This window comes from Podarcis bocagei (assembly GCF_964188305.1).
Source record: "Podarcis bocagei genome assembly, chromosome: W".
Classification (NCBI taxonomy): domain Eukaryota; kingdom Metazoa; phylum Chordata; class Lepidosauria; order Squamata; family Lacertidae; genus Podarcis; species Podarcis bocagei.
This window is the reverse complement of record NC_138131.1, coordinates 16,607,662-16,679,750: the sequence shown is the minus strand read 5'-3', so window position 1 is coordinate 16,679,750 and position 72,089 is coordinate 16,607,662.

Here is a 72,089-nt window from a genome sequence, read left to right as displayed (position 1 = left end):
TTCAAATGTAGAGGCGCGTGGGACAGCAGAAAACCCGGATTGGGAACCAGGTCCTAAAGCCCGCCGGAGGCAGGGGGAAGACTCAGGGGACTCAGCGTCAGATGAGTCTAGGAAGAGCGAGACCCCAGCTGACAGGCGGAGCCAGAGGAGGAAAGAGCAAAGGAAGAGGTGGAGCAAGGCTAGGGTCTTAAACTGGTGTCTGGGGGGAGGAGACTCAGACGGAGCTTCGGCGGTCTAGAGTTTCAGACGTAGAGCTGCGCGCCGCGGCTGTGAAAGAGAAACTGAACTTCAATAAAGACTTTTGTACATAACAACGAACTGGCGTTGGTCCTTTGTGAGCTGGGGCCTCGGGCAGCTCTGACAGTAAGCTCCGTCTCACACACACAAAAAAATTGCGAGCTCACGAAGATAGGCAAAGATGACTACAGAGGAGAAAGTGACAGAACTGCAAGAAGCAGTCACAAAGCTTTACGCAGAAGTAGCAGCGTCCAAAAAGAGAGAAGAGGAAGCAGAAGCGCTCTGCCGAGATCTGCGAAACAGGTGGGAACGTTTGGGCAAAGAGGGGCTGCCAGGACCCAAGCCGGAGGGAGTTGGCCTCGGGAAGAGGGGGGGCAGCATCGTAGCCCACTTCGACGGGGACCTGCAGCAGTATCCTAACTTCAGAGCAGACATAGTTTTCGCGCTCAATTTGCTTCGGAAAGACTTTAGAGATGAGGAGGAGAAAGTGGGGTTCATAATCACTCATCTGCATGGGGATGCTAAATCGTGGCTGTGCAATTTATGGCGCGAAAATGATCCCGCCCTCCAGGATTCAAACGCATTTATCAAGGCTATGGACGCTTGTTTTAAATCAACGGTAGATGTGGATGTGGCCAGGAGGGAAATGCACGGGTTGAAGCAGGGCAAAGCCACGGTGAGACAATATCTCTCCCGCTTTTTTGCGTTGGTAAATGTGCTGGGCTGGGAGAAGGACTCCGCTGCCGTGAGGGATCTGTTCTGGGAGGGGCTAAATGGACCCGTGAAAGATGAGCTGGCGAGGGGGGAGAGACCTAACAGTACCACAGAAGTCATCCAGAGAGAGCTGACGATAGGGGTGCGCCTGGAAGAATGCCCTTAGAGCAGGGATGAGGGTCGTCTGGCACGCACACCAGCCAAACCACCTCCCTTCATACCCAGAGAGACAGGGCGCGCGCACTCCACGCCTCCACGGGGGGGGGGAGAAGAGCCGATGGAGATAGGTGGTGCCAAGGCTCAGACAGCGACCAGAGCCCAAACACCAGGAGCAGTCAAGACGAAGGCTCCTAGAGGGAGCAGGAAGTGTTATATCTGCGACAGTGCACAGCACATGGCCAAAGAGTGTCCCCAGAGGATCCAGAAGCACACTGCAGCCTCAGCAACAGTAAGAGGAGCAGTTCAGCAGGGGGAACAGCTGCAGGGAAACGACGAAGCCTGGTTGGAGGCAGAGGCACTGGGGCCCAGCCAGGCGAGTCAGTGAAGCAGTCCCCAGAGATTTTGCAGCCCACGGACCCCCTCCCACCCAAACCAGTGGTGCAACTCACCGCATCACTCCAGCTGCCCAATGGACTCACCCTGGAAGTCCCTATTACCATTGACTCTGGTAGTAATGCAGACTTTGTGGGAGTGGACTTCATCAGGCAACATTGCATAGCGCTCCTACCAGCCACGATGCCCCTAAACGTCGTCACGGTCGATGGCAGGAAGCTGCTGGGTGGACAGGTGGTACAGCAAACAACACCTATGGTGATGCAAATTGGAAATCACCGCGAAGTCATCAGCTTCAACGTCACCCACCTGTCAGACACGCCCATAGTGTTGGGCATGAGTTGGCTGGATAGGCACAGCCCGGCATTAGCGTGGTACCAGCGGCAATTGACCTTCTGCTCCTCCTACTGCGCAGAACACTGCATCCGGACCGGCCAGGAAGAGGAGGGACAAGAAGATGAACAGCAGCTACACCTAGGCATGGTGCAGGCGGTGCCCAACAAGTACAAGGCGTTTTTGGAGGTCTTCTGCGAGAAGGAAGCGGACAAGCTGCCTCCCCACCGGCCCTACGACTGCACGATTGACCTCCTACTGGGGGCGACGCTGCCGACTGGAAAACTATATTCCATGTCTGAAGACGAACTGCAGGAACTCAGGGAGTTCATAGATCACAACTTGAAGCGGGGATTCATCCAAGAATCCAAAGCAGTGGGGGGCAGTCCCGTGTTTTTCGTGAAGAAGGATACGCCCCAACGCAGACTGATAGTTGATTACAGAATTATCAATTCCAGGACAAAGCCCACAGCATTCCCCATGCCCAAGATTGACGACCTGCTCGCGACGGTGAGGAAGGGACGAATCTTCACCAAGTTGGATCTACGAGGGGCGTACAACCTTATACGCATGCGGGAGGGCGATGAGTGGAAGACGGCCATGTTTACGCCTTTAGGCACATATGAATATAGAGTTATGCCGTTTGGTCTGCAAAATGGCTCCCATTGTTTCCAAGCCTTCATGCACCACGTGTTAGCGGGCCTCCTCTACAAGAAGTGCGTATGCTTCCTAGACGACATCCTGATCTTCTCGGAATCGCAGGAGGCTCACGAGGAAGACGTCAAGGAGGTCCTGCAGAGACTACGGGAGCACAGACTTTACGCCAAACTGGAGAAGTGCCAGTTCGACATGACGGAGGTGGATTTCCTGGGCTACAAGCTGTCCGACAAGGGACTCGCCATGGACAGCGCCAAGGTCCGCTCGGTGTTGGACTGGAAGAGCCCGCGCAACCGGAAGGAGGTCCAGAAGTTCGTCGGCTTCGCCAACTTTTACCGCAAGTTCATCAAGGGGTTCGCGAAGGAGACGGCGGCTATCACGGACACCCTCAGCTCCAAGAAGAAGAAGTTCACCTGGACGGACCAGGCGGAACAGTCTTTTCCGAGACTCAAGCGTCTCTTCGCGTCCGAAGAACAGCTGCTACACGTCAACCCCAGCAAACCAATGAGGGTTGAAACGGACGCATCAGACAGAGCGGTGGGGGCGGTCCTGTTGCAGCAAGATCCGCAAGGGAACTGGAGGCCCTGTGCATTCTACTCCAGGAAACTCAGCAAGTCGGAACAGAACTACACCATCTGGGACAGGGAGTTGCTGGCCATTCATGCAGCCTTTAAGGCGTGGCGGCACTTCCTCATAGGAGCCAGACACACAGTGCAGGTCCGCACGGACCATAAGAACCTGGAGTACTGGGGCACAGCGCGGTTCCTGAACCAGAGACACATCTGCTGGGCGGAGTTCTTTGCAGATTTCGACTTCCGGATAGAATACATCCCGGGAGACAACAACGTCATGGCAGATGCAGTATCCAGGAAACCGCAGTATCTCGAGGAAGCGGCACCGGTGGCGGCCAAACACATTTTTGCACCGAAAGCGTGGGCATGCGCTTCAGCCACCGTGGACCTGGACGCAGTGCGTCGCGTGCTGCAGACAGATGCCTTCGCACAATCCAAGATGGAGGAGGTGCGAAGAGGCACAGCGAAGGACGACAAGTTCCAGATACGTGACGGACTGCTCACCCGCAAAGGGGCTCTCTATGTGCCGGGAGACGACCTCCGTGCGAAAGTCCTGCAGCAGTTACACGACGTGCCCAGTGCTGGGCACTTCGGCAAGGACAAGACCGCGGAATTAGTGGCCAGGGACTTTTGGTGGCCCCAGATGAGGGGAGAAGTCGCGGATTACGTCTCTAGGTGTGACACATGCCAAAGGGCCAAACCAGTGCACAAGAAGCCGGCAGGACTGCTGGAACCGCTACAGACGCCGCTCGAACCGTGGGAGAGGGTGGCCCTGGACTTTGTCACAGATCTGCCCAGCTCGCGAGGCAAAACAGCGGTACTCGTGGTCGTAGACCTGTTCACCAAGATGGCACACTTCATTCCTTGCGCGAAGGTGGCCACAGCGGAACAGACCGCCAAGCTGTTCATAGACCACGTGTTCAAAGTTCACGGATTACCACGGTCCATCCTGTCCGACCGGGGTCGCCAATTCGTCTCGAGCTTCTGGCAGAAGCTGCTGGGCATCCTGAACGTCAAGATCAACTTAGCGTCGGCACGACACCCGCAGACCAACGGACAAGCGGAGAGGGTCAACGCCATCATGCAGCAGTACCTGCGATGCTACGCGAATCAACAGCCCTCGACCTGGGTGGACTACCTACCGTTGGCCGAGTTTGCCTACAACAACACGAAGCACGGGTCTACAGGGGTGACACCGTTCTTTGCCAACAATGGGCGGCATCCCAGAACCTTCCCGGGGCTAGAGACGAAGGGGGAGGGGGAGCCACGGGGAGCAGAGCACTTGGCAGCAGAGTTACAGGAGGTCCACAAGCAACTCCGAAGGACCTTGGAACTAGCAAAACACGCCTACAAAGTGCAGGCAGACAGGCACAGGAGAGTCGGGGAAGACATCCAGGTGGGGGACTGGGTCTGGTTAGCGGCCCAGGCAGTGCCGGCCAGAACGTTAGCTAAGAAGAAGCTCAAACACAAGCAGCTAGGGCCTTACCAAGTCGAGGCACAAATCAACCCAGTGGCCTTCCGGTTGACACTCCCGGAGGGCTCCAGAATGCACCCGGTATTTCATAGGTCAGTCCTCACACCCTACAAGGAACCCCACAGGTTTCAGGCGCCAGGGACCGCACCTCACCCACTTAGAAAGTCGCCAATGGGGGAGGGGTCACCGAGGGCGGCGCCACTCAACGAGGTCACAGAGATTTTAGACTCGAGATGGGGGGAAGAGGGAGTTGAATATCTCCTCGCCAGGGAAGGTACCCCGGCCAGCGCCAACAGGTGGGTGCCGGACTATGCCTTGGAGGAGCACTACCTCAAAGACGAGTTCCATGCACTCTTTCCGCACAGACCTATGCCGGCAGATTATTTCGACGACTGGCTTTTCACACCCACACTTTCAACCAGCATGTTCCAGGGGTTCTCATCAGCTGAGGAAGCGGCGCCAGACACAAGGGGGGGCTTCGAGGGGGGGATGGATGTCAGAGGCTCAGGAGCAGAGGTACAGGGGAGAGAGGAAATGGAGAGCGAAGGGGAAGAATCTGAGGGCAGCGTAGGGGAGTACGACAGTGACCCGAGAGATTCCATGAGCTTCTCCAGCGAATCAGAAGATTCCCAGAAGGAGGCGCCGATGGTCAGGGCAAGGGGGGTCCCAGGGGAGACACACCAGAAACAAGGGGCCAGCGGGGACTCCCAAAGCAGCAGCGGGAGGTCAGGACCAGCTTCCCCACCAGAGCGTAGTGGGGGGGAAGAGTCCCATGTGTCAGGGCCAGCGTCTCCTCCAGCAGGAAGAGAAGATGAGTCTGGGCTGACCACACCTCCATCGGAGAGTGGGGGAACGGAGGGGAGGTCAGGTCCAGCTAGCCTCCCCGAAGGGGGAAGCAGTAACAGGAGCAGTGTAACGGTCAGGAGGGAGGTTGCCGGCTGGGCGCACGCGCCAAGTTCAAATGTAGAGGCGCGTGGGACAGCAGAAAACCCGGATTGGGAACCAGGTCCTAAAGCCCGCCGGAGGCAGGGGGAAGACTCAGGGGACTCAGCGTCAGATGAGTCTAGGAAGAACGAGACCCCAGCTGACAGGCGGAGCCAGAGGAGGAAAGAGCAAAGGAAGAGGTGGAGCAAGGCTAGGGTCTTAAACTGGTGTCTGGGGGGAAGAGACTCAGACGGAGCTTCGGCGGTCTAGAGTTTCAGACGTAGAGCTGCGCGCCGCGGCTGTGAAAGAGAAACTGAACTTCAATAAAGACTTTTGTACATAACAACGAACTGGCGTTGGTCCTTTGTGAGCTGGGACCTCGGGCAGCTCTGACAACACTGTACAGAAGTGTGCTAGGCAAACTAAACTTCATTGCCAGATGTTCAAGACCTGACATTGCTGTTAGCTGTAATTTGCTAAGCAGACAAGTCAACAATCCTACTGTTAAGGATTGCAATGCTCTGAAACGCATAACACGCTATTTGAAAGGCACTATGCATTACAGACTGAGATTTAACAATCAGAAGTCTGGTGGCCTTGAAATATTTGCAGATGCAAGTTTTGGAAGTGACACTACAGACGGGAAAAGTACATCTGGAGTTTGCTACATGTACAATCAGGGTCTATTTGATTGGCCATGCAAGAAGCAAACAACAATTAGCTTAAGTACTTGTGAAGCTGAACTGAATACACTGTCTTATTCACTTAAGGATTGTGAATGGTTGTTACAATTGTGCAAAGACATGAAAATTCCTGTCAAATGTCCAATCCAGGTTTATCAGGACAACAAAACATGTTTGGCTTTGCTGAATTCTGAAGGTTGTAAGCAAAGCATGAAGCACTTACAATTGAAGTTGCAACATGCTAGGGAATGTATTCAGAAGGGACTCGTAACGGTGTCCTATATGCCAGGTGTCAGGGAACTGCCATCGGAGCATCAGGTGGTGGAGGGGCTCAGGGAGGAAGAAAGAGACTCAACAGCTGAAGCAGGAACCAGCAGGGGGAGGAGTGGATCTCTGAGGGAATGCGAGCAGGAGGGAGGGCTCAGAGACGCTTCCAGCGAGAACAGTGGGGAGGTATCTGAGTCTCCCATAGGGAGACCCACACCTCGCCGGAAACTGTCACGCCGTGAGTCCAGGAGACGCGTTTCCGTTAAGGAGCTTCTTTGCTGGAAGCGCTTCCGCAGACAGCCACTGTCAGACTCTACGAGTGACTAGAGCAGACATGTTTGAGGAGCTCTGTCACACACAGAGGTTTGTGGAGCCGCACAAACTCTGAGGGAGCACGATTTTACGCACAAGCAGCTAATCATCCCATTACAGCAGTCTGACAGTCTCTGTACGCTGCCTGTGCAGGAGAAAGCATCATGAGCGACCCAGCCGGAACCGGAGGAGCAGGGGTTGGAGCTGGTCCAAGCTTGGAAGAAAGATACCGAGCGTTGGAAGTCCAACTTGCGCTGCAGACGGCGAGGCTTGAGGAGAGAAGGGCTCAGGATGCAGACAAGAAGGGGAGAGCCACTCAATTCCCCAGAAAGGTACCAGGATTGGTGCAGAAGTTTGGGGGGGACCCCAAGGATTACCATGCCTTTAGGACAGAGATGCAATATGCCATTAATGTGCAGTTTGATGAGTTCCCTGATGAGGAATCGCGAGTTGCTTTCGTAATTGGGCATCTTGAGAAAGGGGCGCGGGACTGGGTTCGACCCCTAATGGCAACGCACAATGACGTCCTAAAGGACACGATGAAGTTCTTTCGTGCAATGGATATCATGTTTTCCAGCGATATTGAGGAAGGGGTGGTGCGCAGACAGCTAATGGCTTGCAAGCAGGGAAGCCGATCTGTCCGTGAGTACTGGACTGAGTTTACCATGCTGGTTCACAGATTGGGTTGGGATTTATCGGCGGCACCCATTCAGATGCTATTTGAAGAAGGTCTTTCTTCGGCTGTGAAAGACGAGCTGTCCCGGAGCCCCAGGGCGGTGTCTATGGATCAGCTGACCAAATCTGCGCTGACCATAGGAGCGCGTCAGGAGGCAAGAGCCTTGGAGAGGCGGGAAGGGAGAGGGGAACGTTGGAAGGAGTTCCGCATTCCAGACATTCCTGAGCCAGCTTTCCCGCCGGCAGAGCCGATGGAAATCGGAACAGCGCGCGCGCGCGCATTTTCAAAACCCAGTGAGGGGGCTAAGAAGGAGGGAAAGGGCGCCCGGAAATGCTATCTCTGCCAACAGCCAGGCCACTTTGCCAGAGTCTGCCCCCAGAGGAAGGAATGGCAAGGGATGGTGGGAGCTGTTGAGGGAGGAGAGCAGGGAGAAACAGAGCAGGTAAAAGCCAACGCCTGGTTGCCACAGTCGGGGCACTGCAGCCAGGCCAAAGAGCAGTGAAAGTGCCCGTGCCAGAAGCTCCTCAACCTGCTCTAGTGATTGAAGTGTCGCTAGAGCTGCAAAATGGACACCCCCTAAAAATAAAGGCGCTGTTGGACTCAGGCAGCTCCTGCAATTTTATGAGCAAGGAGTTTGCTGCTGAACACCAGATACAGACGATCCCTTTAAGCAACCCCCTGCAGGTGACCACGATGGCAGGGAGTTGTTGGGAGGAGGAGTCAGCTTGCAGACCGTCCCAATGATAATGAGGGTGGCAAGGCACACAGAACTGATAGCGTTTAATGTGGCCACCTTGGGAGGCGCTCCCATTATTTTGGGAATGAGCTGGCTAGCGCTACATGATCCGCTGGTGGGCTGGCATCAAAGAGTGGTTTCCTTTGGTTCAGCACATTGCTTAGAACACTGCAAAGGGGAAAAGGGTTCAGCAGGGGCCCAAGCCACCCTAGCAGGGACTGAAGTAATGGAGAAGGTGAAGGTACCACCACAGTATGCAGATCTCAGCGACGTGTTCAGCGAGAAGGAAGCTGACCAACTACCCCCGCATAGGCCCTTTGATTGCCAGATCAATTTTCTCCCTGGAGCACAGCTTCCTGTGGGCAAGTTGTATGCCATGTCAGACAGAGAAATGCAGGAGTTGCGAGAGTTCATTGACAAGAACCTGAAGAGAGGCTTCATCAGAGAGTCCAAAGCAGCGGGGGGTAGCCCAGTGTTTTTTGTGGATAAAAAGCACACGGACAAGCTGAGACTTGTATGTGATTTCAGGCGGTTAAATGCAGTGACAGAACCAGTGGCTTTCCCTATGCCCAGGATTGATGATATTTTGACCAGGGTGAGGAAGGGAAAGATTTTTACAAAGCTGGATCTAAGGGGGGCGTACAACCTGATACGTATAAGGAAAGGGGATGAATGGAAAACCACCATGTTTACCCCTTTGGGGGCATTTGAATATCTCGTTATGCCTTTTGGATTACAAGCAGGCTCAGCGTGCTTTCAATCTTTTATGAACCACGTACTGGGTCCTTTGCTCTACAAGAATTGCGTTGCCTTCCTAGATGATGTGTTGGTGTATTCGGAGAATGAGGAGCAACATGTGAGAGACGTCAGAGAAGTGTTGAGCAGGCTGCAAGCCAACAGGCTGTGGGTGAAACTGGAGAAGTGTCAGTTTCATACCAAGGAGGTGGAATTCCTGGGGTACCGCCTGTCAGACAAGGGATTGGCCATGGATCCCGGCAAGGTGCAGGCAGTGCTGGAATGGAAAACACCCAAAACCAAGAAGGATGTGCAGAGGTTCCTAGGGTTTGGAAACTTTTATCGTAAGTTCATCCGAAACTTCGCCCACCTGACGGCGCCCATTACGGACTGTCTCAGCAGTAAAAAGAAGTTTGTATGGACGGCGGAGGCGGAGCGAGCGTTTGAGGAACTGAAAAGGGCCTTCGCCTCTGAAGAACAACTTCTGCATGTGGACTTACAAAAGAAGCTGAGGGTCGAAACAGACGCATCTGACAGAGCCATAGGGGCGGTGCTTCTTCTGCAGCCGGGGAAGGAGGAGTCAGAGTGGCGACCGTGTGCCTTCTTTTCGCGAAAGCTGAACAAATCCGAGAGGAACTACACGGTGTACGACCGGGAACTTCTTGCTATTCATGAGGCTTTCCGGAAATGGAGGCACCTGCTAATTGGTGCACAACATAAGGTGCAAGTGTGCACGGACCATAAGAATCTAGAGTATTGGAGAACTGCGCGAGTGCTCAACCAACGGCAGTTGAGATGGGCCCAGGAGTTCTCCAAATTTAACTTTGAGATTTGTTACGTGCCAGGCCCAGAGAACGTTAGGGCGGACGCTCTCTCACGCAAACCTGAATATTTGGAGGGGGAGGGAGCACCCGAAGAGACCCATGTCATTCCAGAGGACCGCTGGGTGTGTGGGGCGGCATTGGTGGGGCAAAGGGAATTGGTAGAGGGAACGGTGCATGATGAATACGCCCAGGACAAACTCAGGGGTCTCAGGAGGGAGGGAGACAAACCCGGGGGTTTTGAGGAGAGAAACGGGGCATTGTACTACAAGGGAGCGTTATATATACACGAAGGGGAATTGAGGGAGAAGGTACTCAAGCAACTGCACGATAGCCCCACAGCAGGGCATTTTGGGCAACACAAAACCATGTGGCTGGTTACCAGGGAATTTTGGTGGCCCAAGGTCAGGGAAGATGTGCGGGAGTATGTGAGAGGGTGTGAACAATGCCAACGAGCCAAGGGGGAGAGGCGGGCACCGGCAGGTTTATTAGAACCACTACCCACACCTGAAAGACCGTGGGAAGCAGTGGCAATAGATTTCATGACTGATCTGCCAAGGTCTAGAGGGAAAACAGCCATCATGGTTGTGGTAGACCTGTTAACTAAAATGGCCCACTTTATAGCCTGCTCACATGCGGTCACAGCAGAAGAAACAGCTAAATTGTTTGTAGAAAATGTGTTTAGGTTGCATGGGGCCCCCTTGAGGGTGGTTTCAGACCGAGGGAAACAATTTACTTCCAGGTTCTGGAGGAAGCTCATGAGCTTACTGCATGTAGAGGTTAATTTCTCAACGGCCCGTCATCCAGAAACCAACGGGCAGGCGGAAAGAGCTAATGGTGTTCTCCAGCAATATTTGAGGTGTTATGTGAATGACAGAGAGAATGATTGGGTGGAGAAGCTGGCGTTGGCAGAATTTGCCTACAACAATGCAGAGAACGTGTCCACGGGGATGAGCCCCTTTTTGGCTAATCACGGGTGCCATCCCAGAGCCTTCCCAGGGGGGGAAGGGGAGAACTGGAGCGTTCCAGCTGCAGAACAGTTCGTTGAAGAAATGGAAGCGATCCATCGCCAGCTCCAACTCAACTTAAACAGGGCTAAGGAGGAATATAAGAGGCAGGCAGACAAAAACAGAAGGGAAGGTGAAAGCATTAGGGTGGGGGACCAGGTGTGGCTGTCAACCCAAGGGTTGCCATTCAAAGGGGGTTGTAAGAAGTTAAGACCCAAAAGGCTGGGCCCATTTGAAGTCATGCAGCAGGTCAACCCAGTGGCTTTCAGACTCCGGTTACCGAACCACATGAAGCTGCACCCAGTTTTCCACAGGTCGTTGCTGTCACCGTATAAAGGGGACAGAGAAGGGAGGGTCACTAGGGGGCCAGCAATGGAGGAGAAGGAACACAGCTACCATGTAGCGGAGATCCTCGATTCCAGGTGGAAGGGAGATCAAGTAGAGTATTTGGTAATGTGGGAAGGGGAACCGGAGTCGGAAAACACCTGGGTTAGGGCAGAGGATGTCAATGACGAAGTTTTAATAGAAACTTTTCATCAGAGGTTCCCACGTAAACCTCAGCCTGTAGCGAGGTTCCGGAGGAAATACTTTGCCACCACCGACGAAGAAGAGGAGTTGGAGGGGTTCACAGATTCCGAAGAGGAGGAGGATTCAGCGAGCCAGGACGGCGATCGATGGAGGGAATTGTTCGAGACGTCTGAAGATGAAGAAGATTCTTTTCGGGGTTTTAACCCTTCACCTCCCAGAGGAGAGGAAATGGGAGGGGGTGAGGGGGGCCCTGGAGGGGAGGTGGATGTCAGGGAACTGCCATCGGAGCATCAGGTGGTGGAGGGGCTCAGGGAGGAAGAAAGAGACTCAACAGCTGAAGCAGGAACCAGCAGGGGGAGGAGTGGATCTCTGAGGGAATGCGAGCAGGAGGGAGGGCTCAGAGACGCTTCCAGCGAGAACAGTGGGGAGGTATCTGAGTCTCCCATAGGGAGACCCACACCTCGCCGGAAACTGTCACGCCGTGAGTCCAGGAGACGCGTTTCCGTTAAGGAGCTTCTTTGCTGGAAGCGCTTCCGCAGACAGCCACTGTCAGACTCTACGAGTGACTAGAGCAGACATGTTTGAGGAGCTCTGTCACACACAGAGGTTTGTGGAGCCGCACAAACTCTGAGGGAGCACGATTTTACGCACAAGCAGCTAATCATCCCATTACACCAGGTAATGAAATTCCTGCTGATGTATTGTCCAAGGTTGTATCAAGGGATCAACACTGTACCCTATGTACGGAAGTTGGGTTTGTACTGGTATTGTACGAACACGCTGCCCAGTGATGTACACAGAAAGGGGGAGGATGTTGGTTTCTATTTCCCTCACTGAGCAGCAACTGCATGTCACAAGACAATGTTTACATTCCACAGTCCGAGTTACTGTTGGATACCCACGGGAATGGGAGACTGGATGTGACGTACACTGGTTTCCTGTTTCTTTGTTCTGTCGTTTCTTTGTTGGAGAGAGAGTTGCTCTGTGCTCTCACAGAGGCAAGATGTACGTTTGTGTGTTCTCGGTATAGATGAGAAATAAAATTAGCATGTAGCACGATACCTACTTATCCTTTCGTCTGCGGAACTACATTCTGCTGTATCAGCTCCAGATGGGCCGGAGCTGAAATTCCTGCTGATGTATTGTCCAAGGTTGTCTCAAGGGATCAACACTGTACCTATGTACGGAAGTTGGGTTTGTACTGATATTGTACGAACACGCTGCCCAGTTGAAGAAGGAGCAAAAAGGGTTTTCTTGTGTGTGTGTGTTTCTTTGTTTGTAGGGCAGCAGTTGAAGAAGGAGCAAAAAGGGTTTTCTTGTGTGTGTGTGTTTCTTTGTGGCTGATTAACTGTTTTCCCTGTGTAAAGGTCAGAGGGGGCAGGGTTTCTGTTGAGGCAGGGGATTAGCTGTGGGAGGAGCTCATCAGAGTTTGTAGGGCAGCAGTTGAAGAAGGAGCAAAAAGGGTTTTCTTGTGTGTGTGTGTTTCTTTGTGGCTGATTAGCTGTTTTCCCTGTGTAAAGGTCAGAGGGGGCAGGGTTTCTGTTGAGGCAGGGGATTAGCTGTGGGAGGAGCTTATTAGAGTTTGTAGGGCAGCAGCGCGCGCCTAGTGGCGCGCGCAGTTATACCCATCTTTTAGATTCAGGGGAGCTAGTCTCAAACGTTTGTTGGGGGAGACCTAGGTTTTTTTTTTGTGGGGGAAGTTATTTGTCCTGTCTTCAAGCTTTTTATGATGGAGGACCTCTGTAGCCACCCCCAACAACACGATCTCATGATGGAAAGGGAGGGAACAGCTGCAGTCGCCTGCGATTCCTGCGCAATGTTTGCCATCTTGCCAAAGGTTGCAGGCAGCTTTACCTGCAGCAATTGCATGTTGATTGCCCTTTTAAAAGACAAAGTCCAGCAACTGGAGGAACGTGTAGCTACGCTCCAAAGAATTAGAGAGCTGGAGCTCTTCTTGGAAGCAACAGAGCACACCGTCCCCACCAAGGAGGAGACAGGGGACTCCCCTGAGAAGGAGGCTTGTTCACCAACACAGGAGCCAGATATATGGAGAAACGTGACTCAAAGAAGTAGGAGGCCCAGGGTCCACTCTGATTGTTTAGAAATACACAATCGCTTTGAGGTCCTCTCCCCTAGCATGGAAGACGAAGAGCAGACTCCATTTGAGGATCTCTCCCTCATTACAGTCGATCAGGTATATGAAGACGAGCAGCAAAGTCAGTCCTCGGGAATGTGCAGGTGACCTTGGAACGGACAGCTCACGGAAGAACCCCGACCAAACCCAAGAGGAGGCGTGTAGTGGTGATAGGGGATTCCCTACTGAGGGGAACAGAAGCAGTGATCTGTGGGCCTGACAAGATGTCTCGGGAAGTGTGCTGTCTCCCCGGGGCTAAGATCCAAGATGTAACTGAACGACTGCAAGGAATCATAAAACCCACTGACGAATACCCCTTCCTCTTGGTTCATGTGGGAACCAATGACACTGCAAGCAATAGCCTCCAGAAGATCAAAAGAGACTACGAGGCTCTCGGCAGGAAATTGAAGCAACTAAATGCACAAATTGTCATCTCGTCTGTCCTCCCAGTTGAACGACGTGGCCCAGGGAGAGAGGGGAAAATAGTGGAAGTGAACAGCTGGCTTCGCAAATGGTGTAAACAGGAACGGTTTGGATTCTTAGATCACGGACTGCAGTTTCTTGAAGATGGACTTCTGGCAAGTGATGGGCTGCACCTCACAACGGTTGGGAGAATTGTTTTTGCGAAAAATCTCAGAAACCTCATCAGGAGGGCTTTAAACTGACTAATGTGGGGGAGGGAGACAGTGCTCCTGAAGGTAGGAGTCTATCAATTAATGAAGATGATCATCCAAATGTCATAGACCAAATGGAGCAAACAGCACGCGGACCTAGTGGTGGGAGGAAAAAATCCTTAAATAAGAGACACGGGGGAATGATTAATGGACTTCAATGTCTGTACACTAATGCGCAAAGCATGGGAAATAAACAAGATGAGCTTGAGCTCTTGGTACAGCAAACTAAATATGACATAATAGGCATCACTGAAACCTGGTGGGATAAGTCCCACGATTGGAATGTAATAATGGGGGGATACAATCTATTTCAGAGAAACAGACCAGACAAGAAAGGAGGAGGAGTGGCGTTATATGTCAGGGATGTGTATACCTGTGAAGAGATCCAAGATTTAGAACCTCAAAGCCAAAGTGAGAGCGTTTGGGTCAAAATTAAGGGAGAGAAGAATAACAGAGACCTCATTGTGGGAGTTTACTATAGATCCCCAAGCCAAACGGAGGACATAGATGATGCCTTCCTGGAACAGATGGCCAAGCATGCAAAAGGAAGGGAGATAGTAGTAATGGGGGACTTCAATTACCCGGATATTTGTTGGACGTCAAACTCAGCCAAGAGCATAAGGTCAAACAGATTCCTCACTGGCCTTGCAGACAACTTCATTGTCCAGAAAGTGGGAGAAGCAACAAGAGGAACAGCCATTTTAGATCTGGTCCTAACCAATGTTGATGACCTGGTTAGTGGGGTAGATGTGGAAGGATCATTAAGCGTGAGTGATCATGCTCTTCTGAAGTTTACTATACAGCGGAAAGGAGCAGCCAAGCATACTAGGACTCAATTTCTTGACTTTAAGAAAGCCGACTTCATAAAACTTAGGGAAGTGCTGGGTGAGATCCCATGGACAGCAATACTAAAAGGAAAGGGAGTTAATGATGGCTGGGAGTTTGTTAAGAGGGAGATAGTAAAAGCACAACGACAGGCAATACCAATGAGACGGAAACATGGAAGGTGCCTAAAGAAGCCAGGGTGGCTATCTAAAGAACTTTTAACTGAGTTAAGATTAAAAAAGGATGTGTACAAAAAATGGAAAAGGGGGGAAACCACCAAAGAGGAATTCAAACAAATAGCCAGCACGTGTAGACACAAAGTCAGAAAAGCTAAAGCACAGAATGAACTCAGGCTTGCTAGAGAGGTCAAAAGCAACAAAAAAGGCTTTTATGGGTATGTTCGTAGCAAAAGGAAGAACAAAGAAACAGTGGGGTCACTCAGAGGAGAAGATGGTGAAATGCAAACAGGGGACACAGAAAGGGCTGAACTCCTCAATGCCTTCTTTGCCTCAGTCTTCTCCAATAAAGAAAACAATGCCCGACCTGAAGAATTTGGAGCAAATGATTCAGCAGAGGAAACACAGCCCAGAATAACTAAGGAGATAGTACAAGAATATTTGGCTAGTTTAGATGTATTCAAGTCTCCAGGGCCTGCATCCAAGAGTATTAAAAGAACTGGCAGATGTGATCTCAGAACCACTGGCAGTCATCTTTGAGAATTCCTGGAGAACAGGCGAAGTCCCGGCAGACTGGAGGAGGGCAAATGTTGTCCCTATTTTCAAAAAGGGGAAAAGAGAGGACCCAAATAATTACCGCCCAGTCAGTCTGACATCAATACCAGGGAAGATTCTGGAACAGATCATTAAGCAAACAGTCTGTGAGCACCTAGAAAGGAATGCTGTGATCACCAATAGTCAGCATGGATTTCTGAAAAATAAGTCATGTCAGACTAACCTGATCTCGTTTTTTGACAGAATTACAAGCCTGGTAGATGAAGGGAACGCAGTGGATGTAGCCTACCTTGATTTCAGCAAGGCATTTGACAAGGTGCCCCATGATATTCTTGTAAAGAAGCTGGTAAAATGCGGTCTTGACTATGCTACCACTCAGTGGATTTGTAACTGGCTGACTGACCGAACCCAAAGGGTGCTCATCAATGGTTCCTCTTCATCCTGGAGAAGAGTGACTAGTGGGGTGCCACAGGGTTCTGTCTTGGGCCCGGTCTTATTCAACATCTTTATCAACGACTTGGATGATGGACTCAAGGGCATCCTGATCAAATTTGCAGATGACACCAAACTGGGAGGGGTGGCTAACACCCCAGAGGACAGGATCACACTTCAAAACGACCTTGACAGATTAGAGAACTGGGCAAAAACAAACAAGATGAATTTTAACAGGGAGAAATGTAAAGTATTGCACTTGGGCAAAAAAAATAAGAGGCACAAATACAAGATGGGTGACACCTGGCTTGAGAGCAGTACATGTGAAAAGGATCTAGGAGTCTTGGTTGACCACAAACTTGACATGAGCCAACAGTGTGACGCGGCAGCTAAAAAAGCCAATGCAATTCTGGGCTGCATCAATAGGAGTATAGCATCTAGATCAAGGGAAGTAATAGTGCCACTGTATTCTGCTCTGGTCAGACCACACCTGGAGTACTGTGTCCAGTTCTGGGCACCACAATTCAAGAAGGACACTGACAAACTGGAACGTGTCCAGAGGAGGGCAACCAAAATGGTCAAAGGCCTGGAAACGATGCCTTATGAGGAGCGGCTAAGGGAGCTGGGCATGTTTAGCCTGGAGAAGAGGAGGTTAAGGGGCGATATGATAGCCATGTTCAAATATATAAAAGGATGTCACATAGAGGAGGGAGAAAGGTTGTTTTCTGCTGCTCCAGAGAAGCGGACACGGAGCAATGGATCCAAACTACAAGAGAGAAGATTCCACCTAAACATTAGGAAGAACTTCCTGACAGTAAGAGCTGTTCGACAGTGGAATTTGCTGCCAAGGAGTGTGGTGGAGTCTCCTTCTTTGGAGGTCTTTAAGCAGAGGCTTGACAACCATATGTCAGGAGTGCTCTGATGGTGTTTCCTGCTTGGCAGGGGGTTGGACTCGATGGCCCTTGTGGTCTCTTCCAACTCTATGATTCTATGATTCTATGATTCTATGATTCTATGATTCTATGATTCTATGATTCTATGATCAAACTAACAGGATGGTGGCTAACAGATAGAGGTTGAATCCTGACAAGACAGAAGTACTGTTTTGGGGGCACAGGAGGTAGGCAGGTGTGAAGGACTCCCTGGTCCTGAATGGGGTAACTGTGCCCCTGAAGGACCAGGTGCACAGCCTGGGAGTCATTTTGGACTCACAGCTGTCCATGGAGGTGCAGGTCAATTCTGTGTCCAGGGCAGCTGTTTACCAGCTCCATCTGGTACACAGACTGAGACCCTATCTGCCTGCAGACTGTCTCGCCAGAGTGGTGCATGCTCTAGTTATCTCCCGCTTGGACTACTGCAATGCGCTCTATGTGGGGCTACCTTTGAAGATGACCTGGAAACTACAACTAATCCAGAATGCGGCAGCTACACTGGTGACTGGGAGCGGCCGCCGGGACCACATAACACCGGTCTTGAAAGACCTACATTGGCTCCCAGTACGTTTCCGGGCACAATTCAAAGTGTTGCTGCTGACTTTTAAAGCCCTAAACGGCCTCGGCCCAGTATATCTGAAGGAGTATCTCCATCCCCACCATTCTGCCTGAACCCTGAGGTCCAGCACCGAGGGCCTTCTGGCGGGTCCCTCGCTCCGAGAAGCCAAGTTACAGGGAACCAGGGAGAGGGCCTTCTCGGTAGTGGCACCTGCCCTGTGGAACGCCCTCCCATCAGATGTCCAAGAGAACAACAACTACCAGTCTTTTAGAAGACATTTGAAGGCAGCCCTGTTTAGGGAAGCTTTTAATGTTTGACGCACTATTGTATTTTAATATTTTGTTGGAAGCCACCCAGAGTGGCTGGGGAAACCCAGCCAGATGGGCGGGGTATAAATTATTATTATTATTATTATTATTATTATTATTATTATTATTATTATTATTATTATTATTGGTATTTCTCTTATAGCAAACTACCTAGAATTGGAAATAATATTTAGTACACTAACCTTTGTTTAACTCTTGAAAAATGTCAGCTTGTTGAGTTATTTGTACCATTGTGATTCAATGTTATATTTGTGCTCAGTACTTTGTAGGATTTGATAATCTTTATAGGTCTTTTAAATTTCTAATCTCTATCATCTATCTATCTATCTATCTATCTATCTATCTATCTATCATCTCTCTATCTCTCTATCTCTCTATCTATCCCTTCCCCCTTTTCCCTTTCTGTACTTCCCTATCCTTATAAAATTAAATAATTTTTTTTTTGAAAAAATTACGGCTCCACAGTTTTCTGGGTCACCCCATATTCATTACACATCCACCTATGCTGTTCATGGCCAGATCACTTTGGGGCACTGCCATGCTGTAAAAACATTCTCATGAAGCACGGATCCCCATGGATCCTTAGGTTTTTTATGTTTGGTCACCCTGAAATCACCATCAAATCACACATGGTGTATATGACCACAAAATGAACCACAAAAACCACAGAGCACAGCCAAGGAACAAACACTATATTAAATACTTTGATCCTCATGGATTGTCATGAATGTTAAATGGACTCCACCAAATTACTTGTAAGATCACACCAATGTCCATGGAATGACCGAAAGAAAAACTCTATCTGAAATGATTCTGCATTAGTAAGAACACTGTATTAAAATGACATTCATATCCATAGCTTCCACTGTGAAGAACTGCACCTGGAAGTTTTTTGATGCTGCCAACCTACAAGAATATCCAAGGCATAGATTGTGATGATCTTGCCTGTGAATGTAATATATCAAACTAACTAGGTGGAGACCACCAAAGTAACCATGAAAAGCAATCATCTGTCTTACGTCAATTCAGCTACAAATGGTTTTTGGACAAAAGTTGATTTTTTTTGGGGGGGTAATTATAAATGGAGGTTTAACTGCAACAGATTTTGTCAGCGCAAACTTTGAAATCAGGGGTCTCCAACGTTGTGCCCATGGGTGCCGTGGTGCCTGCTGACACCTTTCCTGGAGTCCACCATGTGTTTTTAGAAAGTGGAAAGGATCAGTGGTGAATTGTGCCCAACATGACTTCAAATTGGTCATAGTACATTTGATTGGCTGCAGGGGCATACAAAGGGGGGCGGGGGTGCCCCAGGTGCCACCCTGGGGAGGGTGACAAGATGGCCCATTGCCTCCCCCCAGCTGTAGAGCAGCCAAGGACACACACAGTCAGTACAGTTGCCGCGTGAGCGGCACCCCATACAGACACCCTGTTGGTGGCAGCTGCTTCCAAAGCAACAACTTAAAAATCTGCACAGCCAATCAGTGGCGGAGGAACCCTCTCTGGCACCTGGAGTGTGGCACCAAGGGATGGGGCAAACCGCCTGGCGGTGCATGCACAACGTCTGTACAGACTGCACACGCACGATGTCCATATGGACTGCACATGCACAGCATGTTAGTATCTCAGCTCACAGTCAGAGGTACCTGGCCTCCCCCGAGGCAATTGAGTGAGATACTGTGTTTACCTTCCGTCTGCAACTCCCGGCAGGCTAGGTAAACAAACCGGCGATTCTTCTCATTAGACGTGAGAAAGAACACACCCTCTGCTTCTCTGCTACTCTCCCTCCCTGCATTCTCCCCAGGGAGGGGAAATGAGACAGACAGGAGTCCTATTTACATGTTTTATTCCTGTCATTCAGCAGTACATAGAAATGCGACTGCACCCTTCAGTCTCCATCAGAAGAGACACAACTCCACCCCCGTACTTCCAGTACAGGTCACATGACACTCTGAGCTAACATCCGGTGCTCAGTACAGAGAATAGGCTCCACCTTTTCTCCAACAGTACATCTGCAAAACATAACATCCTGTTTTGCATTCAAGCCATCTGGAGCTGGCTTTTGCCTTGGTGCTTTTTCCCAACAACCTCCCCCAAAAGCATCAATAGGCAAAACATGATCCAGAGAAGAAAACAAACAGTTGTTATACATATAACAGTCTCCTGTTGTTTCAGTTCCACCCTTGGAACTCCCCACCACTGGTTCCACCAGTGTACCTCTCTGGTTGTCTGGTTTCCAAGGAATGAGTGCTTCTGCATTACCTTGGCTAGCTTCTCTCTGTTGTGTCTTTGTCTCTGACTTAGACACTGCTTTAATCTGTTTTGAGTTGTTAACAATGGCAACACATGCAACAGCTAAGTTAGCAAACTCTTTTGAGTACCTCTTTGGTGGTACACCCTTGTAACTCTCTCAGACCTGCGTACGAGGTTCTGATCCTCTGTGCTCACTGGTTCAACCTCTGGACTTTGTTGAGAACCAGATGCAATGGCTAACAGTGGTTCTTCCTTCATCTGTGAAGGTCTATCCATTGTGTGAGATTTTCTCTCAATGACTGTTACAACTGAACTCTCTGAGCTATCAGTGTCATCATCAGTACCACTGTAATCTGTGACATCAGAAAAATCATCATCTGAATTGTCATCTGTGGGAAATGTGTGTACTACCCGCTCTTGTTCCGGAGCACTCTCTAGAAACTTTGTGAGAATCACCTGACCAGATTCAGACAAAATTACTCTGTAGAGACCCTTTTCATATCCCACAAAAATGCCTCTGGCATTCTTTACTCCACCTGGAGCTTCTGTTCTCACATGAGACCCGAAAACCTTAAAATAGGCAACAGAAGGTTTTCTATTGAACAGCTTCTCAAAAGGAGAACATCCCAACTCTGTTGAGACTTTTCTCAACCACACGTGAAGATAGGACGCTAGCGATTCCGCCCAATAATCATGTGGCAAATGTGAACTCAGCAATTGCGCATTCATCCCTTTTTGCAATTCTTTGTTCACCCTCACACAGACACCCCTGTTCCACGCTTCGGTTGAAACAGCAATTTTGTGGTCTATTCCTTTTCCATCCAGGAACTTCTGAAACTTCTGTAACAGAAAAATTTGCTTCTCATCTGTGAAAAGACAATCAATGTTAGCACCATGCATATTTTTAACCTTGTCACAAAACTCCTGAAACTTTTCTAAAGTTTCTTGTGGTTTCTCCATCAAATAAACCCAAGAATAATTAGTGAAACAATCCACACACAAAAGGTAAAACCGTGCACCGCCCCTAGATGGTTCTAGAGGACCAATCACATCAGCATACACCCGCTGAAATGCTCTGTCGACCTTCTTGGTCACCTTCCTGGTGCTCGTTTTGGTCACACCTGCAAGAGAGATTTCGTTAGAATCAGAAGAATTACATTTCATGTAATCACTTTGATCAAAAGTCAACAAATACAGTCCATCTTTCTCTCTGGCAGTAAGAAACACTTCTCCATCTTTGTAGATCTTGCAGCTTTTAGCATCATAGGACAGTTTCAGTCCTTTCTTTGCAATCTGCGACACACTCAGCAGATTAAATCTCAGTTCTGGAACCAAGTAAACATCACTTATAGTCAAGTTCAGACTCTCAAGATACACAGTTCCAATTCCGGTCGCTTCCAACTCCTGACCGTTGGCCTGTTTCACAGCGAAGCTTTGCTCCTTAAACGTCGAAAACAGTCCTCGGTGCGGGCACAAGTGTTTTGTACATCCCGTGTCGATTATGAATGCGTTCCCAACATCTGGCGTGGTTCCTTTCGCCATCATAGCCTTTGCAGGTTTCACCTGGTACTTGGTACGGCTTTTGCCTGACGCCTCAGGCTTCGTAGAGCTGCTCTGTGCTCCTTTAGACTGGCGCGGCTTCCTACAGTTTCGCTGTAGATGCCCAGTCTGTCCACAATTGTAGCATCGGACAGCGCTCAATGCTGTAGCATGCTCTGCAGTAGCTTCAGCAGTGGGGAAATTAGAACTCTGTTCTTCCCTCCCCCTGTCCTTCACTTCCAGTGCAGCAAGTCTGTCGTGTTCATTCAGGACGACGGCACACACCCTTTCCGCGGTTAGGTCTTGAGCCGGAAGGGAACCAAGCTGACTGGCAACAACCTTGTAGGTCCTACTAAGGCTGTTTATCATCATGAAGCAAAACACTTCCTCCTGTAGACGGAAATTGCGTTCCACCATCTGTTGATGCAGAAACTTCATTTCTGTCAGGTGCGCTTGAACATCTCCATCAGGCGCTAGTCTCAGATTGGTCAACTTCTCAAAATACAGCAACGCTGAAGAACCAGCATCTCTCTGATGTGTTGTACGCAACGTGTCCCAAACCTCTTTCGCATGTTGTAAATGCTGAATATGCACCAACTGCTCATCTGAGACACACAGAATTATAGCAGTCCTGGCTCTCATGTCCTGTGATTCCCAACCTCTGGTTGGTGCTGCAGGGATGGGGTTTTCAATTACATCAAAAAGCCTCTGATTCTGCAGCAGGGCCTTCATCTTTACAGACCAAGATGAATAATTGTCATTATTTAAGGGAGGTGGGTAAGGCAACCCCGCCTTCTTGGCATCCATCTTGAAGCCAAGCCTTCAGCTCACACTCTCAAACAAACTGTAAAATCCAACAGTTGTTTCCTGCCTTCTCTAGCAGGCAAACTGCAAGTTGTTTACGCTCTTTGGCACCTGGTAGCTAAACGCTGGCTGCTATGGAAAGTCCCTTCCAAGAGCACGTAAACATGTAGCCAAAACACTCTGTGGCTTTGTTTGGCTTTTCCCAGCCTCACAGTGCAGCTTCTCTGCTAGTAACTTTCCACGATCGTTACTTAGCAACAATGCATTCCAACAGGACAGTTTATCAACCACAAGAATTTGTGGAATGCAGGCTTCAGCCTCTGAGCTGCAGGCCTGTCCTCCCGGAGCTTTTGTTTTTCAAACACAGAGCTCCCGTGAACCAGAGAATTAATCAATCTGCGTTCACACTTTTAGCCCGAAAATGCAGCATACCTTGAGCTCCGTTGCTAGGAAAACACCTTCCTCTGGGTTCAGCCGTCTGTTCAGCCTCTGGCTTCTCTTAGACGCTTTTCTCCTTCTTGGAGCAGAGGAGGACAATCCACCAGCCTCTCATGCAGATGTCCGATGAATCGCAACCATCTGAATGCTGCCATATGTTAGTATCTCAGCTCACAGTCAGAGGTACCTGGCCTCCCCCGAGGCAATTGAGTGAGATACTGTGTTTACCTTCCGTCTGCAACTCCTGGCAGGCTAGGTAAACAAACCGGCGATTCTTCTCATTAGATGTGAGAAAGAACACACCCTCTGCTTCTCTGCTACTCTCCCTCCCTGCATTCTCCCCAGGGAGGGGAAATGAGACAGACAGGAGTCCTATTTACATGTTTTATTCCTGTCATTCAGCAGTACATAGAAATGCGACTGCACCCTTCAGTCTCCATCAGAAGAGACACAACTCCACCCCCGTACTTCCAGTACAGGTCACATGACACTCTGAGCTAACATCCGGTGCTCAGTACAGAGAATAGGCTCCACCTTTTCTCCAACAGTACATCTGCAAAACATAACATCCTGTTTTGCATTCAAGCCATCTGGAGCTGGCTTTTGCCTTGGTGCTTTTTCCCAACACAGCAGCCCATACGGGTGCCGGAGCGGGTTCCACCACCACTGATTGGCTGTGCATATTTTTTAAGATGTTGCTTTGGAAGCAGCTGCCACCAACAGTGTGTCTGAAAGTAAGATGTGGTCCCAATTTTCTTGCTGGATTCACCTCCTGCAACAGCCCTTCTGTGGAAGCCATTTTGTGGTTGCACCCACCACGCTGTGTCAGAATTCCAAAGGTGCCCACAGGTTCAGAAAGGTTGGAGACCCCTGTTCTAGATGTTCTACTCTTGGCTCACCAAGTCTTGGAAAACCGGTGTGGTGTAGTGCTTGAAGTGCTGGATTAAAATTTAAGCGACTATCAGCCTAATCTACTTTGCAGGGATGTTGTGAGCATAAAATAGAGGACAGGAGAATGATGTTAACCTCTTTGCTTACATTGGGGAGAAAGATTGTACGCAAATGAAGTGAATAAACAAAGTTAGTTGTGGGTACTGGAGAAAACTGATCCAGAAGGAGAATCCACCCACATGTCCTCCCATTTACATGTAGAATGTGGGGTTTGGCTGGGCCTTATCTCTCATCAAACTGGAGAACATACAATTGAGGACTGAACTATTGCTGCACTGCATGGTGAATGGATCTCCTCAGTGGCAGAGCTTCATGCTCTGGCACTGGGGGTGGAGAGCAGGTGGGGGCATGGCTGGAGTGCGTCCCGGGGGCGTGGTGCACGTCCTGTGGGTGTGGCGCGCTGCCTGCGGGCATGGCACCCAGTGCGGGGGGCAGCCGCGATGGAACCCACCGGGATCGTGGTGCCGGGGGCGATGCGCTCCCCCCACCCCTCTCTTCCTCTGCCAGTGGATCTCCTCTTATGACTATGGAAAGTGAAACTAATGGAAAGTGGAACTAAGAAATAGTGAACTGTTTCTATAAGGGGGTTGAGATTTGGGTGGAGCTCAGTTCAGGTTGCCTGACTTGGAAAATCTAAACTGGAGGTGCAGAACTGGTGAGAGAGATATTCCCTGTATATTTTATGCTACAAGCTTTCACAATTCTGTAGAGGGGAGGAATCTTCACAATGGTCTTATACTGTAGGAGAACCACTCCTTTTACAGTGGAAGAAGCCCTTCATATTCTAACTCATCCTGATTATCAGAAGATTGTAAATGATCCGCCATGCAAGCCTCTTGGTGATGCCTTCCTGTATTCATTCAAATGTTCTCCTCAGGAAAAAAACTATTGGTGCTGTGATCAATATTCTTGGATCAACTGTGGTGTTCGACTATGGCCAAAAAAGGATCCGAAGTTGAGAAAATGTTACCATAAAATCAAAACTGGTTCAAGTGCAGGCAACTTCATAAGGTACAGTTATACACTGCTAGAGCCTTCTTGTGAAATGGTTCTGTTACACTATATTGGAGATGAGAAGGAATTCCATGCACTTCCTCATGGTAACAGAAAGAGAAATTTGCTAAGAACACATGTATGGACAATGCCTTCAGTAATAGGAAAGACTTCTGATACAAGCACTTAGCCTTCAAAAATCTATCAAGACCGGGGGGCCGCTAGGGGCGCATTGGAAGATGGCTGACAATACCATCTCTCCGGCTCACACGAGCTAATTAAGAGGCTAATATGGGAGTAATTAGCCTCCCAGGTTTTCCCCGGGGGAATGGGAAAACACTGCCTTGTCTGCGGTTGCCCATAAATCACCCCCAAGTTTGAAAGAAGGAGGGGGTGAGGGCACTAGACAGAAAGCCCTTGTGTGAGTTTTTTTTGCTCTCCTGGACGCTACTTCTGATCGTGACCTGGTTGCAGGAGCTCAAGATAAGCAATTAGAGAAGAGCAAATGCACATGTTTTGAGTGAAGAAAGGGAGTATTGATTGCTAACTGAATTGACCTCTGTGAAGCTGAGCGACGGGTTGGACTGAACAGGAAAATATATCAAAGAAGACTACATTAAAGATGTTGGTATGTCGGAACGGGGTGGAAAGGAGGGGGGGGCTTTTCTTTTTTTCTCTATGTGATTACCTTACAACCCCCCCCCCAAGAAGAACCGTTGCAATAACTGATAACAAGTGAGATGGAATAATGAGCTGTGTGGAAATGAATCATTAACTAAAGGCTTTGCTTTGTGGAAGATCTGGAAAGGAAATGGAAGGCTTTTGGGATGACGCAGTTCTAAAAGAGAACCGCCATGACAAGACAGGCTCTGTTGCAGGATTGAATTGATGTCAGAGCAACAGGTCTGGGAAAGCTAATGAGCAGACGCTGAGACTGTATTTTATGGAAATGTTGAAATGGCGTCTGCTGTCTGAATACGACTTTTGGATTAATGTGAAAATCCACACAGGACTATAACAACATTCGTTTCAACTTGCTTGTGGAGAATTTCAGAGGTTATAAAGAAAGGGGGAAAAATATGATAACAACAAGAAAATTGAAAGATGATTTGTAAAGGAAAACAACAAAGAGATGAATGGACAGAACTGTGAACATCAAAGCAGCAGAAATAAGAGATGATTGGACCCTTTCTGAGCTCGAAACATGGGTACCCCCAACAAAAATTTAAAATTCGGTTTTGTAATTTGGAACTAATGTGATTTGATTGGTTTGTTAATAAAAATTATTAAAAAAACGAAAAACAAAATTCTATCAAGACCTTTGTAATGACCCTGTAACTGACTCAGCTCATATACCCGTAGCTCAGCCACAAAACCTGGAGCAGGTAAGAAACATACTTAAGCGTGAAAGACAACGTACACGAATCAGCCATGATGATTTGTACAGTATTTTTGAATTGACAGAACTCCTTGAAGGCTTCAACCATGATATCTCTCTGTGTCCTACAGTGATTGTTGTTATGGGCCTACAGGATATCTCATCTGAAATTGGGAAAGTAATGTCACTGAAGACAGATTTACCTATGCATTTTTAATATGACAAAACATTTCAACTTGGAGACTTCTGCCTATCTACTTTATTATTTCAAAATGTGCTTTTCACTGAGACACCACTGATTCCTGTAATGTTCATGATACATGACAGCAGGCAAGAGGACAATCACAGGAGATTTTTGGAAACCCTTTCAAAGCAGTGTCCTTTGCTCAATTCAGGTAAAGTTGTCATAGTGTCTGACAGAGAAAAAGGAATTGAAAAGGCTTTGGATCATGTTTTGCTCAAGAGTCACAGAGTGGTATGCTGGAATCACATCCACAGAGACATCATGTTTTGGTTGAAAATGTTAGGATATTTCCATTCCTCCTTAAAAAGGGAGCAGGCTGTTGTGTGTCACAAGCCTGCGTACTTCCTGCTAGCAGGGAGTTTCCGTTTTGTATATAGCTTTTGTTTCTTGCTGTTTTCCTCGACATGAAGGCAAGCAGTCATGTTTTTCATTTGTTCTGACCAACATTGAATAAAGTTGTAAATATGCTCTTCTGGGTGCATCTTCTGTTGCGGAGTCTGCTGAAAAGGGCGTGCACGAGTCCTGGAATGTGTCTGAGGCTCATGTCGCTAATTGACTGATGCTGTTCTACGAGAGATCGATGGATCGTCTGGAATCGACGATTGAGGCCTGCCCAGTGGCCTTTTGTCTCCCTGGCAGTATCCCAACAACAGGTTTTGGGCCCAGATTCACGACACAGGAGAGTAAGACTGCTGAAGACTGCGAGAGGTATGTGGGGAAAAGCAAGACTTTTCTGTGCCGCGGCAGAGTCTTTGATGTCCGGCAGGCTAATTAGGCTGGTGGAGAAGAGCCAGCAGGCCTCATGATTAATGACCTGCCAAGATAAGGAGCTTTTGAAGGGAAAAAGGCTCACGGCTGAAGTAAAGAGCTGGAATGGAGCTTTTACAAGTCTCAAATGGCGCTCCGGTTCCAAAGCTTACTGCCCACAATTATGAGACCTGGGCAAGGTATTGTGAGGGCCTGTTAAGGCAGTTTGGAGTGTGGCACACTGTGTGTGAGGCCCCTCCAGTTCCTCTGACAGATAGACGGAGGGCCGAGGATTCAAGGGCCATAGACATGATCGTCTTGTCCGTCTCTCTGGAGGAAATTGTAACACTGGCTGGCAACATGACAGAGGCTCCTTTTATTAGCAGAAGTCAACAATTGGAAACAGTAGTGAAACCACCCTGAACATTATGTATTTCCATCTAAGCACATTTCCAGCATTAGCAAATACACGTGTCAGCAGGTATTTCCCTAAAATGTTTTCCCCGATACTTGATTACGTCATGCTCCAACCAAGCGTTATGTCTAGTAAACAAATCTGTGAGAGGACAAATGGTCAGGGGGAAACCCTGTTTTCTAGCCAAGAAGGCAAAAGGTCAGGGAGAGCAGGCGTAACGCATGTCTGGTGTGAGGCTTGCCTTCGCAAAGCGGAGCGTTACCTCCACAGAGTTTTCAAGCAGCTCTAAAAAGACTTTCACAATGGAAAGAAAAGACGATGGAATGCAATGCAAAAATTTTACTGGAGAGAAACTTTGTGTGCACTATGTAACACTGGAAACCTTCATTTGCGGCCTCAGTTTATCAGACACTCAGGGTCACCAGAACATACAGTCTTTCCTCATATAGCTTGTGATCCATCACAAATCATGGATCTTGTACAAAGGGGAGAACTTCCGTGTCCTAAGAAAGATGAAAGCTATGGGAAGGCACCATCAGTTTGTCAAATGGTACTAGAGTGTCAGGAAAAAGCAGCAATGCAAAAGCCAGCTGCAGGTGGCTGGAATGCAAAACAGGATGTTGTTGTCTGGAACTGTACTTTTGGGGGAAAGGGGCAGTCCATTCTCTGTACTGAGCACCGGATGTTAGCTCTGAGTGTCATCTGACCTGTACTGGAAGTACAGGGGTGGAGTTGTGACTCTACTGCTGGAGTCTTGAGAGTGCAGTCACGTTTCTATGTACTGCTGAAATGACAGGAATAAAGGACATGTAAATAGACTCCTGTCTGTCTCTTTTCCCCTCCCTGGGGGAATGCAGGGAGGAGGGAGGATGGTGTGTTCTTCTCACGTCTGAGGAGGATCGCCGATTGATGGCCTTGCCTGTATCCTGCCGGGAGACGCAGATCGGAAGGTCAACAAGTATCTCAGTCGGTTGCCCGGGGAGGCCAGTTACCTCTGACTGCGAGCTGAGATACTAACATAGAGGACTTTATGGTACTGAACAATTTAATAGCTGTTTGTCCACAACTTGGTGTATTTGTCGTAAGAGGTAGTAAGGAACAGCATTATGTTGTCCGCCTTTTCCCAAAAGAGAGCTGCTCTTGCCCATCATCCAGGAATTGTTACCATATTATAGCTGCCCAAAAATCTATTGGCATGCCACCAGAACCAGGGAAGCCTCGCCGGTTGTAGTTCACACAGTTGAAGTGAAATAAAAGACAGAAGAGTAGATCGGGAAGAAAGTTCCCCAGACTGCAGGAAAAGAGAACTGTAGCTCCAACATCTGATTCAGTGCAGGCTGCTGAGGAGTTGGACTCCTTAAAAACAGATCACCAACTGTCTATGAGACACCTGGAAAGCACTCAACCTCAGACGACCTCCACTCCAAAAAGTGGGAAAGAGCATTTGACAGTGACCAATATTGAGTCTTTTGATAGCAGCCCCATATTCTCAACACAAAGTGAGAAGTGTTTGGGCAAATCACTGATTTGTACATCAGTTTCCCCATGGCACAACTGTACCTTCCCCACACTCAGTCTACAAACCATGGGACTTGTGGGTTCAGTTACCAACATCTGTGTGTATGCCTATGACATAGACACACTGAAAGGATCGAACCGGATAAATGACCGCATAATAGATGCATTTCTTGCCTCCAGGGTGATCATGGCCAAAAAGCTAGGTCACGAGGGAAAAATTTTCCCACTTAGTTGCCACTTCATGCAGATGTGTCAAAGATTGTCAGTGCAAACCCAGAAGTACTGTTTGAGATTTGGAGTGCTAAAGAAAGATGTTTTGATTATTCCAGTAAATGACAGGGAAGTCCACTTGATACTGATAGTAATCATTTTTAAAAAGAAGACCATACTCTACCTAGATTCCAAACATGGATTGAACCACGCTGTGATTGATGCAATAACATCCTTCTTAGCATGTCTGCATGAGATGGATTCAAAATGTCCTTATAGTTTTGCAGACTGGTCATTTTTTGCACCAACTGATATACCCAGGCAAGGTAATTCCAGTGACTATGGTCCTTTCACATGTACCATTGCACATCTGATTGCTTCTGCTGGCCAATTACAGTTCACACAAAAGGATATGGCTGCCATTAGACCCTGGATTGCAAAAGAAATAATACAATACAGTGGGGAAACCTATTTTGAAGGACAAGACAAATATTTTCAAGTGGAAATTGATGCTGTTCCTCCCAAGAAGAGACAAATCTTGAAAGAGAGTCACATTACTGTATCTAGATCATGCCCAGAGGGATGGAAGGATACACTAACCTATTGCTCGGATATTTTACCTTCCTTGTTTGAAGGCTGCTGGTCACTATGTTTTTTGAAGGAAGGGTGCAGGAGGCCCAGTGGTGACCTAACTATGGTTTACTGTGAAGGAAACTGCAAGGACTGGTACCACTGCTTTTGCATAGGCATTGATTCAAAAGATCTTCCACAGGTTTTCGTGTGTCCAGATTGTCAATCCACTGCGGCCAAATAGATTTTGAAACTGCGAACTGTCATATTCCACAGGTTGGTATAATACAGCAAAATCCAAACACATAGTTTTCATCATCATGACAGGGATGGTCCTTTTCCATAGAATTATTATTCATGGAGTTAGTTTTTATATCCTGCTTTTCTCTACCATACACTCCCCTTTTGTTGTTGTTTAGTCATTTAGTCGTGTCCGACTCTTCGTGACCCCCTGGACCAAAGCACACCAGGCATTTCTGTCTTCCACTGCCTCCCGCAGTTTGGTCAAACTCATGCTGGTAGCTTCGAGAACACTATCCAACCATCTCGTCCTCTGTCATCCCCTTCTCCTTGTGCCCTCCATCTTTTCCAACATCAGGGTCTTTTCCAGGGAGTCTTCTCTTCTCATGAGGTGGCCAAAGTATTGGAGTCTCAACTTCAGGATCTGTCCTTCCAGTGAGCACTCAGGGCTGATTTCCTTAAGAATGGAGAGGTTTGATCTTCTTGCACTCCATGGGACTCTCAAGAGTCTCCTCCAGCACCATAATTCAAAAGCATCCATTCTTCGGCGATCAGCCTTCTTTATGATCCAGCTCTCACTTCCACACATTACTACTGGGAAAACCATAGCTTTTACTATACGGACCTTTGTTGGCAAGGTGATGTCTCTACTTTTTAAGATGCTGTCTAGGTTTGTCATTGCTTTTCTCCCAAGAAGCAGGCGTCTTTTAATTTCGTGACTGCTGTCACCATCTGCAGTGATCATGGAGCCCAAGAAAGTAAAATCTCTCACTGCCTCCATTTCTTCCCCTTCTATTTGCCAGGAGGTGATGGGACCAGTGGCCATGATCTTCGTTATTTTTATGTTGAGTTTCAGACCATATTTTGCGCTCTCCTCTTTCACCCTCAATAAAAGGTTCTTTAATCCCTCCTCACTTTCTGCCATCAAAGTTGTGTCATCTGCATATCTGAGGTTGTTGATATTTCTTCCAGCAATCTTAATTCCGGCTAGGGATTCATCCAGCCCAGCCTGGAATTCTGCATATAAGTTAAATAAGCAGGGAGACAATATACAGCCTTGTCGTACTCCTTTCCCAATTTTGAACCAATCAGTTGTTCCATATCCAGTTCTAACTGTAGCTTCTTGTCCCACATAGAGATTTCTCAGAAGATAGATGAGGTGATCAGGCACTCCCATTTCTTTAAGAACTTGCCATAGTTTGCTGTGGTCGACACAGTCAAAGGCTTTTGCATAGTCAATGAAGCAGAAGTAGATGTCTTTCTGGAACTCTCTAGCTTTCTGCATAATTCAGCGCATGTTTGCAATTTGGTCTCTGGTTCTTCTGCCTCTTCTAAATCCAGCTTGCACTTCTGGGAGTTCTCGGTCCACATACTGCTTAAGCCTGCCTTGTAGAATTTTAAGCATAACCTTGCTAGCGTGTGAAATGAGTGCAATTGTGGAGCATTCTTTGGCACTGCCCTTCTTTGGTATTGGGATTGTAGTTGTTGTAAATGAAAATATGCCCTTTTCCCTTATGGGGTATCCAAGAGCCCATATAGAGTCCTTACATAGGTTCCCTATTGGTAGGAGAAAATAACAGAGGCCAACCAGAGAATATTGAGAAGCAAAGCAGCTAGTAAGCTTGATCTTTATTGATCTGTTGCAACAGGGTACTCCCCTCACACGCAGGAGAGGAAGAGGACCCAGAACAATGGCGTGCAAGGCCTTATAAAGACTTTTGAAATTCCCATCCTCTAGATCAAGACCACCCCCAGAAACATTATGCATACATCACAGAAGGGGTGTAACCTAAGACCACCCCTCAGATACATCTCACCTACATCACAGAAATTTAAATGTTGTTTTTCTCTTGTCCTTGTTTATCTCCTGTCTGGCAAGTTACTTGATTGGATTGCCTGGGGAGCCTGGCCATTCTTTTGTAGTGGTAAAATACTTATTTCCTGGGCCAGGTCACAGGCTCACACCTTATTCAAACAGACATATCCTTGAGACAATGGAGAGGCTTTTCCAGGTTAACCTTGCAGAGAAAGGATTTGGTCAGTTTAGGAATCAAAATGGTTCCAGGATGGTCTTCCTGTGTTGATCTATGTATGTGCAGTTATGAACATTACCATATATCTAAGACCATAAAATTCCTATCACATAGTAAAGTTGATACTGTTTAGAAATCATTCCTTGGTCAAGTAAAAGAGTGTGGCCTTGTGGGTATTTCATCAGCCACAAGGACCCTGGGAAAGGGAGTTGTGTTTCTTTAAACTCTAGACAATCTGGCTCCTTGGCGTGAGAGGTTTATGGGAATAAAGGAATCCTTGATTTAATGAAAGGCCTGACACCTGGCTTTCAGGGTGTGAACCTTCCCCCCCCCCCCCTCAATGATGTTATCTGTCCTTGAAGTGCTTGGGAATGGGGAATCTGGTTAATTTCCACGAAAGGGAGGAAATTCTTTGATTTGGGTTCGGACCCTAAATTGACCCAGCTGCAAAAGGGTAAATTGGTTAATTAGGACTTATGATTGGCTAGAAAGTTACGACGCCAAGTAAGAATTGTAAATAAAAGATCAAGGAATTGTTAGAGAAGTTGCTCTTTGCCATCGCTCATGCAATCCGCAAAGATGCCCGGCTGTGATGTCCACCTAATAGCCGTCGTTTCGTCTTTTGAAATGGAAATCCTCAAACACCTTCAATACGCGGATGCTTGAAAGGACTTTGACTATCCTAGCTGTGTTTGTCTTTGTGAGTATGTAAAGTTAGTTAGACTATGCAACGTTTTTATTTTCTTTGCTTGTAAGTTCCATAAGAAGTGCCTGTTGTTTCAACATGTTTTCTGTTATTCTTTTAAAATAAATTTTTAAAGAAGAACCTGTTTGGTATCTGTGCCTTTTCCGGGGGAATAGCTAAATCCTAGCTTTACGCTTGGTTACGCTCTACCGTAAGAATTTCTGTCTGCAAGTCTGTGGATTCAGCTTGTAGAGGGGGGGAATTGCCAGTCTAATGGGACACACCCTTCTCCCTGGGTTGTGGCTCTGGGTTCCCCGGAACAAAGGGAGTGGTGGCAGCCCTACCGGTGTTATTTCGGCCTGTGTTTCTGAAAAAGTAACCTCGCCAGCCAGTGTGCTCAAGAAACCTGTTCTGGCCGGAGAGCAAAGACAGGTGAGGGAGGGGCAGCTGGGGGCGAAGGTTTACCACAGGGATGTAGACTGATCTTCTCTGATCCTCTGGCCATTGCTGAGTTTTCCAAACTTGCTGGCATATTGAGTGTAGCACCTTAACAGCATCATCTTTTAAAATTTTAAATAGTTCAGCTGGGATACCATCACTTCCACTGGCCTTGTTATTAGCAGTGCTTTCTAAGGCCCATTTGACTTCACTCTCCAGGATGTCTGGCTCAAGGTCAGCAACCACACCACCTGGGGTGTACGAGACATCCATATCTTTCTGGTATAATTCCTCTGTGTATTCTTGCCACCTCTTCTTGATGTCTTCTGCTTCTGTTAGGTCCTTACCACTTTTGTCCTTTATTATGGTAATCTTTGTACGAAATGTTCCTTTCATGTCTCCATTTTTCTTGAACAGATCTCTGGTTCTTCCCATTCTGTTGTTTTCCTCTATTTCTTTGCACTGCTCGTTTAAGAAGGCCTTCTTGTCTCTCCTTGCTATTTTTTGGAAATCTGCATTCAATTTCCTGTATCTTTCACTATCTCCCTCGCAATTTGCTTGCCTTCTCTCCCCCGCTATTTGTAAAGCCTCGTTGGACAGCCACTTTGCTTTCTTGCATTTCCTTTTCATTGGGATGGTTTTCGTTGCTGCCTCCTGTATAATGTTGCGAGCCTCCATCCATAGTTCTTCAGGCACTCTGTCCAGCAAATCTAAATCCTTAAACCTGTTCCTCACTTGCACTGTGTATTCATAAGGGATTTGATTTAGATTGTATCTTACTGGCCCAGTGGTTTTTCCTACTTTCTTCAGTTTAAGCTTGAATTTTGCTATAAGAAGCTGATGATCTGAGCCACAGTCAGCTCCAGGTCTTGTTTTTGCTGACTATATAGAGTTTCTCCATCTTTGGCTACAGAGTATATAATCAATCTGATTCCGATGCTGCCCATCTGGTGATGTCCATGTGTAGATTCGTCTCGTGTTGTTGGAAAAGAGTGTTTGTGATGACCAGCTTGTTCTCTTGACAGAACTCTATTAGCCTTTGCCCTGATTTGTTTTGATCTCCAAGGCCAAACTTGCCAGTTGTTTCTTTTATCGCTTGATTCCCTACTTTAGCATTCCAATCCCCTATAATGAGAAGAACATCCTTCTTTGGTGTCACTTCTATAAGGTGTTGTAAGTCTTCATAGAATTGGTCAATTTCAGTTTCTTCAGCACCAGTAGTTGGTGCATAAACTTGGATCACTGTGATGTTAAAAGGTCTGCCTTGGATTTGTATCGAGATCATTCTATCATTTTTGAGATTGCATCCCAGTACAGCTTTCGCCACTCTTTTGTTGACTATGAGGGCCACTCCATTTCTTTTACGGGTTTCTTGCCCACAGTAGTAGATATGATAGTCATCCGAACTGAATTCGCCCATTCCCGTCCATTTTACGTCACTGATGCCCAGGATGTCAATATTTATTCTTGCCATCTCATTTTTGACCACATCCAACTTACCAAGGTTCATGGTTCTTACATTCCAGGTTCCTATGCAATATTTTTCTTTACAGCATTGGACTTTCCTTTCGCTTCCAGGCATATCCGCAACTGAGCGTCGGCTTTGGCCCAGCCGCTTCATCAGCTCTGAATCTACTTGTACTTGTCCTCTGCTCTTCCTCAGTAGCATGTTGGACACCTTCCTACCTGAGGGGTTCATCTTCCAGCGTCATAACTTTTATATGCCTGTTGTCTTTGTCCATGGAGTTTTCTTGGCAGGGATACTGGAGTTGCTGAGATAAGATGGTGCCCAGCACTCTTCCCCTGTGCCGATGGACGCCTGTGCCGATAGAAAAAACTTGAGCTCTTATTGAAGCTCTTAGCAGAGTTCTGCAGCGGTAGAAAATGTTGCCTTGTGTGTGGATAATAAATCAGACTGAACGCAGGCTTCTTGCTAATCTCTAACAGCCTTTAACGAGAAAAAAAACATCATAAATCAGTCCCGGCGAGAGAGCGGACATTCTTTCGTCTCTCAGCCAAAAATGAAAGAAAAGTCACACACAAAGAAAGATTCCCGTTGTTAGGATATTTCCGTTCCACCTTAAAAGGGAGCAGAATGTTTGTGTCACAGCCTGCGCATTTCCTGTTCACAGGATGTTTGTTTTGCTATTGCTTTTGTTTCTCTCTCTGTCAAAGACACTGTTGCAGGCAGTCATGTCTTTCTTTGTTCTGATCAACGCTGAATAAAAGCTTGTAAATAGTGCTCTCCTGGGTGCGACTTTTGCTGTGCATTATCTGCTGATAAGAGTGTGCATGAGCCCTGGAATGTGGCAAGGTATTTCCAGGAAACTCGTGTCGCTAATAGCTCACACTGCGTGACAACGGGAGACCGATGGATCGTCCGGCAGCCGGCTTGGGGGCCATGATGGACTTTATCTCCCTGGCAGTATCCCAACAACAGGTTTCGGGCCCAGATTCACGGCACTTACAGGAGAGTAAGACTGTGACAGACTGTGTTGAGAGGTATGTGGAGGAAAAGCGAAAGAAAGGCTTTTCTCTTTGCCTTTGAACTCCGGCAGATTAATGGATCTGGGAGCCGCGCCAAAGGCTTCGTGATTAATGGGCTGCCGAGATAAGACGTCTCTGAAGTGAAATAGACTCACAGCTAAAAGGAATAGCTGGAATGGAGTTTTTCCAAGCTTCTGAGGCTACTGAGTGCTCAAAGTTAAATCGGCACAATTATAAAACCTGGGCAAAATGGTGTGAGAGTTTGCTGCGTCAGTTTGGAGTGTGGCATACTGTGTCTGAAGCCCCTCCAGTTCCTCTGACAGAAAGATGGAAAGCCGAAAAATTGAAGGCGATAGACCTAATAGTCTTGTCCGTCTCTCTGGAGGAAATTAAAACGTTGGCTGGCCACGTCACTGCACGTAAGATGTGGGATGCTTTGAAGTTAGCCCACCAGCCAGTCATCCCAGCCCAGAGTTTGACTGCATCGGAGGTCCTGGCTGTTTCCCAGAATGCGAGTGAATGCAGGGATGCTGAGGGCACCGGTTGCAAGCTGCAGGGGGAGCTGACCATCACGTCATCCCAGGCAGCATTCCAGCCTCCAGGGGGAGCCAAGGAGTCGGCAGCTGAGAGCTCTGTTTCTCATGGGAACCAAGGTCATCGCCTTTGCAGAGGCCGGAAGGGCAAAGGTAAACAGAGGCAGACGCCTGCAGATGGCCAGAAGCAGAGGGAGGGTGAAGAGCCCACGCCAGTGGAAAACAAGGTTTTGTTTGCTGGCACAGCTTCACCAAAGGCTAAAGGCACGTCTGATGGCCAGGAGCAGGGGGGCAAGCTGCAAAAGCCCACGCCAGTGGAAAACAAGGGTTTGCTTGCTGTAAAGACTGCTCCAAAGGCTAAAGGCAGGTTTGTTGTGGATTTAGGCTGTACGTGCCACGTCGCAAAAGACCGCCACCTATTTATCTCCTTCAAACCTCAAGAAGGTGAGGTCCACCTGGCTGATGGAAAGACGTTGCAAATCGCAGGAGAAGGGACTGTGAGACTGGCAAGTCTGCGCACTACCATCAAAGGTGTACTTTATGTTCCAGGAGCTGCAAGCAACTTGCTCAGTGTTCCACAGCTTACTGGGCGTGGTTTTGGGATTTCCTTCAAGAGGAGCGTCTGTGTCATCAGAAAAGGCAGAGGACATTTTGCATGCAAAGTTTATGGATGGTTTGTTCTGTATAACTTATGACGACACTGGTGCTGTTGTGTCTAATGTTGATTCTTGTTGTGTTGCACAAATGAACAAAGTTCTTCATGCAGGCTGCATTCACGATGCACACAGAAGGTTTCGTCACCTCTCTCTGAAGGCACTGGCCAAGATGCCAGAGATGGTTGAGGGTTTGAACATCAAACCCTGTAAGTTTCACATGAAATGTGTATCTTGTGCAGAGAACAAGGTGAAGGTTGCTCCAAAAGGCAAGGAGTCTAGCAGGCAGGATTCCAAACCCTACCAGCTAGTGCACGCAGACCTGGTTGGTCCTCTTGCGCCCTCTCTGGGAGGAGCAAGGTACTTCATGGTTCTGATTGATTCTTTTTCCAGGTACATTCATGTGTTTATGCTCGAGCAGAAATCACAAGCGTTTCCGAAGTTCAAGGCATTCTGTGCTTGGTTGGAGAATGTTCACGGTAAACGTATTGGTTGTCTCTTTACTGATCGGGGTGGGGAGATCACTTCTCAGCAGTTTGAAGCTTTCCTGACTGAGAAGGGAATCCAGCATGACATGTCAACGCCTAGATCACCATGGATGAATGGACTTGCGGAGCGAGCAAATCAAACGTTGCTGCAAGGAATGAAAACCTTGTTGCATGATGCCAATCTCCCTGATAAGTTTTGGGGGGAGGCTCTGGCGAATTTTGTTTACACTTTTAATCACAGATTGTCATCACCTATTGGTTGTACCCCCTATGAGAAGATGTTTGGCAAGAAACCCAACACCAAACACATGAGAATCTTTGGTTCTGACATGTGGGTACACACCCCACAAAGCAACAAGCTTGGGAAGCGTGGGCCACACGGTTTGTTCATGGGGTACGAAAAGGGAGCATACAGGGTATGGATGACTGACTCTAAGTCCATAAAGTTCACAAGGAGTGTTGAGTACAATCCTACGTAGGGGGAAAATGTGGGAATTTCCCAGAGTTACCCAGAGGAGGATGAAGGTGATGTCGAGGAAGCAGCTAAAGCTGAGGATGCTGCTGAGGATGATGATGATCAGAGTTCGGATTCCAGTTCAGTGGGCGGCGCTGCTGCTGGTGTCAGTGACAGTGATGACACAGCAGCCTACAAGAGCGCAAAGGCCTCAGTCAGACCATCTGATGAGTCTGACAATGAACTGGAAGAACCACTGTTCACCATCGGTCACTTTTCTCCTAAGAAAGAGGAGATGAGTCCAGAAGACTTGCGTCTAGTACGCAGATCTGAGAGAGCGACCAAGGGCAGACCTCCAAAGAGATTTGCTGATGAGTTTGCTAAGACAGCAACTGCTGTTCTTAGTAGCTCAGAGAAGGTGTGGGAACCTTCAAGCTTCAAAGAGGTTCAGGAGTTAACCTCTAAAGATGCTGAGCCTTGGCTTAATGCCATGAAGGCTGAAGTTGATTCCTTGAATAGGAACCAAACTTGGGAACTGGTACCGGTAGTCCCAGGGAGGAGACTGGTTGGCAGCAAATGGGTCTTCAAGGCCAAGACAGACCAGAATGGCAAGGTAGTCAGACACAAAGCCAGATTGGTTGCCAGAGGTTTTTCACAGGTACCAGGACAGGATTACCACGAGACCTATTCACCCACCGTCAAATATGAGAGCATTCGACTGATGCTCAAGATTGCTGCGGAGGAGAAACTGCATGTTTCCCATCATGACATTAATACAGCTTTTTTGTATGGGATTTTGGGGGAGGAGCTGTTTATGCTTCCACCTGATGGAATGCAGATACAGAAGGGAATGGTCTGTAAACTGCGAAAATCATTATATGGTCTCAAGCAGAGTGCCAGGTGTTGGAACACGAAACTCACTGAGACATTGCTTTCTCTAGGTTTTCACCAGGTCAAAGCTGATCCGTGTGTGTTTGTCAAGGAGGAGGGGCAAAACAAACTGTATTGTTTATGGTTTGTTGATGATCTTCTGATGTTTTGGAAGAATCAGGCTTTCTACCAAAGCACCCTAGCTCAGCTGAAGGAGCACTTTGACATGAAGGATCTTGGTGAGGTATCCAACTATCTTTCTCTGCAGGTGGAGAGGGACCAAGCAGGTAATTTTCTGGTACACCAAACACAGAAAATTGCTGATGTATTAACCAGGTTGAATTTGGTTGATGCAAACCCAGCAGACACACCGATGGTGACAGGTTACCAGGTAGACAGTACTGCTGAAGCGTTTTCTGACACTACGCTGTACAGATGCATTCTAGGCAAGTTGAATTTCATTGCTAGATGCTCAAGACCTGACATAGCTGTAAGCACTAACCTGCTTAGCAGACATGCGAATAATCCTACTGTTCAGGATTGGAAAGCTCTGAAGCGCATAGCCCGCTATTTGAAAGGGACTATGCACTACAGGCTGAGGTTCACCAGTCAGAAGACTGGAGGTCTTGAAATCTTTGCAGATGCAAGTTTTGGAAGTGACACCACGGATGGTACAAGCACTTCTGGAGTATGCTACATGTACAACCACTGCCTGTTTGACTGGTTGTGCAAAAAGCAGACGACAGTGAGCCTAAGTTCCTGTGAAGCAGAACTCAATGCTCTGTCATTTTCACTCATGGATTGTGAATGGTTGTTGCAACTGTTTAAGGACATCAGAGTGTCTGTGAAATGTCCTGTACAAGTGTATCAAGACAATAGATCGTGTTTGGCTTTGCTGAACTCAGAGAGTTGCAAGCAAAGGACCAAGTACTTGCAGATTAAGCTACATCGTGCAAGGGAGTGTATTCAGAAAGGACTCATTCACGTGTCCTACATGCCAGGAAATGAAATTCCTGCTGATCTGTTGTCTAAGGTTGTTAACAGAGAACAACTTAAGGTTTATGTACAGAAGTTGCAATTGGGTTGAACCACAGGTACTACAGGTTACACGGAAAGGGGGAGGATGTTAGGATATTTCCGTTCCACCTTAAAAGGGAGCAGGATGTTTGTGTCACAGCCTGTGTATTTCCTGTTCACAGGATGTTTCTGTTGTGTCTTTTGCTTTCGTTTTCTCACTCTCTGTGTCTGGAGACACTGATGCAGACAGTCATGTCTTTCTTTGTTCTGATCAACGCTGAATAAAAGCTTGTAAATAGTGCTCTCCTGGGTGCGACCTTTGCTGTGCATTATCTGCTGATAAGAGTGTGCATGAGCCCTGGAATGTGGCAAGGTATTTCCAGGAAACTTGTGTCGCTAATCGCTCATACTGCGTGACTACGGGAGACCGATGGATCGTCCGGCAGCCGGCTTGGGGGCCATGATGGACTTTATCTCCCTGGCAGTATCCCAACACCCGTATGTGAACCAAACCACGCCTCAGAATGTGAGACGTCACACAGAACTGTTTAACCCTGTAAGTTCTGATTCTCCTCACAGGAGTGGCTTGCCAGTTCCTCCTACAGGTGGATCACGTTTGGTCAAAACTCTCCACTATGACCTGTCCATCTTGGGTGCCCTGCTCAGCATAGTTCATAGCTTCTCTGAGTTAACAAGCCCCTTCGCCATGGCAAGGCAGTGATCCATGAAGGGGACACTCACCTTTAAGGAGCCTCAAAGCGACTAAAAACCTCCTTTCCCTTCCACCCCCACAACAGACACCTTGCGAGGTAGGTCGGGCTGAGAGAGTTCAGAGAGAAGTGTGACTGGCCCAAGGTCACCCAGCAGACTGCATGTGGAGGAGCAGGGAAGCGAATCCGGATCACCAGACTAGAGTCCACCGCTCTTGGATAGAGGGCACATTTATGGAGGGAATAAGAGTGATTTATTCAACTCAAGCAGCCAAATTGATTATCAATAATAATTTAACGGAATCATTTAAAATTTCAAAAGGTACGAGACAGGGGTGCCCGCTATCCCCACTTTTATTTATAATGGTGTTGGAGGTAATTGCAAATAAAATAAGAACAATGTCAGAGATACGAGGAATTAGAATTGGGGTAAAGTAATATAAACTGAAAGCATATGCAGACGACTTGGTGTTATCATTAGAAGAACCGCAAAAAAGTGTTGGTAAAGCTATAGAATTATTAGAGGAATTTGGAAAAATATCTGGTTTTAAGTTAAACAAAATAAAAACTAAAATGATGATTAAGAATTTGGGAAAAAACCTAAGAGAACAATTAGAGTCACAAACTGGAATTAAAGTGGTAAAAAAGGTAAAATATCTGGGAATTTGGTTAACCATGAAAAATATAAACTTAATTGCTGATAATTACATCAATACTTGGAAAGAGATTAAAAAGGATCTAGACACTTGGAATAAGATAAAACTTTCATGGTCAGGAAGAATGGCGGCAATCAAGATGAATATACTCCCGAAAATGTTGTTCTTATTCCAAAATATTCCAGTGATTAGGGGAACTTCGATATTCAAGGATTGGCAAAAAAACTCTCTCAAAATTTATTTGGCAGGGGAAAAGGCCGAGAATCAAATTTAAATTACTTACGAACCGAAAAGACAGAGGAAGATTCGCTGTACCAAATTTGAGACTATATTTTGAAGCCTCTTGTCTTTGTTGGATTAAGGAGTGGATTAATTTAAAGAATACGGACTTGCTGGACCTAGAAGGTTTTAACATTAGATTTGGATGGCACACATACCTGTGGCTTAACAAAGAGAAGGTGCATAAAGGCTTTTCCAATCACATTATTAGAGGACCATTATATGAGGTCTGGGGGGAAAAAACAAAAAAACTCCTCGAAAGAAATACCCCCTGGTGGCTATCACCGATTGACATCTTAACAATGAAAAAAAAAATATGGAAGGCGAAAGAATGACTTATGAAGATCTATTGGTAAGAACAGAAAAAGGATGGAAAATTAGAGCATATGAAGAACTAAAAGATAAACTAACAGATTGGTTGCAATTTCACCAAATAAACGCACTATGGAATGAAGATAAAAAGATAGGGATGAATGGGAAAAAATCTAGATATCAGGTAGAAATATTAGAAGGTAAATCTAAACTTTTATCTAAAATGTATAATTTTTTGTTAGAATGGGACACCAAAGACGAAGAGATAAAAGAGGTGATGGTAAAATGGGCAATAGATTTCGGATATAATTTAGAATATGATAACTGGGTGAAGCTTTGGAATAAGGGAATGAAATTTACAGCCTGTGTTACACTTAGGGAAAATATGGGTAAAATGATGTACTGATGGTACATCACACCGGTGAAACTGGGAAAAATGTATAAAACTGGAAATAAAGTATGCTGGAAATGTAAGACTAAGAAAGGAAGCTTTTACCACATGTGGTGGACTTGTGAAGAAATTAAAAAGTTCTGGGAACTTATATATAACGAATTTAAAAAAATATTTAAATACACTTTTTCTAAAAAACCGGAAGCCTTCCTGTCAGGGGCTGCCTCAGGTCTCAGCTCACAAAAGACCAACGCCAAGCTCTTCTTATATACAAGGATGTTTATTGCAGTTCATTATTGGTTCCACAACCGAAGCGTGCAGCCCCGCGTCTTTTAGCCTAGACGTTTGAAGTCCCCTCTGAGTCGGTCCCGCCTCTACACCAGCTTAAGAGGCTTGTGCTAGACCACCTCTTCCTGTCCTTTCTTTTCCGCAGGGTCTTCCTGCCCCCCTGGGTTCCTTCCCTCCTGCTCTCCCCTGACGCGGATCCCTCAGATGCCTGCTCCCCCCTCCTTCGTGCTTTGGGGCCAGGCTCCTCCTCCGGGCTCTCTGCATTTCCGCGCGCCTCCACATTTGAACTTGGCGCGCGTTCGCTACCCCTGACCTTCCTTTTGACAGCTACACTACTCCCTGTACTACTCTCCGCCCCTTCCGGCAGGACGTCCTGCCCCGATCTCCTTCCTGCTCTGCTCCGTCTGTCACACTGGGAACTCCACCCTTCTCACTCCGTTCCTCCTGGGAAGCCGACCCCGATCTCCCACTCCCACTCGGGGTTTCCCTGCTGCTTCCCTGCTCCTGGCAGGTCCCCCCTGTGACCCCCCTTGGCTTGACCAGGGGCGCCCCCTTCTGGGAATCCTCCGATTCACTTGAGAGACTCATGGAAGACCTCAAGTCATTGTCATCCTCTTCCTCACTGTCTTGGGTTTCTTCCCCATCGCTCTCCGTCTCCCCCCTCACCTGTGCCTCTGTCCCTGAACCCCTGACACTTCCTATTGGGAATGATTGGAGATGAAATTAAGAAAGAAGATCAGACGCTATTCCAATATGCGACAGTGGCTGCCAGGATACTGATAGCTCAAAACTGGAAGACTCCAGACATTCCAACTGTTAAAGATTGGCAAACAAAACTATTTGAATACGTGGAATTAGCAAAAATGACGCAAAAAATTAGACACCAAAAAGGTACAAAGTTTATTAATGATTGGAGTAAATTTATAACATACATTGAAGGAAATTTTAGAAGTTTAAAAATCACAGCAGGCTTAATAGAAATCTTGCGATGTGTAGATCGTTAACAATGAAACTGCAAAAAAAAAGATATTTTTTTTTAAAGTAGTCCGAAACTGGGATGGAGGGAGGTCAACATGTGTATATAGGGGTAATAATAATAAGATGATATAACTAAAGAAGGATGGTAATGGATATTTATATTATGCTATGTTGTTAATTTTTGTCTGTTTTGTTGTTGTTTTGTTTAAAGGAAATCAATAAAAAGAAATTAAAAAAAAAAAGATTAGAGTCCACCGCTCTTAACCACTACACCACAGAAACATATCTCTTAAAACTCTGGAGCAAGCTGTTCAGTTTAGCCTCATAGTGATACTGATTTGCGGAGGGAGGGTTGGTGATGAGCAAGATCTGTTCCCATTTCCCAACACAGAGACCATAGAGCAGTTTCTTTGGGGGGCTGAGCCTGCAGAGTTTCTATGTTCAGCATTTCTGTGGCAGAAATTGGCCAAGTGCCTTTATAAACATTCAGCTTCTCAAATCGAACCCCATGATGAAACTTTCAGGTGTAGCTGTTGGAGGTGGAGGGCAGAGAAGGTGCTAGTCCTTACCTCCCTCCTCCCAGACCCATTATCAATTGCCCAATGGGCTGAATTTCAGGGCTTTTGTATGTAATGGGAAAGCTTGTTCTTTACTTGTTTAGACTCTTTAAACTTGGGAACAGATGGTATGGGAAAGGGAAAATCCACAAAGGATTTTACAATCATATAATCAGGAGATCACTAATGAGGGTGTGGGAGTGATATAAAGACTTAATAGAACAAAAAACACCCTGGTGGTTATCACCAATTGAAGCTTTGTTACTCAAACCGCTTGGTAAAAAAGGGAAGTGGCCTACATATATAGATTTGTTGAAGGATCAAGAAGGGAAATGGAAATTAAAAGACTACGAGGGAATTAAAGATCATTTTCAGAGTTGGTTACACTACAGGCAATTACATGAGATGTACAAGGAAGAGAATAAGAAAGGGTTTAGCTATACAACTTCTAGATTTCAAAAGGAAGTTATAGAAGAAGAAGTGAAGCTGCTGAAGAAAGCATATAGTATTTTGCTAGAATGGGAAACAAAAGATGAGGAGGTCAAATCAGTTATGATCAAATGGGAACAAGATATAGGACATAATATACAATTTGAAGACTGGGAAAAACTGTGGAAAGTAAATTTGACGTTTACAGACTGTTCTCTTTTGAATGAAAATTATATGAAAATGATGTATATTACACCAGTACAGATAGCAAAAATGTATAAAACTGGGTCAAATATATGTTGGAAATGTAAAGAAAAAGAAAGGACTTTTTATCATATGTGGTGGAAACGTAGAGAAGTTAAAATTTTGTGGGAAATGATATATAATGAACTGGGGAAAAAATGTTTAAAATGACATTTGTAAAGAAACCAGAAGCATTTTTGTTAGGGACTGTAGGACAAGATCTGCCAAGAAAAACAAATAATTTATTTATGTATGCTACAACAGCGGCAAGAGTCTTGATAGCACAAGGGTGGAAGAATGAGGAAATCACAACGAAAGAACAGTGGCAAGAAAAATTGATGAGCTATGAAGAACTGGCTAAATTGACATACAAACTGCGGGACAAGGACAACTGTGACATTAAGGAAGAATTGGAACTTTTTACAAATTATCTAAAAAGACAACAAAATGAACTGGACTCCTTGGCAGGTTTTGAATAAACATACACAGATTTATTGGTTGATAACATGATAGATAGACAACGTAAGGATATGTATAATTTTATAACATGCAGAGAATAATATGTGCAAAGAAATCAGAGAGAGGAGCTGAGGGAAGTCCCTGGTTGGGGGGGGGGAGGGAGAGATGGAAAAGGGGGAGGGAAATAATGTATGTGATTATATGATTTGATAATTTGTTATGTTGAAATTGCTTAATAAAAATATTTTTTTAAAAAATAAACTTGGGAACAGATATTTGGCTCCATGACCAAAATGACCAAAATGGTCAGCTTCTAGAGGACTGGAAAGATGATGGTTGTACTTCCCCTACCCTCAGCCCTAACTCTGTTGAGTATTTTTTGTTATGAGGCTGAGCATTTGGGGCTGATGCTGTAGCATTCTTGTCTGGGGGCTTGGTGGAAAAATAGAAAAGTGACCCTCACCTAACTCTCCAATGCCCTTCAACAAGAATGCTGTAGGAAATATTGCTAAGCCCAAAGGGAGGCAAGCATTTGCTTCAGTTCACCTTGTCAATGGAAGAGCAAAAGCTATGTGTGTGTCATTCTCAACCAGTCTGCCTTCAGGACTGATTTTAGAACCCTCTTACATCAGGCCACATGGTCACTGGAGGTGGCCCCATCATGCAGACTTGACTATCCACACAGGGACCATCTTTTTTCTTTTATTCTGATACTGGATTTTAAGTTACAATAACATCTTTTAAAACAGCTGTCAGTATAGCACACTGTATTCCACCTGCCTTCCAAAGGAACACGTGGCTCTCCCCATGTAGCAGGTTAGGTTGAGACTGCTGATAGATAGATAGATAGATAGATAGATAGATAGATAGATAGATTCTTTATTGTCCAAAGTGATCAGTAATTTTTACGGTAATTACAATCCTGCTTTTCCTTGTACCAGCTTACCTTGACTTCAGGAAGGCCTTTGAAAAGGTCCCCCATGATATTCTTGCAAAAAAGCTAGTAAAATGTGGGCTAGATGAAGCTACTGTTAGGTGGATTTGTAATTGGTTGACGGACTGCTCATCAGTGGGTGTAATGCACAACAAAGATATTTACAAAATTGTATTATTTGCGGATGATATCCTTTTATTTATTACAAAACCAGAAGATACAATTCCAAAAATTATGGAGAAAATAAAAACCTTTGGCAGAATATCGAGATATTCCATAAATTGGACAAAATCAGAGATTTTACCAATAGTGCCAAGGGCTACATTGTATAGAAAACATCAATTTTGGATGTGCAAAGACTTTATACTTGGGTATAATGATTTCATCAGATATAGACCAAATTGTAAAATAAAATTTGAATCAAATTATAAAATGAGATTTCTTTTGATATTGAAAGGTGGGGAATTCAGTTTAAGTTACTAACAGATACTAAGGAAAGAGGAGGCTTCGCCCTGCCAGATTTGAAATTATATTATGAAGCATCTTGCCTCTGTTGGTTGAAGGAATGGATGAAATTAGAAAATACTGAATTGCTGGATTTAGAAGGTTATGACAATAGATTTGGGTGGCACACATATTTAAGGTATAATAAGGCCAAAGTCCATAAAGGATTTGGAAGCCATATATTTTGAAGATCCCTAATAGAAATCTGGGATAGGTATAAAAACCTTTTGGAACGAAAAACACCACATTGGTTATCTCCATTAGAAGCGAGGAGTGTAAAAAAGGTCAATATGAGTGGGAAATGGAGAACATATGGGAAATTAATATATATGGAAGGAAGTAAATGGAAACTGAAACCATATGAAGAAATTAAAGAATATGTTAATGATTGGTTACATTATCACCAGGTCAATGAAATGTTTAAACAAGACTCTAAAGAAAAAGGTTTTGATGAAAGTGGATCAAAGTTTGAATTAGAGATATTAAGTAATGATGCAAAAATTCTGTCTAAAATGTATAAACTGCTGCTTGAATGGCATTTGAAGGACGAAGAGGTTAAGTCGGTTATGATTCACTGGGCCAAAGATTTTGGGTATAATATACAGCTGAGTGATTGGGTGAAATTATGGAAGGAAGGTTTAAAATTTACTGCATGCAATGCCCTAAAAGAAAATGTGATGAAAATGATGTATAGATGGTATATTACACCTGTTAAGTTAGCGAAAATGTATAAAGTTAGTAATAAATGTGGGAAATGTAAAGAAAAAGAGGGAACATTTTATCACATGTGGTGGGAATGTAAAAAGGTGAAATGCTTCTGGGAGATGATATATAATGAGTTGAAAAAAATGTTGAACTATACATTTATAAAGAAACCAGAAGCATTTCTATTGGGCATTGTGGGGAGTGATATGAATAGAAAGGAATGTAAGCTCTTTCTATATGCAATAACAGCAGCAATAATATTATTGGCCCAAAAATGGAAGCAAGAAGAGTTACCGTCGATTGAAGAATGGAGGATGAAGTTAATGGACTATGCAGAATTAGATAAACTAACAGGAAGGATTCGAAACCAGCGAGACCAGAAATTCACGGAAGACTGGAGTAAATTTACAGACTATTTGAAAAGTAATTGTGAAGAACAGATGATGTTTGTAGGCTTGCAAGAAGTTTTGTGAGGAGTATTATTAGAAGTATTGTAAAAATGGATAAGGGGGAGAATGATTTGTTAAGAGATGTAAAGGCAATATAAAGTTAAGAAATGCATAAGAAGTGGTTAAAACGGTGGATCATCAGAGGTGCTGATGGAAGTCCAAAAAGATTGTATAAGTGATAAGTTTTGTGGTGCATTTTATAATTTATATGTTAAAATTAATAAAAAATATTATAAAAAGAGAAAGGTGGGGACCTCTAAACCTCTATCTTTGGGGAAACGTTAATATACTCAAAATGAATGTTGTTCCAAAGCTTTATACATTCTTAGAGGATTACCAATACATATTCCCAAATTATACTTCCAAAAAACAAATCAACTATTTAGATCGTGTCTGTGGGGTACAAAGCCACCAAAAATATCACTACATAAAATGCAACTTCTGACTAAGGAAGGCGGCTTTGGGCTCCCAAATCTGGAACTGTATCACCAGGCTTACTTGCTGAGTAAGACTAAATATTGGAGAGCTAGCAGGAATCATAATTGGGCTACTCTTGAATATAGTTTCTTTGAACCTCTTGTAGGGTGGACTAAACTCGGCTCCAATTTTATGAAATATCCTATTATCCTGGAGACTATTAAAGGACCTATAAAAATTTGGATGAATATAAATAAAAATAATAAGGATGACCCCTATCAGCATGAGAATTAACAGTATGGGCCAACCCAAAATTAAATATTCGAAATCAAGTAATAATTTGGCAAAATTGGATGAAAATAGGTATTTTGATATTGAATCAATTAATTGATGAAAATTATAAATTTGTGTATGCTAAGCACGGGCAACTTTAATAATAATAATGAGGGGAGGCAAGATGGCGACGTGAACGGCAGCCTTGTCTTATGCTAGGTAAAGCTTTGTTTTTACTATCTGCTTTGACGGGCTCTAAGGGCTCTAAGATACCTTAAGGCGTTTATTTTAGAAGTTTTATGGTTTTATGGTTCAGACTATTTCCACTTCTCCCATAAATCTGCAAGAAAACACGGCTGATTAAGACCGTTAAAGGGAGTAGGGCTCATTAACAGCAAAACTTGCCCTGACCCTGCAATTTTGAGAAATTTTCTCCCTATTTTCTTGCCGACATGAGAGGGAAGAAACGCCGCAGGCAGCATTCCAATGAAGCTACGAGCACTGCCAAAAAACAGACAAATATTAGGGATTTCTTGCCTGACAATGACCTAAATGAGATCTGTAGAAACTTCCCCACAGCAAACAGCTATGAGGTCCTTGCTCCCAGTATTACTCATGAGGAGCCTGCCGGCACTGTGGATGGCCTACAACTAGCCTCGAGCCTGTGCACGAAGGAACAGATGGAACAGACTACTGAGTCCCTGCAAAAAACTCCACCTGAATTATCCCAGTCACCAGCTCAGTTAAACAAGGACCGAGAGGCACTGGAACTGCTAATCTGCCAGACTGAGTTGATAACACATACCATCACCAACTTATATAAAAGGCTGGATGGGATTGAAAAGAAGCTTGAAAAAGTTTTCTTGTCCAGTTGCCCCCCCCTCACTTCCTCAGCTTAATAATATTGCAAACTCCGCTCACCCCTGCCCAAGTGTGCAGGCCAACCTTGCACAAAAACAAGTGAGATGCCTCCCCAACCAAGTACAAAACTCAAGTCTGCAACTCCAGAACAGCAAACTTGCAGTACTGGTGGGAAACCACCCCTTTAATTATAACAAATGGGTGGATAAATACTCGGTCGCAAACTCCCTGACCCTACTGCTGGGGCAGACACTACGCCCCGTAGATTGTTAGTATCATAGCTCACAGTCAGAGGTAAACTGGCCTCCCCCAGGCAAAAGAGCTGGATACTTGATGACCTCTCCGCTGCGTCTCCCGGCAGGCAAGGTCATAAACCCAGCGATTCTCCTCAGTAGACGTGAGGAAAACACACCCTCTGCTTCTCTCTGCTTCTCTCCCTCCCTGCATTCTCCCCAGGGAGGGGAAATGAGACAGACAGGAGTCCTATTTACATGTTTTATTCCTGTCATTCAGCAGTACATAGAAAACGTGACTGCACCCTTTAGACTACATCAGAAGAGTCACAACTCCACCCCTGTACTTCCAGCACAGGTCACATGACACTCTGAGCTAACATCCGGTGCTCAGTACAGAGAATAGGCTCCTCCTTTTTGCCATCAGTATAGTTGCAAACCACAACATCCTGTTTTGCATTCCAGCCATCTGGAGCTGGCTTTTGCCTTGGTGCTTTTTCCCAACAACCTCCCCCAAAAGCATCAATAGGCAAAACATGATCCAGAGAAGAAAACAAACAGTTGTTATTCATATAACAGTCCCCTGTTGTTTCAGTTCCACCCTTGGAACTCCCCACCACTGGTTTCACCAGTGTACCTCTCTGGTGGTCTGGCTTCCAAGGAATGAGTGCTTCTGCATTACCTAGGCTTGCTATTCTCTGTTGTGTCTTTGTCTCTGACTTAGACACTGCTTTAACCTGCTTTGAGTTGTTAACAATAGCAACACATGCAACAGCTAAGTTAGCAAACTCTTTTGAGTACCTCTTTGGTGGTACACCCTTTGTAACTCTCTCAGACCTGCGTATGAGGTTCTGATCCTCTGTGCTCACTGGTTCATCCTCTGGACTTCGTTGAGAACCAGTAGCAATCAGTGGTTCTTCCTTCACCTGTGAAGGTCTATCCATTGTGTGAGATTTTCTCTCAATGACTGTTACAACTGAACTCTCTGAGCTATCAGTGTCATCATCAGTACCACTGTAATCTGTGACATCAGAAAAATCATCATCATCTGAATCGTCATCTGTGGGAAATGTGTGTACTACTACCCGCTCTTGTTCCGGAGCACTCTCTAGAAACTTTGTGAGAATCACCTGACCAGATTCAGACAAAATTACTCTGTAGAGACCTTTTTCATATCCCACAAAAATGCCTTTGGCATTCTTCACTCCACTTGGAGCTTCTGTTCTCACTTGAGACCCAAAAACCTTGAAATAGGCAACAGAAGGTTTTCTATGGAACAGCTTCTCAAAAGGAGAAGAGACTCCGCCCAATATTCATGTGGCAAATGTGAACTCAGCAATTGCGCATGCATCCCCTTTTGCAATTCTTTGTTAACCCTCACACAGACCCCTCTGTTCCACGCTTCGGTTGAAACAGCAACTTTGTGGTCTATCCCTTTTCCATCCAGGAACTTCTGAAACTTCTGTAACAGAAAAATCTGCTTCTCATCTGTGAAAAGACAATCAATGTTAGCATCATGCATATTTTTAACCTTGTCACAAAACTCCTGAAACTTTTCTAAGGTTTCTTGTGGTTTCTCCATCACAAAAACCCAAGAATAATTAGTGAAACAATCCACACACACAAGGTAAAATCGTGCACCGCCTCTAGATGGTTCTAGAGGACCAATCACATCAGCATACACCCGCTGAAATGCTCTGTCGACCTTCTTGGTCACCTTCCTGGTGCTCGTGTTGGTCACACCTGCAAGAGAGATTTCGTTAGAATCAGAAGAATTACATTTCATGTAATCACTTTGATCAAAAGTCAACAAATACAGTCCATCTTTCTCTCTGGCAGTAAGATACAGTTCTCCATCTTTGTAGATCTTGCAGCTTTTAGCATCATAGGACAGTTTCAGTCCTTTCTTTGCAATCTGCGACACACTCAGCAGATTAAATCTCAGTTCTGGAACCACAACTCCACCCCTGTACTTCCAGCACAGGTCACATGACACTCTGAGCTAACATCCGGTGCTCAGTACAGAGAATAGGCTCCTCCTTTTTGCCATCAGTATAGTTGCAAACCACAACATCCTGTTTTGCATTCCAGCCACCTGGAGCTGGCTTTTGCCTTGGTGCTTTTCCCCAACATAGATATCGTGGACATTTCATGGCTGCTTCTGGACCTTATATGAGACGTATGGTTATTAATTTTAGATCTGCCCATTTCGTTGCAAAGATTCTAAAATTAAGAAACCGTACAAGAAAATGGCACATCTTTTTCACAAGGGTATTTACCAATCTGACCCGTACACCGCTATGCACCAGGATGTCAGGATTCCAGCCGGGGTCACAGGTAAACTGGCCTCACTCCAGGCATTCGGCTGGGATCCTTGTTGACCTTCCGTCTGCGTCTCCCGGCAGGCAAGGTCATAAATCGGCGATTCTCCTCAAACGTGAGGAGAACACACCCTCCTCCTTCTCTCCCTCCCTGCACTCCCCGGGGGGGGGGGGAAGAAAGACAGACAGGAGTCCTTTTACATGTCTTTTATTCCTGTCGTTCAGCAGTACAGAGAAAACGTGTCTGTACCCTCCAGACTCCGGCAGTAGAGTCCCAACTCCGCCCCTGCACTTCCAGTACAGGTCAGATGACACTCTGAGCTAACATCCGGTGCTCAGTAGAGAGAAAGGACTGCCCCCTTTCTCCACTAGTACAGTTGCAGACATCAACATCCTGTTTTGCATTCCAGCCACCTGCAGCTGGCTTTTGCATTGCTGCTTTTTCCTGACAACGGATAGGTGCTGTCTGTGGTGATGCTGGGCCTGTGCGCCATAAAGAACAAATAGACGGGGAATGGAGCCGGGATCTATTACCCCAAAGGGAGTGGCAAGTCTGCCCACAAATGACTTAATTGATTTCCTACACCCCCCGCTTGGTACCCTGGTCTCTACGTGCTACGAGCCTGGCATTGGACTACCCAAGCAAGACCAGTCTGAAATGCTCTCGTCCTCATATGCCTCGATGCCGGAATTGGAGGCCTCTATTAAAGCAGGTTAAAGCAGTGTCTAAGTCAGAGACAAGGACACAACAGAGAGTAGCTAGCCAAGGTAATGCAGAAGCACTCATTCCTTGGAAGCCAGACAACCAGAGAGGTACACTGGTGAAACCAGTGGTGGGGAGTTCCAAGGGTGGAACTGAAACAACAGGGGACTGTTATATGTATAACAACTGTTTGTTCTCTTCTCTGGATCATGTTTTGCTCATTGATGCTTTTGGGGGAGGTTGTCAGGAAAAAGCAGCAATGAAAAAGCCAGCTCCTGGTGGCTGGAATGCAAAACAGGATGTTGTTGTCTCCAACTGTACTGTTGGGAAAAAGGGGGAGTCTATTCTCTGTACTGAGCACCGGATGTTAGACAAGTATCTCACTCAGTTTGCCCGGGGGAGGCCAGTTACCTCTGACTGTGAGCTGAGATACTAACAGACCTTGCTGACCTTCTCAGCGTGAACCCTGGTTCCCCCTCTGACCCACTAGGGCCAGCAAGACCATCCTCAGTGTCAGAAATCTCCCCCTCTGACCTGCTGCGCCTTTTGAACCTTACAGCCGGCCCAGCAGGTGAGGAAAGGTTCACTCTTTGGTTCAGTCTTGACTACGGCTTGAGGAGGTGTTCTAGGTCTCCCCCTCTGAGGAATCCTAAGCTGTCCCTGCTGTGGACTCTGTCCCTGCGGCGGACCCTGTTGCTCTGGACTTTGGTCCTCAGCAACAAGTTCCTCTTGCTCCTCACCATCTGAGTCATAGAACTGCTGTGAAAGCACGTCTGGATTGCCATGCAGACTCGACCAACCAGCCTGTTCACAGAACTCAGCACTATTGCTGATTACCAGTCTGGACTGGTTTCCACTTGGGTATGCAAACCTCCAAGCCTTTGAGCCAGGCTCATACCCCAGAAAGATCATTTTCTTGGACCTTGGCTCACCCTTCCTGCGTAGAGCCTTTGGAATAAGAACCCAGGCCTCACAACCAAACACACGGAGGTAATGCACCTTGGGCTTCTTACACTGCAGCAGGAAATGGGGTGTATTTCCTACACTTGAATTGTACACTCTGTTCTGTGTGAAAACAGCAAAGCGCCAGGCCTCAGCCCAAAAGCGCTGGGGTAGCCCTGCATCAAAAAGAATTGCTGACACCGCTTCCTGCAAAAAAACCTATTTTTTCTCTCTGCAACCCCATTCTGTTGTGGACTATGAGGCGCGGTCAGCCTGTGGCTAATCCCCTTCTGTCTGAAGAAATTCTGCAAAGCAGACCCAGTGAACTCCGCCCCTCCCCGTCACTTTGAAAACTCCTCATCTTGGTGGAGAAGGTCACCTCAACCTACAGTGATCCAATCCTTGATCAACCCAGCAGCCTCCCCCTTAGTTTTTAAACAAAAAACCCAAGCAGATTTCGAAAAATAATTGTCAGAGCTGCTTCCAGATCCTAGCTCACAGAGGATCACGCTAGCCAGCGGTCACTTTATAAAAGTCTTTATTGAGTTACAGTTTCCATTCTCAAGCTGCTGCGTGCAACTCTACGTCTTATGGGTTAGACCGGCGAAGCTCCGTCTGAGTCTCCGCCCCCTGTACACCAGCTTAATACCCTAGCCTTACTCCACCTTTTCCGCCTGACCGTTCTTCTCTGGGTCCCTCTGCCCCCCGTGGTCTCTTCCTTCCTGGACTCTTCTGACGCTGACCCCCCGGACCCTTCTGTCTCTTTGCGTCGGGCTTTAGGACCTGGCTCCCTTTCCGGGCTGCTTACTGCGCCACCTTCCTGTGCATTTGAACTTGGCGCGCGCGCCCAACCTTCCACTTTCCGCTTGACCGTTTCTTCGCTCCCCGATGGAGGTGTGGCCACTCCTGACTCATGCCCTCCCCCCTGCTGCGAGCTGCCAGAGCTCGATACCTGGCGCCCTGTTGGTGACGCTGGCCCTGATTTCCAACTGCTGCCCTCTGAGCCCCCTCTGGAACCTTCTTCCTGGGGTGTCCCCCTAGGCTCCCCCCTTGCTCTGGCCACTGGCGCTCCTTTCTGTGAATCTTCTGATTCACTGGAAAGACTCGGAGATCTCGGGTCGTCGTCATCACTCATCTTTTCTTCGGCCTCCTTCCCCCTGGCTCTCTGTTTCCTCCCTTGCCCTCGCCTCTGCTCCTGAACCCCTGACATCCATCCCCCCCTCGAAGCCCCCCCTGCCCCCCTCCCCTCCTTCCGGTGCGGGAGCTGGGTGCTGCAGTGTCATGGGGACGAATGCCGGATACAGTTCGCTTGCCGTGGCGGGCCTCCAACTGAAGACTTCCGGTTCTTCCTCCCTGCGCTCGTCGACAACTGTCACCTCCGCTTCCATCTCTGTGCCTCCGTGCTCGAACCCAAAATCCTCCCCATACATGTCCACGTCCGTCTCCGCCTCAGTCGTTCCCGGGTCCGTCGCTCGACCTGGAACCTCCAGCCACTTCCTGCGCCACTGTTCCTCTGGTCTATCGTCCCACCAATACGAGGGTTCTGAGGCAGATCCCGCGGGAGACTCCTCCGAGGAACGTGTGTCCATTGTCGGTTCCTCGTCCGAGTCGAACCCCTGGAACGTGCTGGTTGAAAGCGTCGGTGTGAAAAGCCAATCGCCGAAAAAGTCTGCTGGCATGGGCCTGTGTGGGAAGAGGGCATGAAACTCGTCTTTGAGCAGAGGTTCCTCCAAAGCGTAGCCCGGCACCCAGCTGTTGGCACTGGCCGGGGTGCCCTCGCTGGCGAGAAGGTATTCTACTCCCTCTTCTCCCCATCTCGAGTCCAAAATCTCTATGACTTCGTTGATGGGCTCCTCCTGTGGCACTCCCCTTTGCTCGGTTCCCTCTCGGAGCGGACTCGGCGCCGTTCCTGGTTCCTGAAACCTGTGAGGTGTCTTGTAGGGAGTGAGCACCGATCTGTGGAACACCGGATGCATCCTGGAGCCTTCCGGAAGCAGCAGCCTGAAGGCTACCGGGTTGACCTGCTCTTCGACTTGGTAGGGTCCCAGTTGTTTATGCCCTAGTTTCTTCTTCGCTAACGACCTGGCCGGCACTGCGTGGGCTGCTAACCAGACCCAGTCTCCCACATGGATCTCTTCGCCAACCCTCCTGTGTTTGTCCGCTTGTACCTTGTATGCGTGCTTAGCCAGCTCCAGGTGCCGCCGAAGCTGATCGTGGACCTCCTGCAACTCCGACGCGAACGCGTCTGCTGTCTGCGGCTCCCCCTCCCCCATTCTTTCCAGTCCCGGGAAGGTTCTGGGGTGCCTTCCGTTGTTGGCGAAGAACGGCGTCACTCCCGTGGACACGTGCTTCGTGTTGTTGTAGGCGAACTCGGCGAGAGGCAGGTAATCCACCCACGTCACGGGCTGTTGATTCGCATAACATCTCAGGTACTGCTGCATGATGGCATTGACCCGCTCCGCTTGTCCGTTGGTCTGCGGGTGTCTAGCCGAAGCCAGGTTGATTTTGACGTTAAGGAAGCCCATCAGCTTCTGCCAGAAGTTCGAGACGAACTGCCGCCCCTGGTCGGACAGTATAGACCGCGGCAGACCGTGAACCTTGAACACGTGATCTATGAACAGTTTTGCGGTTTGTTCCGCCGTGGCCACCTTCGCACACGGAATGAAATGTGCCATCTTGGAGAACAAGTCCACCACCACTAGCACTGCCGTCTTGCCTCTCGAGCTGGGCAGATCCGTGACAAAGTCCAGGGCCACTCTCTCCCATGGTGCGAACGGGGTTTGCAGCGGTTCCAGCAGTCCCGCCGGCGGTCTGTGTACTGGTTTGGCCCTCTGGCAGGTGTCGCACCTCGCCACGTAGTCCGCGACTTCCCCTCTCATTCTGGGCCACCAGAAGTCTCTGGTGACTAATTCTAACGTCTTCTCTGTGCCAAAGTGCCCAGCGGTGGGCGCGTCGTGCAACTGCTGCAGTACCTTGGCGCGAAGATCGTCCCCCGGCACGTAGATGGCCCCTTTACGGAGGAGTAATCCGTCTCGAACCTGGAACTCGCCGGTCGCAGTCGTGCCCCTGTGTGCCTCTGCCATCTTCGCTCTCGCGAAGGAGTCGTCTTGCAACGCACGTCGAACCGCCTCCAGGTCAACCGTCGCGGAAGCGCACGCCCACGCTGTCGGTGCGAAGATGTGCATGGCCGCCGCTGGCGTCGCCTCCTCGAGGTATTGCGGTTTACGGGAGAGGGCGTCCGCCATGATGTTGGTGTCCCCCGGGACATACTCTATGCGGAAGTCGAAGTCCGCAAAGAACTCAGCCCAACGTATCTGCCTCTGGTTCAGGAACCTCGCCGTGCGCCAGTGCTCCAGGTTCTTGTGGTCCGTGCGGACCTGCACCGTGTGCTTGGCTCCGATCAGGAAGTGCCTCCACGCCTTTAAAGGCTGCATGAATGGCCAACAACTCCCTGTCCCAGATGGTGTAGTTCTGTTCTGACTTGGTGAGCTTCCTGGAATAGAACGCTCCCGGTCTCCACGCCCCCTGCGGGTCTTGCTGCAACAGCACAGCTCCCACGGCTCTGTCCGAGGCGTCCGTCTCCACCCTCATCGTTCTGCTGGGGTCGACGTGTAGTAGCTGCTCTTCCGACGCGAAGAGACGCTTGAGTGCCTGAAAGGACTGCTCTGCCTGCTCCGTCCAGATGAACTTCTTCTTCTTGGAGCTGAGCGTGTCTGTGATGGCCGCCGTCTGCATCGCAAACCCCTTGATAAACTTGCGATAGAAGTTCGCAAAGCCGACAAACCGCTGGACCTCCTTTCTGTTGCGCGGACTTTTCCAATCCAAAACCGCGCGAACCTTGGCGCTGTCCATGGCGAGCCCCTTGTCGGACAACCTGTAGCCCAGGAAGTCCACCTCCGACACGTCGAACTGGCATTTTCCCAGCTTGGCGTAGAGCCTATGCTGCTGCAGTCTGCTCAGCACTTCCTTGACGTCTCTGTCGTGATCCTGCTGCGAGTCAGAAAAGATGAGTATGTCGTCAAGGAAACAGACACACTTCTTGTAGAGGAGCCCCGCCAGCACGTGATGCATGAAAGCTTGAAAACAGTGGGAGCCATTTTGCAATCCAAACGGCATAACTCTGTATTCGTAGGTGCCCAGGGGCGTGAACATGGCCGTCTTCCACTCATCGCCTTCCCGCATGCGAATGAGGTTGTACGCCCCTCGCAGGTCCAACTTGGTGAAGACGCGTCCCTTGCGCACCGTCGCGAGGAGGTCGTCTATCCTGGGCATGGGGAAGTCCGATGGCGCGGTCACCGCGTTCAAGGTCCGGTAGTCCACCACGAGCCTTTTTTGGGGCGTGTCTTTCTTCTTGACAAAGAATACAGGACTGCCCCCCACTGCCTTGGACTCTCGGATGAAACCGCGCTCCAAATTGTGATCTATGAACTCCTTGAGTTCCTGTAATTCGTCCTCCGACATGGAATACAGCTTCCCTTTTGGTAACGCCGCCCCTGGTAGGAGGTCAATCTTGCAGTCGTATGGTCTGTGGGGGGGTAGCTTGTCCGCCTCCTTCTCGCAGAAAACCTCCAAAAATTCTGCGTACTTGTGGGGAACCGCTTGCAGCGTCCCTAGCTGCAGCTGCGACTCCTCTTCCTCTCCTTCCTGCCGCGGCAGGATGCAGTGTTCAGCACAATAGGAAGAGCCGAAGGTCAGCTGCCTCTGGTACCAAGCCAGCGTCGGGCTGTGCTTGTCCAGCCAACTCATGCCCAATACAATAGGCGTGTCCGATAGTTGAGTGACATTGAAGCTGATGACTTCCTTGTGATTCCCAAGTCGCATCACCATTGGTGGCGTTTGCTTCACCACTTGCCCCCCGAGCAGCTCCCTGCCATCCACCGTGACGACCTGCAGGGGCAGTGTGGCAGGCAGTAACTGTATATCGTGCCGGTCGACAAAGTCTTGCCCTATAAAGTCCGCATTGCTTCCTGAGTCAATGGTGATTGGCACCTCCATGGTGAGGCCATTGGGCAGCTGGAGCGATGCCGTGAGCCGCACTACTGGTTTGGGCGGGAGGGGGTCTGTGGGCTGCAAAATCTCTGGGGACTGCTTCACTGACACGTCTGGCTGGGCCCCAGTGCCTCTGTCTCCAGCCAGACTCCGTCGTTTCCCTGCTGTGGTTCTCCTTGCTGCGTTGCTGCAGTTACCATTGCTGAGGCTGCAGTGTGCTTGTGGATCCTCTGGGGACACTCTTTCGCCATATGCTGGGGATTGTCGCAGATGTAACACTTCCGGTTCCCTCTAGGAGGCTTCGCTTTCACTGCTCCCGGTGCTAGGGCTCTGGTTGCTGACTGAGCCCTTGCAGCTCCAACCTCCATAGGTTCCGCTCCTCCTCCTGGTGGAGGCGTGGATTGCGCACGCGCTGCGTCTCTGGGAAGGAAGGAGTAGCCCCTGGCTGGTTCGCGCCCTCCACGCCCTTCGTCCCTGCTCCATGGACGTTCTTCCAGACGCACCCCAACCGCCAGGGCCCTCTGAACGATCTCCTGCGTGCTCCGGGGTCTCTCCCCCCTTGCAATTTCGTCTTTAACCGCGCTGTTCAATCCTTCCCAAAACAGGTCTCTGACTGGAGCCGAATCTCTGTCCCATTCCAGGGCACTGACCAATGCAAAAAAGCGGGCATGACACTGCCTTACACTGGCCCTCCCTTGCTTCAGTCCATGTACCTCCTTCCGGGCAAGATCCACGTCTATGCTTGATAAAAAGCACCCATCCATCGCTTTAATAAAGGCATCCGCATTTTGGAGCGCCGGATCCTTATCTCTCCACAAATTGCGCAGCCATGCTTTAGCATCTCCATGCAAATGGGACATGATAAATCCCACCTTCTCTTGCTCATCTCTAAAGTCTTTGTCCAGCAGTTGCAGTGTACACATTACATCTGCTCTAAAGTTGGGGTACTGTTGTAAATTCCCATCGAAGTGAGAGACTAGACCGCCTGTTCGTCTCCCCAACCCGATCCCCTCCGGTCTGGGTGTCAGTTGCCCTTGCTTCGTAAGCATTTCCAACCTGACCTGGAGATCCCTGTAGGCGGCAGCTGCGTCCTCCTCTCTCTTCCTGGATGCAAGTATCTCGGCATTCAGTCGTGTCACTGCTTCTCTGAGATCCGCTATCTGCTGTTCGGCCGTCATATTGTCTGCCGTTCATGAGCTCGCTAGTAGGCACCCGCCTTCTCTCCTCTCCGCGAGGCTGTAGATGCCCACAACTGGAGACGGAGCTTACTGTCAGAGCTGCTTCCAGATCCTAGCTCACAGAGGATCACGCTAGCCAGCGGTCACTTTATAAAAGTCTTTATTGAGTTACAGTTTCCATTCTCAAGCTGCTGCGTGCAACTCTACGTCTTATGGGTTAGACCGGCGAAGCTCCGTCTGAGTCTCCGCCCCCTGTACACCAGCTTAATACCCTAGCCTTACTCCACCTTTTCCGCCTGACCGTTCTTCTCTGGGTCCCTCTGCCCCCCGTGGTCTCTTCCTTCCTGGACTCTTCTGACGCTGACCCCCCGGACCCTGTTAGGATATTTCCGTTCCACCTTAAAAGGGAGCAGGCTTTGGGAGTTACAGAGTCTGCGCATGTCCTATTCACAGGATGTTTATGCTTGCTGTATTCCTTTCGATTTCGCCAGACGGTCAGAGACGCTGACTGAGAATGGACGTGTTTTCTTTTGTTCTGTTCATGTTCTAAATAAAGTCTGTAAATATGCTCTTCTGCTCTTCTGCGGTGCAAGCTTTTGACTGTGCTTTCTGCTGAAAGAGGGTGCACAAGCCTGGAATGTGGCTAGGAATTTTCTAAGGCTTCGTGCCCCTAACTGTTGGATCTGCGTGACTACGGGAGGCCGATGGTCGTCCAGAACTCCGGCTTGGGCCATGATGGACGTTATCTCCCTGGCAGTTTCCCAACAACAAGGTTATGGGCCCAGATTCAAAGCACCTACAGGAGAGTAAAGCTGCAACAGACTGCGTTTGAGGTATGTTGGGGGAAAAGCGAAAGGAAGGGACGCTTTTCTGTTTTACCTCGCAAGGAGCCTTTGATCTCCGGCAAGGCTTAATTGGCCTGGGAGCTGAGCCAAAAAGGCTTCATGATTAATGGCTGCCAAGATAACGAGTCTCTGAAGTAAATAAAGACTCACGGCTCAAGATAAAAGCTGGAATGGAGTTTTTCCACGCTTTTGAAGCTTCAGAGGCCACTCAGTGCCCAAAGGCAAATGCTGAATGCCCTAAGTTACATGGGCAGAATTATGAAACCTGGGCAAAATGGTGTGAGAGCTTGTTGCGTCAGTTTCGGGTGTGGCATACCGTGAGTGAAGCCCCCCCAGTTCCTCTGACAGAGAAATGGAAATCAGCTGATTCGAAAGCGATAGACGTAATAGTCTTATCCGTATCTCTTGAGGAAATTAAGACGCTGGCTGGCAACACCACTGCACGTGGAATGTGGACTGCTTTGATGAAAGCTCACAAGCCAATAATCCCAGCCCAGAGTTTGACTGCATCGGAGGTCCTAGCTGTTTCCCAGAATGCGAGTGAATGCAGGGATGCTGAGGGCACCGGTTGCAAGCTGCAGGGGGAGCTGACCGTCACGTCATCCCAGGCAGCATTCCAGCCTCCAGGGGGAGCCAAGGAGTCGGCAGCTGAGAGCTCTGGTTCTCGTGAGAACCAAGGCCATCGCCTTTGCAGAGGCCGGAAAGGCAAAGGTAAACACACGCAGGCGCCTGCAGATGGCCAGGAGCAGAAGGAGGGTGAAGAGCCCGCGCCAGGGAAAAACAAAGCGATGTTTGCTGGCACAGCTTCACCAAAGGCTAAAGGCACGTCTGCTGACCAGAAGCAGGGGGGCAAGCTGCAAAAGCCCACGCCAGTGGAAAGCAAGGTTTTGCTTGCTGGCACAGCTTCACCAAAGGCTAAAGGCACGTCAGCTGGCCAGGAGCAGCAGGGGGGCAAGCTGCAAAAGCCCACACCGGTGCAAAACAAGGGTTTGCTTGCTGTAAAGACTGCTCCAACAGCCAAAGGCAGCTTTGTTGTTGATTCAGGCTGTACGCGCCACATCTCGTAGGATCGCCACCTCTTTATCTCCTTCAAGCCTCAGGAAGGTGAGATCCACCTGGCTGATGGAAGGACGTTGCAAATTGCAGGAGAAGGGACTGTGAAACTTGCAAGTCTGCACACTACCATCAGTAATGTACTTTTTGTTCCAGGAGCGGCGAGCAACTTGCTTAGCGTCCCACAGCTTACTGGGCGTGGTTTTCAGATTTCCTTCAAGAGGAGCGTCTGTGTCATCAGTAAAGGCAAAGAGGACTATTTGCATGCAAAGTTTATGGATGGTTTGTTCCATATAACTTATGATGACACTGCTGTTGTATCTAATGCTGATTCTTGTTGTGTTGCACAAACTAACAAAGTTCTTCATGCAGGTTGCATTCACGATGCGCATCGAAGGTTTTGTCACCTCTCTTGGAAGGCACTGGCCAAGATGCCAGAGGTGGTTGAGGGTTTGAAAATCAAACCCTGTAAATTTCACATGAAATGTGTATCTTGTGCAGAGAACAAGGTGAAGGTTGCTCCAAAAGGCAAGGAGTCTAGCAGGCAGGCTTCCAAACCCTACCAGCTAGTGCATGCGGACCTGGTTGGGCCACTAGCGCCCTCTATAGGAGGAGCAAGGTACTTCATGATTCTGATTGATTCTTTTTCCAGGTACATTCATGTGTATTTGCTCGAACAGAAATCGCAAGCGTTTCCGAAGTTTAAGGCATTCTGTGCTTGGTTGGAAAATGTGCACGGTAAACGTATTTCTTGTTTGTTTACTGATCGGGGCGGGGAGTTTACTTCTCAGCAATTTGAAGCTTTCCTGACTGAGAAGGGAATCCAGCATGACATGTCAACGCCCAGATCGCCATGGATGAATGGGCTTGCGGAGAGAGCAAATCAAACATTGCTGCAAGGAATCAAAACCTTGTTGCATGATGCCAATCTCCCTGATAAGTTTTGGGGGGAGGCTTTGGGGAATTTTGTTTATTCTTTTAATCGCAGATTGTCATCACCCATTGGTTGTACCCCCTATGAGAAGATGTTTGGCAAGAAACCCAACACCAAACACATGAAAATCTTTGGTTCTGACATGTGGGTACGGACACAACAAACCAACAAGCTTGGGAAGCGTGGGGCACATGGTTTGTTCATGGGGTACGAAAAAGGTGCATACAGGGTATGGATGACTAACTCTAAGTCCATTAAGTTCACAAGGAGTGTTGAGTACAATCCTAAGTGGGGGGAAAATGTGGGAATTTTCCAGAGTTACCCAGAGGAGGATGAAGGTGATGTCAAGCAAGCAGCTAAAGATGAGAAAGCTGCTGCTGCTGATGATGAGGATGATGATGATGATGATGATGATCAGAGTTCGGATTCCAGTTCAGTGGGCGGCGCTGCTGCTGCTGCTGATGTCAGTGACAGTGATGACACAGCAGACTACGAGAGCGCAAAGGCCTCAGTCAGACCATCTGATGCGTCTGACAATGAACTGGAAGAACCACTGTTCACCATTGGTCACTTTTCTCCTAAGAAAGAGGAGATGAGTCCAGAAGACTTGCGTCTAGTACGTAGGTCTGAAAGGGCGACCAAGGGCAGACCTCCAAAGAGGTATGCTGATGAGTTTGCTAAGACAGCAACTGCTGTTCTTAGTAGCTCAGAGAAGGTGTGGGAACCTTCAAGCTTCAAAGAGGTTCAGGAGTTGACCTCTAAAGATGCTGAGCCTTGGCTTAATGCCATGAAGGCTGAAGTTGATTCCTTGAACAGGAACCAAACTTGGGAACTGGTACCGGTAGTCCCAGGAATGAGACTGGTTGGCAGCAAATGAGTCTTCAAGGCCAAGACAGACCAGAATGGCAAGGTAGTCAGACACAAAGCCAGATTGGTTGCCAGAGGTTTTTCACAGGTACCAGGACAGGATTACCACGAGACCTACTCTCCCACAGTCAAATATGAGAGCATTCGGCTGATGCTCAAGGTCGCTGCGGAGGAGAAACTGCATGTTTCCCACCACGACATTAATACAGCTTTTTTGTACGGGGTTTTGGGGGAGGAGCTGTTCATGCTTCCACCTGATGGGATGGAGATACAGAAGGGAATGGTCTGTAAACTGCGGAAATCCTTATATGGTCTCAAGCAGAGTGCCAGGTGTTGGAACACAAAACTCACTGAGACATTGCTTTCTCTAGGTTTTCACCAGGGCAAAGCTGATCCATGTGTGTTTGTCAAGGAGGAGGGGCAAAACAAACTGTATTGTTTATGTTTTGTTGATGATCTTCTGATGTTTTGGAAGAATCAGGCTTTCTACCAAAGCACCCTAGCTCAGCTGAAGGAGCACTTTGACATGAAGGATCTTGGTGAGGTATCCAACTATCTTTCTCTGCAAGTGGAGAGGGACCAAGCAGGTAATTTTCTGGTACACCAAACACAGAAAATTGCTGATGTGTTAACCAGGTTGAATTTGGTTGATGCAAACCCAGCAGACACACCGATGGTGACAGGTTACCAGGTAGACAGTACTGCTGAAGCGTTTTCTGACACAACGCTGTACAGATGCATTCTAGGCAAGCTGAATTTCATTGCCAGATGTTCAAGACCTGACATAGCTGTAAGCTGTAATCTGCTTAGCAGACATGCCAACAATCCTACGGTTCAGGATTGGAAAGCTCTGAAGCGCATAGCCCGCTATTTGAAAGGGACTATGCACTACAGGCTGAGGTTCACCAGTCAGAAGACTGGAGGTCTTGAAATCTTTGCAGATGCTAGTTTTGGAAGTGACACCACGGATGGGACAAGCACTTCTGGAGTATGCTACATGTACAACCACTGCCTGTTTGACTGGTTGTGCAGGAAGCAGGCAACAGTGAGCCTAAGTTCCTGTGAAGCAGAACTCAATGCTCTGTCATTTTCACTCATGGATTGTGAATGGTTGATGCAACTGTTTAAGGACATCAGGGTGTCTGTGAAATGTCCTATACAAGTGTATCAAGACAATAGATCGTGTTTGGCTTTGCTGAACTCCAAGAGTTGCAAGCAGAGAACCAAGTACTTGCAGATTAAGCTACATCGTGCAAGGGAGTGTATTCAGAAAGGACTTATTCAGGTGTCCTACATGCCAGGAAATGAAATTCCTGCTGATCTGTTGTCGAAGGTTGTTAACAGAGAACAACTTAAGGTTTATGTACAAAGGTTGCAATTGGGTGAACCACAGGTACAACAGGTTACACGGAAAGGGGGAGGATGTTAGGATATTTCCGTTCCACCTTAAAAGGGAGCAGGCTTTGGGAGTTACAGAGTCTGTGCATGTCCTATTCACAGGATGTTTATGCTTGCTGTATTCCTTTCGATTTCGCCAGACGGTCAGAGATGCTGACTGAGAATGGACGTGTTTTCTTTTGTTCTGTTCATGTTCTAAATAAAGTCTGTAAATATGCTCTTCTGCTCTTCTGCGGTGCAAGCTTTTGACTGTGCTTTCTGCTGAAAGAGGGTGCACAAGCCTGGAATGTGGCTAGGAATTTTCTAAGGCTTCGTGCCCCTAACTGTTGGATCTGCGTGACTACGGGAGGCCGATGGTCGTCCAGAACTCCGGCTTGGGCCATGATGGACGTTATCTCCCTGGCAGTTTCCCAACAGACCCTTCTGTCTCTTTGCGTCGGGCTTTAGGACCTGGCTCCCTTTCCGGGCTGCTTACTGCGCCACCTTCCTGTGCATTTGAACTTGGCGCGCGCGCCCAACCTTCCACTTTCCGCTTGACCGTTTCTTCGCTCCCCGATGGAGGTGTGGCCACTCCTGACTCATGCCCTCCCCCCTGCTGCGAGCTGCCAGAGCTCGATACCTGGCGCCCTGTTGGTGACGCTGGCCCTGATTTCCAACTGCTGCCCTCTGAGCCCCCTCTGGAACCTTCTTCCTGGGGTGTCCCCCTAGGCTCCCCCCTTGCTCTGGCCACTGGCGCTCCTTTCTGTGAATCTTCTGATTCACTGGAAAGACTCGGAGATCTCGGGTCGTCGTCATCACTCATCTTTTCTTCGGCCTCCTCCCCCTCGCTCTCTGTTTCCTCCCTTGCCCTCGCCTCTGCTCCTGAACCCCTGACAATAATCGACAAGAAGAAGAGCGTATTTTGAACCCCCTAGCGACTCAACTGACATGGGGCCGCACAAATCTGCATGCACTAACTCAAAAGGTTCAGTGGTCTTCCTGTCTGACTTGGAATAAGAGCATGTGACAACTTTCGATTGCTTGCAAGCTCGGCAATCCAGGAATTTGTCACAACTCTTAAATTTGCATCCTTCTGTTAATTCTGGGGCCTTCTTAACATAATTCCAATTAGCATGACAAAATCTTCTATGCCAGAGATGAGCACAACCACTGTGTGGCGCTATATTCACACATTGCACCCTTGCATCGTCAGTGGCATCCTCAGTAGCAATTGGCATCTCTACAATAAACAAGTTGTTCCTGCATTCCACTGTGTACAGCTCTTCGCCGTCTCTGGAAAAAGAACACGTTATCTGCAAAAGACACATAAAAATTGGCAGCAATTAAATCAGATACACTTAGCAGACAATTTGCTATCTCAGGTACAACATAGGCCTGAACCTCATGCTTGAGAAAGGAACAATAAAGCATTCCAGCCTCAGTCAGCGGTTTTCTGCTTCCATCAGCCAAGGTGACAAACATATTAGTTTTAAGTTTCCTGCAGTTCCTCAAAAAGTCAGAAGATGGCACAAGAGTGTTCATCGCTCCTGAGTCTATCACAACAGTGAGGGTGGCTTGTTGTTGACATTCCTCAAGAACTGCCATGGCAAAGCTCTCCCCCCGACCATCTTCCTGGCTGGGGCCTTCACAAATGTCCTGCACGGTTGCCATGGATACTGCTCCAGACGTTGCCATAGTTGCAGGACCTCTGCCGGTGTTCTCACGCTGCGCCGTCTGATAACCGCCCGTTATCAGCTCCTTCTCCAGCTGCGCAATGTTGGAGCCTCTAGCAGGACAAAGCTTCTCACAGCCAGACTCCGGCTTTCGCCGTAAACAGCTTTTGGAGACTTTTGGAGACAAAGGCTTCCCAGAGCTCTCACTGCTGGCATCTGCACCCCCACTCTTGGGAGCAGAACTTCTGCCTGCAGGGCTTCCAGAGAAACAGCCTGAGGAACAGCTTGCCACTGCTTTCCTCCCAGCTCTCAGCCTCTCTCCCAGTTCATCACACAGACGTGTTGAAGCATCCAAACAGCTTCCAGGAACAGAAATAGCAACAGAAGCAGAAGCAGTCCCTTCACACACCCCCCCCACTGGGGGTACAAGGCTCCTCTCAGCCTTCAATAAGCTCACAAGGCTCTGGCCAGCCAAACCTGGGCTAACAAGGCTCACTGCCTTCTCAGGGCTCTTCTCAGCCGTTTCTGGGCTCCACACTTCAGCCCCCTCTCGGCTCCTGGCGACTACCCCGGCCTCACATGCCTCCTGTAGTGCCCACCAAGCTTCTGAGGGCCCCTTCCCTTGAAGGAGTGGCAGAAGACAAGCCTCCACGCCTGCTTCTAAAATGCCCAGCACACACTGCTCCATCTCCTGGACCGCAGCCATCTTTGCCTCAGCTTTTTCACTAGCTTCAGGTGATGGGGGGTGCACACACTGCCACAGCTGTTCCCCCAGCAACAGATATTCCATCTGAAAGGACCATTCAAGCCAATTTTGTCCAGTCAGTCTCTCAAAGGGAAAATTTCCTTGGGGCTGAGCCATCTTTTCCCATCCCTTCTGTGGCTAGAGTACTTACTCATTCTTGCCAACCAGGCGTCTGGAAAGACTTGGCTCCCCTTCTCCAGCGACCTCAGAACTGCCTTTGTAGTCCTGGCAGGAGATCCAGCTGGCACAGCGTCTCCTTGCACTCCCTTCTCATCACGTAGCAACTAAAACGTTGGCTCCCATAACCTGTAGAACTTCTGCCTGTCCAGTGTGTTTCCCCTGCGTACAAAACACTGCTTTGCTCTCAGTGCAATCTTCTGGGGGAAACTCCACCTAAGGCAGGAACAGCAGAGATGCAGCGGCGTTGCTGTCATGAAGTAGAATAGGGAATGATATAGTCCAGAGACAAGAGTCTTCTATTCTAAGAAGCTTTATTTACTAAATATTTAAATATTTAAGCTTGACATAATATTATTCAAATTTCATCTTTGTTCTTATAATTCAATTATTTTCATATTCCTTTCCACTAGTTTACTAATGCCATATTGTTTTTATATCCTGCATCATTTTAACATTCATACAGTTTACAATGCTTCTGCAAATAGTCCTTGAATTTTTTCCAGTCCTCTTCCACTGTCTCTTCTCCCAGGTCTCGGATTCTGCCAGTCATTTCTGCCAATTCCATATAGTCTATCAGTTGCATCTGCCATTCTTCCAGGGTGGGCAAATCTTGAGTCTTCCAATACTTTGCGATAAGTATTCTTGCTGCTGTTGTCACATACATAAAAAAGGTTCGGTCCTTCTTTAGCACCTTTTGGCCGACAATGCCCAAAAGGAAGGCCTCTGGCTTCTTAGGGAAGGTATATTTGAATACCTTTTTTAACTCATTATAGATCATTTCCCAGAAAGCCTTAACCCTTGGGCATGTCCACCAAAGGTGAAAGAATGTTCCTTCAGTTTCTTTACATTTCCAACACTTATTGTCTGGCAAGTGATATATTTTTGCAAGCTTGACTGGGGTCATGTACCACCTATATATCATTTTTGTAATGTTTTCTTTCAAGGCATTACATGCCGTGAACTTCACACCGGTGGTCCATAACCGTTCCCAGTCAGCGAACATAATATTGTGACCAATGTCTTGTGCCCATTTTATCATAGCTGATTTAACCGTTTCATCCTGAATGTTCCATTTTAACAGCAAGCTATACATTTTTGTTAACCAATCACAAGTTTCTGTGTGTATGTATCAACCAATCAGCCACAGGCCCACCTGTTAGCAATGCTTGTAATATTCAATAAAAGAGGCTCTCAAGGTCCGCCCAGAGAGACGCCTCATGTTACACCTGCCTCTCTCGTCTCCCGTGATTTTTCATTCCTACATCTGGTGACCCCGACGTGCCAGATCCCTTTCGCAGCCGAGCAGCCAGCCAGCCCTCATACTTCACTTTGACTGGAGAAGTCTTAGCGCGCTATTTCGTGAGTATGGGAGGGGAATTGAGCAAGCTTCAAAAATTGCATGCTAGGGAATTACTGCAGCTGGTTAGGCAAAGAGGGGTGGGTTTACATATTTCTTTAAAAGAGATTGAACAATTGCTAGGTGAGATCGCATTCCAATGTCCCTGGTACCCTGAGGCAGGCTCCTTGGGGGTAGAGGCTTGGCAAAAGATTGGAAAAACTTTTTTTGCAGAACCCAGGGCTCCTATCCACTGTCTGCTAACTTGGCAGAAATGTGCAGATGCCGTGGCAAAATTAGGACCTCAGGCGTCCCAGGCGTCTCCCTCGGCCCCTGCATTTCTGTCTGTTGGAGACAACCCCCCTCCTTATCCTAAGCTTCTGCCTCCCTCACAACCCTGCCTGTCCCCCCCCCTCTTGCCTGTGTCTGCATCTCCAGGACCTGTGCCTAAGCCCACATCCACCCCCAACACCCCCCTTCCCTCCCTCCTGTGTTTCCTTTGCCTGCATCTGCTTCTTCAGAAGCTGTGTCTCAGCCAACATCCACTCCCCCCCTCTTTCTTCCCCCCCACTTTCTTCCCTCCCTCCTTCCACCCCTCCCTTGCCTGCCTCAGCTCCTGCCTGTTTCACGGGAGCTGTCCGTGTTGCACTTTTTCAAGCTAGGCAGAAAGGTCTCCTATCCTTAGAGGAAGAGTCTGAGTGGGCTGGGGTGTTGCCATCTGCTTTCCCTATGGGATGATGAGCTGCTTGTGCGTAAAATTGCAGATTTGGTCAGCTGATCCATAGAAACTGCCCTGGGACTCCGGGAAAGTTCGTCTTTCACAGCCGAAGCAAGACCTTCTTCAAATAGCATTTGAATGGGTTCCGCCGATAAGTCCCACCCCAATCTGTGAACCAGCATGGTGAACTCAGTCCAATACTCACGGACAGATCGGCTCCCCTGTTTGCAAGCCATTAGCTGTCTGCGGACCACTCCCTGCTCAATATCGCTGGAAAACATCAAATCCATCGCACGAAAGAACTTCATTGTGTCCTTTAGGACGTCATTATTCGTTGCCATCAGGGGTCTAACCCAGTCCCTCGCCCCCCTTTCAAGATGCCCAATCACGAAAGCCACTCGTGATTCCTCGTCAGGGAATTCATCAAACTGCACATTGAGGGCATATTGCATCTCTGTCCTAAAGGCATGGTAGTCCTTGGGGTCCCCCCCAAACTTCTGCACCAATCCTGGTACCTTTCTGGTGAACTGGGTGGCTTTCCCCTTCTTGTCTGCATCCTGAGCCCTTCTCTCCTCAAGCCTCGCCGTCTGCAGCGCCAGTTGGATTTCCAATGCTCGGTACCTTTCTTCCAAGCTTGGACCCGCTCCAACTCCTGCTTCTCCGGTTCCGGCTGGGTCGCTCATGATGCCTTCTCCTGCACAAACAGCTTACAAAGACTGTCGGAATGCTGTGATGGGATGATGAGCAGCTTGTGCGTAAAATCGCAGTCCCTCAGAGTTTGTGCAAATCTACAAACCTCTGTCTGTGACGGAGCCCCTCAGACATGTCTGCTCTAGTCACTTGCAGATTCCGACAGTGGTTGCTTTCGGAATCGTTTCCAGCATAAAAGCTCCTTAACGGAAACACGTCTTCTGGACTCACGTCGTGACAGTTTCCGGCGAGGAGTGGGTCTCCCTATGGGAGCTTCAGACACCTCCCCACTGTTCTCGCTGGACGTGTCCCTGAGCCCTCCCTCTTGCTCGCTTTCCCTCAGAGATCCACCTCTTTCCCTGCTGGTTCCTGCTTCAGCTGCTGAGTCTCTCCCAGCCTCCGTGAGCCCTTTCCCCACCTGTTCCTCCGATGGCAGTTCCCTGACAGCACCCTTCCCGGAGGGGCGTTTTCCCAACACCGCTACCCTCCCAGCTAGGATTACTTTTTTTTTTTAGTATCCGGCCTTTCCTTAACTGATGTTTGGTTCGGGGGGTCCCCTGAGTTAGGTGGGAATGAAATAGGGATTCTAAAACTGAGGGTAAAACCCTTCCCAAAGGTACCTTGCTGCTTGTTTGGGTATAAGTCAAGAAGGGATTTTAGAGGTTGCAGCTTAACTGGTGAGAAGGCCAGACCAATGTTCGCATTAATATCGGTTTCCGGCCGCACCCTGGGAGGGTTCGGGGGCCCCCCTTGTTCCCTAATGGAAGTGCCCCCCTGCCGCCCCGAAAGGGCTGTTTTCCTTTGAAACATGACATAGCTGGGTGGTTACCCAGGCACTCCTCACATTTTTGAAGGTACTTACAGTTTGGCCTCATATAACCCCCCTGTAAACTCCCAGCACTGCTTTCTGTGTCTTGACTCAACCTTTCCGAACTTAAAGTGTTCATGCGGTTTCTTCTCCACGTAGGGACCCACGTGTTCCATCCAGTAATTCTGGTCCCTCGGGTCCCAGCGGGTGGTGAGCAGCAAGGAAGCATTTCTGAATCGTCCTTGGTATCAGAAGGCTTACTTTACTTACTCTTCTTTGATGAATGTTTCTTCCTAGCCTTCCTCTTTCCCCCTTGCCCATCACTGGTAACCAGGATTGAGGCAACAGCCGCTGGCGTTTCCTGTTGTACCTGTACCTCCTCATTGTAAGATGATCCTGATGCGTCCACCGTGGGTGTAGATTGAGTTCGCGGCTACTGTAATATACTAGGAACATCTGCAACCAGCTGTGAAGCAGAACGATTATTCCGGCCAGAAGGTGTCTTGCCACCCCCGGAACTGAGCATGGACTTTTTGGAACGCGTAGACTGTGAACGTGTGAGGGGGCAGTTATCTGTGCTGTTGCCAGGTTGCACAGCATTGAAACAAGATGCTGAAGTGCCGGGGCGCTCCTGGATGCTGGGGAGGATGTCTAGAATGTAATCCTGGGTGCTAGCTACTGTTGTAGAGGCCCCCGCGACCATTAGCCTGAACTGTTGATAGAAACTTTCAGATGCTGAGAAAAAACTGAGCTAAAGCCTGAGGGTTGCATGGCTTAGCCAGGATTTGCGACCCTCCCTGTGTTCCGGACTCACCGCTATTGGGAGACGGGGCCTGTTGATTTCCCCTGAGCCTTTTGTGAGCGCGAAGACTAAGAGTGCGTGTGAGGGCGACTACCCGTGCTGCTGCCAGGGTGTGCAACACTTAAACAGGAAGCTGATGTACCTGGGAGCTCCTGATTGCTAGGTAGTGTGTCTGGAATGCAATCCTGAGTGCCTACCATTGTCGCCGAGGACCCTGCGACCCCTGGCCTGCATTGTAGATAGAATGTTTCAGAAGCGGAAAAGAATTGGGCAAAGGCCTGGGGGTTGCAAGGCATGACAGGAGTTTGCGACCCGCCCTGTGCATCAGGCCCGCTTCCATTGGTAAAGGGTGCTTGTGGGTTACCCCTGTTAGCCATGTCACCACAGCAATTAATTGCCCTGCCACTCAAATCAGTTAATGCTCTAGCAGTACGCTATAGCTCAGTATTTA